This window comes from Vulpes vulpes, unplaced genomic scaffold, assembly GCF_048418805.1.
Source record: "Vulpes vulpes isolate BD-2025 unplaced genomic scaffold, VulVul3 u000000686, whole genome shotgun sequence".
Taxonomy (NCBI): Eukaryota; Metazoa; Chordata; class Mammalia; order Carnivora; family Canidae; genus Vulpes; species Vulpes vulpes.
This window is the reverse complement of record NW_027325822.1, coordinates 8,066-80,154: the sequence shown is the minus strand read 5'-3', so window position 1 is coordinate 80,154 and position 72,089 is coordinate 8,066. Positions and strand designations below refer to the sequence as shown.

Here is a 72,089-nt window from a genome sequence, read left to right as displayed (position 1 = left end):
TGTATCATATTGATTGATTTATGAATATTGAGCCACCCTTGTATCCCTGGAATAAATCCCACATGATTATGGTGAATTATCCTTTTAATGTATTGTTGAGAGCTGTTTGTTAATATTTTGTTGAGGAATTTGCATCTATGTTCATCAAGGATATTGGCCTATAGATTGATTGATTGATTGATTGATTGATTCATGAGAGACAGAAAGAGAGAGAGAGAGAGGGAGAGAGAGAAAGAGAGAGAGAGAGAGAGAGAGAGAGAGAGAGAGAGAGAGGCAGAGACACAGGCAGAGGGAGAAGCAGGCTCCATGCAGGGAGCCTGACATGGGACTCGATCCCGGGTCTCCAGGATCACACCCCGGGCTTCAGGTGGCGCTTAAACACTGTGCCACCGGGGCTGCCCTAAATTTCTTTTTTTGTAGTGCCTTTGTCCAGTTTAGTATGAGGGTGGTGCTGGCCCTATACAATGTATTTGAAAGCTATCCTTCCTCTTCTAATTTTGGAATATTATGAGAAAAATAGGTGTCAAGTATTAAAGTTCTTTCCTAGTAATTGATCTGTTCAGATGTTCTATTTCTTCTGCCTTCAGTTTTGGAAGCTCTGTTCCTAGGAATTTGTGCATTTGTTTTAGGTTGTCCAATTTGTTGGCATCTAAGTTTTCATAGTAGTCTGTTCATATCCCTTGTACTTCTATGCTATATCAGTTGTTACTTCTCCTCTTTGATTTTTAAAAAAATTCTATTTAAATTCAAGTTAGTGTACTTATAGTGCAGTATTGGTTTCAGGAGTAGAATTCAGTGATTCATCACTTACATATACAACCAGTGCTTATTCCAACAAGTGCCCTTTTGATACCCATCACCCATTTAGCCCATCCCCCAGCCACCTCCCCGCCAGCAACCCTTACTTTGTTCTCTTAACTATAGAATCTCTTATGCTTTGCCTCCCTCTCTGTTTTTATCTTATTTTACTTTTCCTTACCTTCCCCTATGTTCATCTGTTTTGTTTCTTAAATTCCACACATGAGTCAAATAATATGATATTTGTCTTTCTGTGACTGCCTTATTTCGCTTAGCATAAAACACTCTAGTTCCATCCATGTTGCTGCAAATGGCAAAATTTTAATTTTTGATGGCTGAGTAATATTCCATTGCACACACACACACACACACACATACACATATACACACTACTCTTTATCCATTCCTCAGTTGATGGACATTTGGACTCTTTCCATAATTTGGCAATTGTTGATAATGCTGCTACAAACGTTGGGGTGCATGGACCAATTTGAATCAGCACTCTTTTATCCCTCGGAGAAATACCTAGTAGTGCAATTGTTGGGTTGTATGGTAGTTCTATTTTAGCTTTTTTTAGAAACCTGCATACTGTTTTCCAGAGTGGCTGTAGCAGTTTGCATTCCCACCAACAGCGCTGGAGGGTTCCCCCTTTCTCCGCATCCTCGCCAACATCTGTTGTTTCCTGAGTCGTTAGCGTTTGGCATTCTGACAGGTGTGAGGTAGTATCTCATTGTGGTTTTGATTTGTATTTCCCTGATGATCAGTGATGTTGAACATTTCTTCACGTGTCTGCTAGCCATTTATATGTCTTCTTTGGAGAAATGTCTTCTGCCCGTTTCTTAACGGGATTACTTATTTTGGGGGTGTTGAGGTTGATAAGTTCTTTATAGATTCTGGATACTACTAACCCTTTCTTCGATATGTCATCTGCAAATATCTTCTTCCATCCTGTAGGTTGCCTTTTAGTTTTGTTGATTGTTTCCTTCACTGTGTAGAAGCTTTTGATCCTGATGAGGTCCCAATAGTTCATTTTTGCTTTTGCTGCCCTTGCCTCCGGCGACGTATCTAGTAAGAAGTTGCTGCGGCCGAGGTTGAGGAGGTTGCTGCCTCTTTTCTCCTCTAGGATTTTGATGGTTTCCTGTCTGACATTTAAGTCTTTAATCCATTTTGAGTTCTTTTTTTTTTTTTTTTGTATGGTATAGGAAAAGTGGTCCAGTTTCATTCTTGTGCATGTCGCTGTCCCGTTTTTCCCAACACGATTTGGTGAAGAGGCTGTCTTTTATTCCCTTGGATATTCTTTCCTGCTTTGTGGAAGATTAGCTGACCATATATTTGTGGGTCCATTTCTGGGTTCTCTGTTCTGTTCCATTCATGGGTCAGTTTGGTTTTGCTCCAGTACCGTAATGTTTTGATGATGACAGCTTTATTATACAGCTTGTAATTTTGGAGTTGTGATGCCTCTGGCCTTGGTTTTCTTTTTCATCATTCCTTTGGCTCTTCAGGGTCTTTTTGTTCCATACAGGTTTTAGAATTGTTTGTTCTGTCTCTATGAAAAATGATGGTGGTATTTTGATAGGGATTGCATCGAGTGTGTAGATTGCCTCGGGTAACATAGACATTTTAACAATATCTGTTACAGTCCATGGACATGGATTGTTTTTCCATTTTTTTTGGAATCTTTTTCAATTTCTTTCATAAGTGTTCTATAGTTTTCAGAATATAGATCGTTTACTTCTTTGTTTAGATTTATTCCTAGGTATCCTATGGTTTTTGGTGCAATTGTAAATGGGATCGATTCCTTGATTTCTCTTTCTGCTGCTTCATTATTGGAGTATAGAAATGCAACTGACTTCTGTGTGGTGATTTTATATCCTGAGACTTTGCATAATTCCTGTATCAGTTCTAGCAATTTGTTGGTGGAGTCATTTGGGTTTTCTACCTCAGAGTATCATGTCATCTGCGAAGAGTGAAAGTTTGGCTTTTGGATGCCTTTCATTTCTTTTTGTTGTCTGATTGCTGAGGCTAGGACTTCCAGTACTATGTTGAACAACAGTGGAGAGACTGGACATCCCTGTTGTGTTCTTGATCTTAGGGGGAAAGCTCTCAGTTTTTCTCTATTGAGGATGATATTAGCTCTGGGTCTTTTTCACATATGGCCTTTACGATGTTGAGGTATGTTGTTTTTATCCCTACTTTGTTGAGGGTTTTTATCAAGAAGGGATGCTGTACTTTGTCCAATGCTTTTTTTCTGCATCTATTGAGAGGATTGTATGGTTCTTATCCTTTATTTTATTAATGTGGTGTCTCACGTTGATTGATTTGCAGATATTGAACCACCCCTGCAGCCCAGGATTTGTAGCCACTGTTTTCTAAATTGGCGCCAGTGCTATTACCTTATACCAAAGTACCCCTCAACCTCATTACCCATGGCTTCCCACCAAGTTGCCTCTCTGGTGAATACAAGAGTTGTGATGAATTAGAAGATAGCAGAGGCAAAGGTTTAAAGAAAGGCTGAGCACATCACCTGGAATGATGGCCTACACCACGTACCTTTTACTTCCCACCTCTCAAACTGTGGATACATCTGCTGACCTCTCTGAAGGTCAGTTTCCTGATCTGTAAAACAGGAATAACAACACCTTGTCAACAGTGGGAAGATTAGATAGGATCCTGTATATGAAAAATTTGTGGCATAATGCCTGGCAACCTAGTAGATGTGTAAGTAGAACAAAGTATGATATCCCCAAATCTCTCATTCCACAACCACAAAATTCTAGAAACATCTAGAAATGGAAGAAATGATTGTGAGATCTTTTTTTTTTTTATCACCACAGACCTGGACAAAAGCACTCCTTTGCTCCATAATAGTCTGTGACTCCCGTTGGTGTCAGGATGGCCCAAACTTCTTAGCATGAATATAAAACCCTTTAGGACATACTCCCTTCCTACGATTTCAGCCTTATCTGTTTTCAACCCCTACTCTTTCCAAACTTGACACCCTATGAGCCATGAATCATATGGAATATCCCAGTTGTCTGAAAGCACCATGCCCACTCTCCTTTCTGGGCACTTAAAAAATGTTCTTTCCTATACCTGAAATGATATTCACTGTACTAATTTCTGTTTATCATTCCATACAGTTCAGATGCCATCTACTCAAGAAGACTTCTGTAGCCTCCTGATGGCCTGGCTGGGTTAAATGCTCCATCTCTGTGCTTTCCTAGTGCTCAAAGTGTTTTATTGCTATCCTAATGCTCTCAGTGTTCTGTTGGAATACTCTCCCTCAACTGTCTCTTCCATCTCTCTGAGGTCCTTGAGGGGACTGGATTTTGAGATCCAAAGTGCCTACCACACAGTAGTGCTGAATAAATGCTTATTCAGCATTTATTGCCAACACAAGTAAGACTGTTTAAGGAAGTGCAAGTTTTAGACAGACTTCTATTGTGATAAGAACACTTAACGTGCAATCTGGCCTCTTAACAGATTTTAACTGTATGTTATTGTTGACATTAGGTGCAATGTTGTATGGAAGATCTCTACAGTTTACTCATTTTACTTAATTTATGCTTGTGGATTAATAACTGCCTAATAATTAATAACTGCCTATTTTCTCCTCCCCCTGAGTCCCTGTTAACTACCATTCCAGTTTGATTTTATGAATTTAACTATCGTAGATAACTCCTGTAAGTGGAATCATGCAGTACTTGTACTTTTTTGGTCTGGCTTATTTCACTTTGCATAAATATCCTCCAGGTTCATGCATACTGTCACACATTGCAGAAGTTGCTTCTTTTTTAAGGCTGAAAAGCATTACACCACATGGCCTACCTTCATGGCCTGCCTTTATTCCTTTGCATGTGGACTTCCAGTTTCTCCAGCACCATTTGTTGAGGAGATTGTCCTTTTTCCATTGAATGACCTTGGCACCTTTGTTAAAAATCAACTGACCACATACACAAAGGTTTATTTCTGACTCTTCTATTCCACTGGTATATATGTCTGTCTTTATGCCAGAACCACACTGTTTTTTTTATTACTGTACCTTTGTAGTAAGTTTTGAAATTAGGAAGTGTGAATCCTCCACCTTTGTTCATTCTTTTCCAAACTGTTTGGTGTCCCTTTGAGAGTCCATATGAATTATAAGATGGATTTTTCTATATCTGCAAAACATGTCATTGGTATTCTGACAGGTATTACATTAAATCTATAGAATGCTTTGAGTACTATTGACATCTTAATAATGTTAAGTCTTCCAATAAATGAACATAGTATGTCTTTCCATTAATTTGTGTCCTTTAACTTTTTTTTTCAGCAATTTTTTATAGTTTTCAGCATATAAAACTTCCACCTCATTGGTTAAGTTTGCTCATAAGTATTTTATTCTTTCGATGCTATTGTTGTTGTCGAGTTTAGAGTTTTTATATACTCCGGTACTAATCCTTTTCAAGATGTGTGGTTTGAAAATATTCTCTCTAAGGATGTAGTTTGTCATTTCGTCATTTTAACACGTTCTTTCAGTTCCAAAGTTGCCTAGGTTAACACTGTTTCCCTTACAGCCTTCAGTGAGTTTTTTTTTCATGCATTCAAAATATGGTTAGAAGTTTCTGTCACACTCTGCGTTCCATCCTGATATTCCCGAATTCCTTAATGATGTTCTAAAATTTTAGAAACATTAAATTTCATTCTGTGCGCTGTAAGCCTCTATAGATTGTGACAACTACATAGTGTCATGTGAGCACCAATCAAACATCACACAGTCTTAGTCTGCTCAGGTTACTATAACAAAAGACCATACACTCAGTGGCTCAAACAACAGATATTTATTTCTCACAGTTCTGGAGACTGAGAAGGCAAAGATCAGGATACCAGAACACCAGAGTGTTCTCCATGAGTATACTCTTTCTGGCTTGAAGATGGCCTCCTTCTAGTTATGTCCTCCCTCACTTGACAGAATGAGAGTGCGCTTTGGGCATTTCCTTTTCTTACAGATACTATTACTCCCATCATGAGGGCCATACCTAGTTAATGGCCACCTCCAAATATTATCACGTTGGGGGTTAGAATTCACATATGAATTCTGAGGGCTGGGGGTACAAATATTCAGTGCATAGCACACATCTATACGAGGTTCAAAGCCCCTTTATCTATACGAGTTCCCCTCCCACAACTCCTGCCAAGCACAGACCACTTCACTATCTCTGGTTTTGCCTTTTCCACAATTTCTTGTAATTGGATCACAGAGAGGAAAAAATATACACACATACATATATGTAGCCATTTGAGACTGGCTTCTTAAACTTAGCAATAGGAATTTAGGATTTATCAATATCTCTCCATGGCCTGAAAGATCATTCCTTTCTTTTGCCAAATAGTATTCCATCATATGGAGGCACCAAGATCATTTATTCATTCACCTATTGATGCACATCTTGGGTGCTTCCTGTTTTGCAATTATGAATAAAGGCGCCATAGACATTGGCGTGTAGGATTTTGTGCGAACTGATGATGTTGGACTTTGCTGATGCCCTGTGATCCTGGAAAACAAAGAAGGTGAAGAACTCTCCCCAGTTTGTGTTCCAGGAAACTGCTTCCTGCAAGGAGTCTTCCTTCCCCATATGACTCAGAAGAGAATCCACAGGTGCCCCCTTGTTTGCTGTGGCAAAACCAGACGCGGTCCCACCAAATTCCCATTCTTCAACTCGTAAATGATTAGCCAAACTACTTGTGTTTACTGAAAAACTGGAGCAAAATACTTGTTAATCAGACTCTGCTTAAAGTTCTGTCTTTTCCCTGGGTTTCTGAACTTTGACCCACTGGCAGCCAAAGCCAGCACACAGCCCCTTCTGGGAGTAGGCTGGCTTCAGGGTGAAGCATTCCTTGATTCCCTGTCTTTTCACACCACCCTTTCATTCCATTCCTCCACCCTGGGTTCCCTGTGTCCTCTCTAGAAAATAAAGAGCCTTTTGGTCTAACTCTTGAGATGCTTGCTGATCTTATGGTCAGAGTATTCTCTCTGTTTATAATAGTGCCTCTCCCCACCCCTTTTCCTTACAATAATCCTTTGAACAGAGTTTCTCCTTACTACCTCTGCATTAGTTCTGGAGGTTGCTTTTTATTTGACAGGAGATAAGTTTTTAAATCAAACGGGCAAATACTTAATAGCACGATTATTGGCTCCTATTACTGTAAGACTCTGTTTGACTTGGTAAGACCCTATCAAACTGTCTTCTAAAGTTGCTGTATGATTCAGAGCTTCCAACCTTAAATGAATGACTGCTGTACAGTCAAATGAATGTTGCTCTACATGCTCACCAGCAGTTGGTTTTGTCAGTTTTCTGGATATTAGCTATCTGAATAATGCATAGCATTATCTCATCACTACTTTAATTTGCATTTCCCAAGTGCCAAATGATCTTGATCATCTTTTCATATGCTCACTTGCCATTTGTATATTTTAATTGGTGAGGTGTATGTTCCAATCTTTTGTCCATTTGTAATTGAGTTATTTGTTTAATTAGTCTTTGTGTTATATCAGTTCTTTGTATATTTGGACGCAAGTCCTTTAACAAGACGTGGGTTGTTTTGTTTTGTTTTTATTTTGAAGATTTTATTTATTTAGTCATGAGAGGCAGAGAGAGAGAGAGAGAAAGAAAGAAAGAAAGAAAGAAAGAAAGAAAGAAAGAAAGAAATAGAGAGAGAGAGAGAGGCAGGCAGAGACACAGGCAGAAGGAGAAGCAGGCTCCATGCAGGGAGCCTGACGTGGGACTCAATCCTGGGTCTCAAGGATCATGCCCTGGGTTGAAGGCAAACCGCTGAGCCACCCGGGCTGCCTTTGTTTTGTTTTTTAGAGATTTATTTATTTATTCATGAGAGACACAGACTGAGAGAGAGAAGCAGAGACGTAGGCAGAGGGAGAAGCAGGCTTCTTTCAGGGAGCCCGATGTGGGACTCGGTCCTGGGTCCCGGGATCACGACCTGAGCCGAAGGCAGGCACCCAATGGCTGAGCCTCCCAGGCATCCCTCAGACATGAGTTTTGCAAATATTTTCCTTCCAGTCTCTGGATTGCCTTTCATTTCTTAACAGCCTCTCTTGCAGAGTGCAAGGTTTCTTATTTTTTGTAATTTTAATTTTAATTTTTTTTTTTTTTGGCTTTTATGGCACTCTGTGGTTTCACCCAGAGTCATCCTTTACATTTTATTTTTAAAATTTTTTTTGTTGGAGTTCAATTTTTCTTGTTCTTTTCTTTTTTTATTTTTAATAAAGTCCAACTCAGCTTGCTTTCTTGTTCTTTCTTCTTTCTTTCTTTCTTTCTTTCTTTCTTTCTTTCTTTCTTTCTTTCTTCTTTCTTTCTTTCTTTCTTTTTTCTCCTACTTCATGGGCTCTACTTACGGTGTTCTGTGTAAAAGCTCAGCAGCAAACACAAAGTCATGTTGATTTTCTCCTATGTTTCCTTTAGAAGGAAGGAAGATACTTTATAGTTGAATTTTAAATATTGGCTCTTGTTCCTTTTTGAGTTAATTTGTATAAAAGTGTCAGATCTGGGGCTAGGTTAAACTTTTATGGCCTTGGACTCCAAATTGTTCCAGCACCATTTATTGAAAAGACTATTCCTTCTCTATCAAATTGTGCCTGTACCTTTGTCAAGTTCAACTAAGTCATATTTGTGCAAGTCTGTTACAGGTTTGCTGCTGTGATGCATTAAACTCTGTGTCAATTCTTTGGTGAAACCACACTGTCTTGATTACTACAGCTTTATAGTAAGCCTTGAAATCAGATAATATGAGTCCTGGACCTTTATTCTTCTTTTCCAGAATTGTGTTATCTATTCTGTTTTTTAAAGATTTTATTTATTTATTCATGAGAGAGAGACAGAGAGACAGAGAGACAGAGAGACAGAGAGAGAGGCAGAGACACAGGCAGAGAAGCAGGCTCCATGCAGGGAACTTGACGGTGGGACTCGATCCCGGGTCTTCAGGATCACACCCCAGGCTGAAGGCGGTGCTAAACCACTGAGCCACCAGGGCTGCCCTGTGTTATCTATTCTAGAGCCTCTGATTTTCTATACAAGTTTTAGATTGGGATGTCAATATCTTCAGAGAGCTTGCTGCAATTTTGATGGGGATTCTGTTGTTTCTATAGGTAAGTCTGGGAAGAATTGAAATTTTAACAAGTATGGGTTTTCCAGTCCATGTGTATGAAATATCTCTCCTTTTAGTTAGATTTTCTTTGATTTCTACATCATTGTTTGTGGTTCTCCACAGACAGATCCTGCGTATATTTGTTATATTTATACCTAAGTACTTCATATGTAGGGTTGCTATTTTAAAAGGTTATTTGGGGGCAGGGGTGTTATTTGGATACTAACCCTTTATCCAATTAAAATTTTTTAATGGATGGCAGAAGACATGAACAGACATTTCTTCATAGAAGACATACAGATGACCAACTGACACATGAAAAGATGCACAGCATCACTCATCATCAGGAAAATGCAAATCAAAACCAGAATGAGCTATCACCTCACACATGTCCGAATGGCTAAAATACAAAACATAAGAAACAACAAGTGTTTGCGAGGATGTAGAGAAAAAGAAATCCTCTAGCACTGTTGGTGGGAATGCAAACTGGTATAGCTGCTGTGGAAGGGCAGTATGGAGGGGACCTCAAAAAATTAAAAATAGAACCTACCATATGATCTAGTAATTGCACTCCTGGGTATTTACCCAAAGAATATGACAACACTAGGTCAAAGGGATGTATGTGCCCCTGTGTTTATTGCAGCATTATTTGCCATAACCAAATTATGGAAGGAGTCCAAATGTTCATTGATAGATGAATAGATAAAGAAGATATGTATGTATACACACATACACTATGTATATGTGTGTGTGTGTGTGTGTTTTATACAGAACCCCAGAAGAAGAATCCATGTACACACACACACACACACACACACACACACACACACACACACTGGAATATTATTCAGCCATAAAAAAGAATGAAATCTTGCCATTTGCAACAACATGGATGGATGTAAAGAGTATTATGCTAAGCGAAATAAGCCAGTCAGAGAGAGACAAATATCATAGATTTCACTCATATGTGGAATCTAAGAAACAAAACAAATGAACAAAGGAAAAAAAGAGAGACAAACCAAGAAACAGACTATTAACTATAGAGAACAAGTGGAGGTTGGGTGTAATAGGTGAAGGGGATTAAAGAGTACACTTATTTTGATGAGCACTGAGTAATACATGGAATTGTTGCATCACTCTCTTGTACACCTGAAACTAATATATCCCTGTATGTTAACTACACTGGAACTAAAAAAAAAAAAAAAACAAAAACCAAAAAACACAACACCTAGTAACTATAAGTGAGAACAGACTCAGAAATGGATATGTTAAAGACCTGATGAGTTATTTTTTAAGTAATTTTAAAAACTATCAAATTCTGATTGTTCAGTGTTCATATGTAGGTAAGGAATTGCCATGTGTATATTGTACCTTATATCGTGGGGGCCGTACTAAACTCCCTTATTAATGCAACGGTTTTTTTGTAGATTCCTTGGTATTTTCTATGTAAATAATTGTGTCCGCTGCAAATAAAAATTGTGGTATTTCAGCATTTCCAATCTGTACACCTTTTAATTCCTCTTTCCGTTCCTATGTAACAAGCTGAGATTCTATTACATATTGAATAGGAGTGATGACAGCAGACTTATCTCGAGGGGAAGTGTCTGACTGTCATCCTTAAGCCTGATGTTGCCTGTAGGGTTTTCCCAGATCTTTTTCATCAGGTTAGGGATGTTCCCCTCCGTTCCTAGTTTACCGAGAGTTTTTCACATGAAGTCTGTTGAATTATCAAATGCTCTCTGCATCGATTGATATGATCATATGATTTCTGTTCTTTAGCCTGTTGATGTGGTGAACTACATTTGTTGATTTTCAAATGTTGAACTGGTTTTGTGTGCCTGAAAGATATGTCATTTGTTTGTGGTGTACAGTTCTTTGTATGCATTGTTGGATTCGATTTGCTGATGTGTTGTTGAGGGATTTTACGACAATGTTCATGAGAAATCATGGTCTGCATCATCTTTGTCTGTCTTGCTATTAGGGGAAATGCAGACCTCAGAGAATGAGTTAGGAAGTGTTTTTCTGCCTCTACATTCTGGAAGAGATGGTGGCAAATTGGAATCATTTTTTTTTTCTTTAAGTGTTTGTTTGGAATTCACCAAGGAAAAAGTCTGGGCCCAGGGCATAAATACATAACTGTTCGGGTTATCTATTTTTCCGTGTGAGATTTGATAGTGTCTTCCAAGGAATCTGGCCGTTCCCTCTACTGGTTCAAATTTGCAGGCATAGGATTGCCAGTGGCATTCCTTTTTATTATCATTTTAGTGCCTATGAGATCAGTAGTGATGTCCATTCTTTCCACTCAGATATTGGTAAGTTGTGTCTTCCCCCCTTTTTTTTCTTCTTGGCCAGAAAGAGGTTTGCCTCTCTTATTGGCCTCTGCTAAGAACCCAGCTTTTGGTGTCATTGAATTTTTGCTATGGTTTTCCTGCTTTTGATTTCATTGTTTTCTGCTCTGATTTTTATGATATATTTCCTTCTGTTTACTTTGGGCTTAAATTGGTCTCTTTTCCTACTTTCGTGAGGTTTATGATTTTAGATCATAAAATCATAAAAAAGTTTAGAACATAAAAAAGTTCTTCCTCTCCAGTACCTGAACGTATGCTCTAAATTTCATTTCCCTCTGAGGCAATGCTATTGCTGTATCACAATACTTTTGAATTTTCATTTTAATTTAGTTCAAAACGTCTTTCGGTTTCTCTGGAGCTTCCTTCTTTCATCCATGTGCCGATTAGAAATGTTTTGTTTCATCTCCAAACCTAGGTAGCTTATCCATCTACTTCTCTCTTGTTGATTTCTAGCTTAATTCCATTGCGGTGTGAGAACCTACTTTGTAGGACTCCTACTCCTTTATATTTGTAAAGTTGTGCTTTCTGTCCCCACATATGATCTATCTTTGTGAATGTTCCCCGTGAGCTTGAGAGGCTACGGATTCCACTCTTGTTGAGTGGAGTGTTCTATACAAGTCAAGTAGATCGAGTTGATGGATAATGCTGTTCAGGTTGTCGGTATCTTTTTGGTATCTGCTTGTCTGCCTGCTTGGTTTACCAATTAGTGGCAGAGGGGTGTTGAAATCTCTCACTGCAGTCAGGGATTTATGCATTTCTTTTTGAACTTTTACCAGGTTTTGCCTCAAACATTTTGATGCTGTTTAACACTGTGATTAGGGGCTTACAAAGTTAGGATCATTATGTCCTCTTGGAGAATTGACTCCTTAATCATTATATGATGCCCCTCCTTATTCCTGTTCCTGGCAGTTTTCATTGTTCCAATGTCGGCTTTATCTGAAATTAATGTAGCTCCTGCGTCTTGCTTTGGCTTAGTGTTAGCATGGTAAACCTTTTCCTATTCCTTTACTTATTAAGCTACCTGAGTCTTGATGTTGAGTGTGAGGTTCTTGCAGGCAGCTTATACTTGGGTCTTTCTTTTGTACACTCAGAAAATCTCTGTCTTTAGTGGGCGTCCTTAAGCCATTCTCACTTAGAGTGATGATTGATATAATCGGATTGATATTTGCGCCTGTTTTCCCCTCTTTTACCATATTGCTTATACTGCTTCTCAAACTATTTTCAGCGGTTGCCCTAGAGTTTACAATATACACTTTTACTAAGCCACGTCCACCTTCAGATAATAGTATATGGCTTCATGTGTAGTGCAGGTACCTTATCACAGAGTATTCCTAATTCCTCCCTCCCATTGCTTGGGATACTTCTGTCTTTCACCTATCCGTGTGCTATGATTACTCAATACATTGTGCTATCCTGTTTTAGACAACAGTCCTCTTTTAGATGACACAAGAATGAGAACCATAAAAGATGTTAATTCACCTCCATTTTACTTCACGAGTCTCTTCCTTTCTTTAGGTAGACCCATGTTTCTGACCCATATTATTTTCCTTCTGCCTGAAGAACATCTCTTAACGTTTCTTGTGAGGCAGGTTTCCTGCAGATGAATTTGCTCAACTTTTGTTTGTCTGAGAGTCTTTACCTTCTTGTGTTCCTATTTTACTGGAAATAGATTTCTAGGTAGGTGGTTTTTCCTTTTCAATCAACACCTTAAATATTTCATTTCACTCTACCCCTCTGCATGCAGGGTTGTGACGAGAAGTCAGCTGTAATTCTTATTCATGTTTTTCTACGGGTAAGATGTTTTTCTCTTCTAGTTTGTTTTTTCAACATTTTCTCTTTTAGTTTTTTAATACAGTTTGAATATAAAAAGTCTAAGGGTGTGTGTGTATATATGCTGCCTGGTATTCACTAAAATTCCCAAGTCTGTGCTTTGGTGTCTGTCATTTATTTTGGCAGCTCTTGGCCCTTAGTGCTTCCAACTTTCCTTCTTCTCTGTTATCTCTGCTTCTTTCCTTTTTTGGAATTTGGATTAATATGTGAAACTTTTTCCAATTTCACACGGCAGGATGTTCAGTTATGGCTTTTTTTTTTTTTTCAGTTTCTGTTTTTACTTCTTAGCATTTCCGTTAGGTCAATAAAACTTTCTGATCTTCAGGCTCCTCAGTTCTTTCCTTCATTGTGCTGAGTCTACTGACAAACCCTCATTCCTGTTGCCGTGTTTTAGTTTTCTAGTATTTCCTTTTAATTTTTGCTCAGAATTGCCATCTCTGCATATGTTACCCATCAGCTTTTGCATGTTGCTGATTTTTCCGTTAGAGCACTTAACAAATTAATCATAGGGGCACCTGGGTGGCTCAGCGGTTGAATGTTTCTCTTTGGCTCAGGGCATGGTCCCATGGCCCCGGGATCGAGTCCCACATCGGGCTCCCCTCGAGAAGCCTGCTTCTCCCTCTGCCTATGTTTCTGCCTCTCTCTCTCTGTATCTCTCATTAATAAATAAATAAAATCTTTAAAAAAAAATAAAATAACTATGATTAATTTGGTGGGTAGCTATGATTAACTATGAAAATCTTTGAAACTATGAAAAGCAGTGCTTTCAGATATAATCCACAGTTATTTCTCTGGAACCCCATGGATGGTAGTGGTAAGGTGGTGGGGGGGGAGGGAGGTAATTCTATAGTTTCATGATTAAATCTCTTATCTTTTAGTGGGGGCCGTGTCTCTGGGCTGCAGCCTTCACAGGTATATCTTCAGTGGCGTTACCTTCTCCCATGCCTTCTATCCTTTCCCTGGCTGCAGTATTCTCAGATTAGTTCCTGGAAGGCTTCACCCCTGTTGCCTACTCTGTTTCCCTTAGGTGAGACAGGAAGTGTGTGTGTTGGGGGGGGGGTGCTGTGTGGGAGGAATACCCTTCTTCCACCTAGGGTAAAGCTCTAGCAAAGTGTTTCCCCTGGAGAGTAGGCCTCTGTCATGGAGAAGGCTCTGGGGGTATTTTGACAATGATTATTCCTCCTCTCTCCCAGTCAGAAAAACTAGGACATCTTTTCTCAGAACTTCACCCTGAAAATCCATTTCCTGGAGTGAAAGACCATAAACATGTAGCTTCTGCCTAAGACTTCAGTGGGTGAATGGGGGTGGGGTGGGCACAGGGTGGAGATGTAGTAGGGGAAGCAGATTCTCGCTCTCCTGTTAGTCCACACTCAGCTTCGAGCAATTCAACTTATGTACCATTTAAGTACTCTTAGCAGTTTATGACTGCAGAGGAATCTGATCCAGGAAAGCAGATCTCAGTTTGAACAGTCTGAGTTCAACACTCTCTCGAGATCTTATGTGGTGCTTTGCCCTGCCACCATAGTTCTCTGATAAGTTAAAAAAAAAAAAAAAAAAAGGTTGATGCACTTTTTTGCAGTGTTCTCTTTTTTAAGGAGGGATTGGTGATTTCTACCCTGTTTTATATATTGGAGCTGAAACCAGAAGTCTCACTTGTGACCATTTTTGAAACCTAGCACCATCATTATAAGCCTGTGATTTGCAAATATCATGGTAAGTCCCAAGAGAAGCAGATGAAAGTTAAAAGTATTTGTCTGAGGGAGCCAGTAGGAAGAGTGTGGTGTTTATGGTAGGAAGAGTGATGGGGCACAGTGTGTGTGGGGGGTGTGGAGGGGGTGGATTTAGAATCAAATGATTCTTACTTTTATTCAATGCTAGTATTATTTAACTTTTATTTTATTTTATTTTATTTTTATTTTTTTAATTAATTTTTATTGGTGTTCAATTTATCAACATACAGAAAAACACCCAGTGCTCATCCCGTCAAGTGTCCACCTCAGTGCCCGTCACCCATTCCCCTCCAACACCCGCCCTCCTCCCCTTCCACCACCCCTAGTTCGTTTCCCAGAGGTAGGAGTCTTTATGTTCTGTCTCCTTTCCTGATATTTCCCAACATTTCTTTTCCCTTCCTTTATATTCCCTTTCACTATTATTTATATTCCCCAAATGAATGAGAACATACACTGTTTGTCCTTCTCCGATTGACTTATTTCACTCAGCATAATACCCTCCAGTTCCATCCACGTTGAAGCAAATGGTGGGTATTTGTCGTTTCTAATTGCTGAGTAATATTCCATTGTATACATAAACCACATCTTCTTTATCCATTCATCTTTCGATGGACACCGAGGTTCCTTCCACAGTTTTTAAAATCTCTCTACACACACAGACACACACACAAACACATGTGTGTTTGTGTTTTGAGAAAATTAAGAAATAGGTGATGCCTCTTATGTAGAAATAGTCTATAGAGATTTTACATAGGAGAATACAAAGAAATTCTAAGCATGATTTCCAGGAGATTGAATAAACACCCCCTAATATATACAATTCCTTACAAAAAGTATCTCTCGCTTCTGGATGTCAGCTGTCACTGTTTGTTAACTAATATGGATGTGTTACTTACGATCACAGCAGGTTTGCACAACAATTGGCTAGGGTAATAATGTGAAAATTGCCCTGTCCTAAGTCTTGGGGAAGCAATGAAAGAAAAGGGACTATGGGCCCATTTCACAAGTGAAGAAACGAAGGCTAAAAGAGATTCAGTAACTTGCTGAAAAGTCGTGTGCCAAGTCCATCTGATGTCAGCATCGATGTCCTGTCTGGAATACTTCTCTGCCTATCCTGGAATACACACTTTTGAAGAGTCACAGCTTTATTGGAAAATGGTGTTATTTTTTTCAACTAGGTTTGGGGACCAAATTTACTGAGACAAGTACAAGGAGAGATGAATACCATCAGCCAGTTCTTTTCAGAAATCACAAATTATTAAATTATTTAGAAACTAGAAACAGAGACACCTGGGTGGTTCTGTGGTTGAGCATCTGCCTTTGGCTCAGGGCGTGATCCTGGAGTCCTGGGATTGAGTCCCACATTGGGCTTCCTACATGGAGCCTGCTTCTCCCTCTGCCTACGTCTCTGCCTCTCTTTTCTCTCTCTCTCTCTCTCTCTCTCTCTCTCTCTCATAAATAAATAAAATCTTTTAAAAAATTAAACTAGAAACAAAGATAGAGATCTTCCAAATCTGTTTAATGAAGATAGCCTAAACCCTGATTCCCAAACCTGGAAAAGATGATATGTGCACACGCGCCCACAGGCCCATATACCTGCGTGGTGCACAAGCACATGAGCACACTCCCACATGTGCCCGTACACACAGAAATATGGATCTGTCTCACTTAGGAGCATAGATTTCATGGTTTTATCCATCAATTTCGAGTATGTAGAGTTTAATGGTATATAGAAAATCTACACATCCTGGTAGTTTTTCTTGTCATGAGAGGATCGTGTAATATTGAGAAATATTTTAGTATTTTAATAATCTATCATATCAATAGGGCAAAGGAGGAGAAAACATATCCTTTGAAATGCTGGGGAAGAAACTCAAGAAATTCAGTCCATCTCTGATAAACTGCGGTCTTTCCTAGTTCTTGTCTTCAGCTGAGAAAATTGCATTAAAACCCTTTATTACTGCCCATCTGCAATCCCTTATCTGAAACCCCTGGGACCAGATGTTGCAGAATTCATATATCATACGTTACATAAGAGCCATAAGTGGGGTCTGGAATAGCACTGATGAATCTAATAAGACAATATTTCCACAGAGAAACACAAATATTCATGCTGAGAAGGATAAATAAAGTCTAAAAACAGCCTCCTGTCAGTACAGGTCATGTTTTATGTGCATATGAGACAGGAAAAATAACTCTGGTTTTCATAGCCTTTGAGATTTCAGACTTACGATAAGGGATTTTTTTATTTTTTATTTATTTTTTTTATTTTTTTTTTATTTTTTTATTTTGAAGCATGTTTCTGTCAGTTCTTTTTGCATTTTATACGTGTTTTCCCCCTCTATTTTGGTAGATTTTTCCTTTAGTGAAGTATAACCGACAAAGAGAAGGAGCACAAACGATAAATGACAGCAATTTGGTGACATTTCACAAAGTGGACACATGCAAGTAACCACCACCCAGATCAAGATATACGACATTACTAGTGCCCCAGAAACCTATACTGTGTCCTTATCTAGTCATTGCACCTGACAGTTAACCACTCTTCTGACCTATGTCACTGTAATGGTTTTTTGTTTGTTTGTTTGTTTTGTTTATTTTGGCCTGTTTTTAAACTTTCTACAAATAGAATTATCAGTCATGCGGCTTTTTATGCCTGGCTTCTTTTGCTCAATGTTCTGATTTTGAGATCTTCCCATGTTGTTGCACATAGAGATATTTGCTTGTTTCATGTCTGTATGGTATTCTCTACAATGAGTATACCACACTGTATTTATTCATTCAGCTGTTGATAGATGTTCAGATTATTTCCAGTTCATGACTATCATCAATAACGATGCTGTGAACATTTTCATTCATGTGTTCTGGAGAACATGTTTGCACTGCTGTTTGATATATACATGGATTGGGTGGTAGCCAGAGTTCCATGCTGATGCCCAGTGACCCTTGTTTTTGCGCAGTCCCTCCCCAGTGGGTGTGGATGGAACCTGTGGACGTGATGAGATAGCACTCCCACGATTATGTGAAATTATTTAGCAAGAAGGATTTTGCAGGTGTAATTAAGGCCACAGATCAGTTGACCTTAAGATGGGGTGATTGTTCAAGGTGGGCCAGACCTAATCAGGGGAACACTTACAAGGGCCGAGGCCCCACCTGAAAGAGAGATTGGAGGTATGAGGGGGCATTCACAGGAGGCCACATGGTGAGGAACTGAAGGCAACCTCTGGGAGAGGAGTGCCGTCCCCAGCTGACACCCAGCGAGAGAAAGGGGCCTCAGTCCTCCAGCAGCCTGGAAACGAATTCAGCTGACAACATGGTTGTGTTTGGAAGGGACTCTCCCTGAAAGCCTCCAGAAAGGGGCACATCAAGTCCACTGCCATCTCACCCTGTGAGACCCAGAGCAGGGAAACCATTCACACTGGGCACAGGCCTCTGACTTGCGCAATTATGAGCTAATAAACGGGGGTTATTTTAAGCTGTTAAGAGTGTGGCCATCTACTCCACGCCAACAGGAAGGTAATACAGATGTCGGTACCTGAATGTGGGGTGCCACCACTGCCAACAGCTAAAGATGTAGGTGTGGCTTTGGAACTGGGTGGTGGGCGAGGGCTGGAGGAATTTTGAGGTGTATGCTAGAGAGAGCCTTGATTGCCTCGGACCGACCATTAGTAGAAATCTGAACTTTAAGGATATGACTCGTGAGGGCTCAGAAGGAAGCGAGGGACAGATTATTGGAAACTGGAAGAAGGGGGATTCCTTCTTCCAGTTTCCTGCTATGTAGTGGCAGAAAGCTTAACAGGATTGTTGCCTGTGGTTATGTGGAAAGGAGAAGATACAGATGACAAACTTGGATATATGGCAAAGGGAGAGGTTGGAGGTAGCAGAATTTGGGTAGCATAATAGGAAAAACCTAGATTGCCTTGAGCAGAGTATTAGTGCGGATCTGGAATTTAAAAACCAAGGATTGGGATGCCTAGGTGGCTCAGTGGTTGAGCGTCTGCCTTTGGCTTGGGACGTGATCCCGGGTCTGGGGATCGGGTCCCACACCGGGCTCCCTGTGAGGAGCCTGCTTCTCCCTCTGCCTGTCTCTCTCTCTCTCTCTCATAAATAAATAAAATCGTAAAAAATAATAAAAACCAAAGATTATTCTAGGCTTTGAAACTTTATCAAAGAATTCTGTCTGCTGTTCTCTCAGCTGGATTTCCAAACTACTTTCTGCCTTCCGATCCCTGCCCCCCTTTCCAAACCCGAATGTTCTAGCTGCTATCCTATGCCCATCCCACCACTGTGTGTTGGGGAAGATTGCTTGTCACTTTAGTGTCACCAGTCCTCAGTTGTAAATGGATTGTGCCCCAGGAGTTGTATTGTATGGATTATACCCAGGAACCTCATCCATGCCTGATTTAGATGACTAGGATCATGAGATTCTGGACTTTTGAGCTGTGCAGTTTTGATGAGCTCTTGGACTTGAGCTGTTGCCATAATACCACGAGACATCTGAAGACTGTGGGATGGAGTGAATGAATTTTGTCTGTGGGACAGATTGGATCACTGGGGGCCAGAGGGCATGCTGTGGTAGGGGGAGTTCAAAGAGGATTCCAAGTGACCCTCAACCTTGATATACTCCCCTCCCATTCAGTATAAGAGGAGCCCGTGAACATGATCAGACATCACTCCTGTGACTATGTTACGTTACGTGGGAAAAGAGATTTTGGCAGATGTATTAAGGTCCCAAATCGGTAGACCTTCGAATAAGGATGTCATCCTGGGTGGGCCAGGCCTAATCAGGTGAGCCCTTATTGTTATTTTTATTTTTTTGTTTTTTGTTTTTTACCATCTTGTTTTCTTTATTAAATTTTTTTATTGGAGTTCAGTTTGCAAACATATAGCATAAAACCCAGTGCTCATCCCACGGATGCCCCCCTCAGTGCCCATCACCCAGTCACCCCAACCCCCTGCCCACCTCCCCTTCCACCACCCCTTGTTCATTTCTCAGAGTTAGGTGTCTCTCATGTTTTGTCACCCTCACTGATATTTTCACTCATTTTCTCTCATTTCCCTTTATTCTCTTTCACTAATTTTTATATTCCCCAAATGAATGAGACCATATAATGTTTGTCCATTTCCGACTGACTAATTTCACTGAGCATAATACCCCCCAGGTCCCTCCACGTCGAAGCAAATAGTGGGTATTTCTCGTTTCTAATGGCTGAGTAATATTCCATTGTATACATAAACCACATATTCTTTATCCATTCATCTTTCCATGGACACCGGGGCTCCTTCCACAGTTTGGCTATTGTGGACATTGCTGTTATAAACATTGGGGTGCAGGTGTCCTGGCATTTCACTGCATCTGTATCTTTGGGGTAAATCCCCAGAAGTGCAATTGCTGGGTCGTAGGGCACATCTATTTTTAACTCTTTGAGGAACCTCCACACAGTTTTCCAGAGTGGCTGTACCCGTTCACATTACCACCAACAGTGCAAGAAGGTTCCCCTTTCTCCACATCCTCTCCAACATTTGTTGTGTCCTGCTTTGTTAATTTTCCCCATTCTCACTGGTGTGAGGTGGTATCTCATTGTGGTTTTGATTTGTATTTCCCTGATGGCCAGGGATGCAGAGCATTTTCTCATGTGCGTGTTGGCCGTGTCTATGTCTTCCTCTGTGAAATTTCTGTTCCTGTCTTTTGCCCATTTCAGGACTGGATTGTTTGTTTCTATGGTGATGAGTTTAATAAGTTCTTTATAGATCTTGGATACTAGCCCTTTATCTGATAGGTCATTTGCAAATATCTTCTCCCATTCTGTAGGTTGCGTTTTAGTTTTGTTGACTGTTTCTTTTGTTGTGCAGAAGCTTCTTATCTTGATGAAGTCCCAATAATTCATTTTTGCTTTTGTTTCTCTTGCCTTCATGGATGTATCTCACAAGAAGTTGCTGTGGCCAAGTTCAAAAAGGGTGTTGCCTATGTTCTCCTCTAGGATTTTGATGGAACCTTGACTCACATTTAGATCTTTCATCCATTCGAATTTATATTTGTGTATGGTGTAAGAGAATGGTCTAGTTTCATTCTTCTGCGTGTGGATGTCCAATTTTCCCAGCACTAATTACTGAAGAGACTGTGTTTTTTCCAGTGGATAGTTTTTCCTCCTTTGTCGAATATTAGTTGACCATAAAGTTGAGGGTCCACTTCTGGATTCTCTATTCTGTTCCATTGACCTCTGTGTTTGTTTTTGTGCCAGTACCACACTGTCTTGATGACCACAGCTTTGTAGTACAACCTGAAACCTGGCATTGTGATGCCCCCGGCTATGGTTCTCTTTTTAAAAATTCCCCTGGCTATTCGGGGTCTTTTCTGATTCCACACAAATCTTAAGATGATTTGTTCCAACTCTCTGAAGAAAGTCCATGGTATTTTGATAGGGATTGCATTAAACGTGTAAATTGCCCTGGGTAACATTGACATTTTCACACTATTAATTCTTCCAATCCATGAACATGGAATATTTTTCCATCTCTTTGTGTCTTCCTCAATTTCTTGCAGAAGTGTTCTATAGTTTTTAGGGTATACATCCTTTACTTCTTTGGTTAGGTTTATTCCTAGGTATCTTATTCCTTTGGGTGCAATTGTAAATGGGATTGACTCCTTAATTTCTCTTTCTTCAGTCTCATTGTTAGTGTACGTAAATGCCACTGATTTCTGGGCATTGATTTTGTATCCTGCCACACTGCCAAACTGCTGTATGAGTTCTAGCAAACTTGGGGTGGAGTCTTTTGGGTTTTCTATGTAGAGTATCATGTCATCTGCAAAGAGCAAGAGTTTGACTTCTTCTCTGCCAATTTGAATGCCTTTTATTTCTTTTTTTGATGCCCGACTGCTGAGGCTAGGGCTTCTAGTCCTATGTTGAAAAGCAGTGGTGAGAGTGGACATCCCTGTCTTGTTCCTGATCTTAGGGGAAAGGCTCCCAGTGCTTCCCCATTGAGAATGATATTTGCTGTGGGCTTTTCGTAGATGGCTTTTAAGATGTTGAGGAATGTTCCCTCTATCCCCATACTCTGAAGAGTTTTGATCAGGAATGGATGCTGTATTTTGTCAAATGCTTTCTCTGCATCTATTGAGAGGATCATATGGTTCTTGGTTTTTCTCTTGCTGATATGATGAATCACATTGATTGTTTACGAGTGTTGAACCAGCCTTGCATCCCGGGGATAAATCCCACTTGGTCATGGTGAATAATCTTCTTAATATATTGTTGGATCCTATTGGTTAGTATCTTGTTGAGAATTTCTGCATCTGTGTTCCTCAGGGATGTTGGTCTATAATTCTCCTTTTAGGTTGGGTCTTTGTCTGGTTTTGGAATTAAGGTGATGCTGGCCTCATAGAACGAGTTTGGAAGTACTCCATCTCTTTCTATCTTTCCAAACACCTTTAGTAGAATAGGTATGGTTTCTTCTTTAAACGTTTGATAGAATTCCCCTGGGATGCCATCTGGCCCTGGACTTTTGTGTCTTGGGAGGTTTTTGATGACTGCTTCAATGTCCTCCGGGGTTATCAGCCTGTTCAGATTTACTATTTCTTTCTGTTCCAGTTTTGGTAGTTTGTGATTTTCCAGAAATGCGTCCATTTCTTCTATATTGCCTACTTTATTGGCGCATAGCGGCTCATAATAAGTTTTTTAAAATCGTTTGTATTTCCTCGGTATTGGTGGCGATCTCTCCTTTCTCATTCATGATTTTATTAATTTGAGTCTTTTTCTCTCTTCTTTTTAATAAGGTTGGCTAATGGTTTATCTATCTTATTAATTCTTTCAAAGAACCTACTCCTGGTTTTGTTGATCTGTTCCACTGTTCTTCTGGTCTCTATTTCATTGAGTTCTGCTCGAATCTTTATTAATTCTCTTCTTCTGCTGGGTGTAGGATCTATTTGCTGTTTTTTCTCCAGCTCCTTTAGGTGCAAGGTTAGCTTTTGTGTTTGAGTTCTTTCCAGTGTTTGGATGGATGCTTGTATTGCGATGTAGTTCCCCCTCGGGACTGCCTTTGCTGTGTCCCAAAGATTTTGAACGGTTGTGTCTTCATTCTCATTAGTTTCCATGAATCTTTTTAATCCTTCTCTAATTCCCTGGTTGACCTTTCATCTTTTAGCAGGATGCTCTTTAACCTCCACTTATTTGAAATCCTTCTAAACTTCGTCTTGTGATTTAGTTCTAGTTTCAAAGTATTATGGTATGAAAATATGCAGGGGACGATCCCAATCTTTTGGTATCAGTTAAGATCTGATTTGTGACCCAGTATGTGGTCTATTCTGGAGAAAGTTCCGTGTGCACTCGAGAAGAATGTGTATTCATTTGCGTTTGGATGTAAAGTTCTGTAAATATTTGTGAAATCCATCTGGTCCAGTGTATCATTTAAAGCTCTTCTATTCTTTGGAGATGTTGTGCTTAGAAGATCTGTCGATTGTAAAAAGCGGTGTGTTCAAGTCTCCCAGTATCAGTGTATTATTATCTAAGTGTGTCTTTACTTTGTTTATTAATTGATTGATAAACTTGGCAGCTCCCACATTCGGGGCATAAATATTTATGATTGTTAGGTCCTCTTGTTGCATAGATCCTTTAAGCATGACATAGTGGTCCTCTTCATCTCTTACTACAGTCTTTGGGATAAACTTTAATTTATCTGATATAGGGATGGCTACCCCTGCTTTCTTTTGAGGACCATTTGAATGGTAAATCGTTCTCCAACCTTTCATTTTCAGGCTATAGGTGTCCTCATGTCTAAAATGAGTCTCTTGTAAACAGCAAATAGATGGGTCTTGCTTTTTTATCCAGTCTGAAACCCTGCGCCTTTCGATGGGGTCATTAAGCCCATTCACGTTCAGAGTTACTATTGAAAGATATGAATTTAGTGTCATCATGATACCTATTCAGTCCCTGTTTTTGTGGATTATTTCCTTGGACTTCCTCTTTCTTTTACAGGGTCCCCCTTAATATTTCTTGCAGAGCTGGTTTGGTGGTCACATATTCTTTCAGTTTCTGCCTATCTTGGAAGCTCTTTATCTCTCCTTCTATTCTGAATGAGAGCCTTGCTGGATAGAGTATTCTTGGCTCCATGTTCTTCTCATTTAGGACCCTGAATATATATTGCCAGCCCTTTCTGGCCTGTAGGTCTCTGTGGAGAGGTCTGCTGTTATCCTAATACTTCTCCCCACAAAGGTTATGGATTTCTTATCTCTTGCTGCTTTTAGGATCTTCCCTTTATCTTTGGAATTTGCCAAGTTTTGGTATTAAAGGTGTTGAGCAGTGTATTGATTTTTGGGGGGGAATCTCTCTGTCTCCTGGATCTGAATGCCTGTTTCCCTTCCCCAGTTAGGGAAGTTCTCAGCTATGATTTGTTCAAATACACTTTCTGGTCCTCTGTCCCTTTCGGCGCCCTCGGGAACCCCCGTAGATTAAACGTAGATTTTTTCCTTCTGAGGCTGTCATTTATTTCCCTTAACCTATCCTCATGATCTTTTAATTGTTTTTCTATTTTTTCCTCAGCTTCCTTCCTTGCCATCAACTTGGCTTCTATGTCACTCATTCGTTCTTCTACCTCATTAACCTTCGTCGTTAGGACCTCCAGTTTGGATTGCATCTCACTTAATTGAGTTTTAATTTTGGCCTGATTAGATCTAAATTCTGCAGTCATGAAGTCTCTCTCTTGAATCCTTTATGCTTTTTTCTAGAGCCACCAGTAGCTTAATAATTGTGCTTCTGAATTGGCTTTCTGACATTGAATTGTAATCCAAATTTTTAACTCTGTAGGAGAGAGGACTGTTTCTGATTCTTTCTTTTGTGGTGAGCTTTTCCTTCTAGTCATTTTGCTCAGTGCAGAGTGGCCAAAAACAAGTTGTACTGGGAAAAGGAGAAAAAGAGAGAAAAAGGGGAAGAGAAAAAGCGGGGGAAGGAAACAAACAGAAAACAAAAAAGAGGGAGTATCCTCTGATTCTATATACTGTAAATCCCTTGACTTCCCCTGGAAGTGTCCAGTGCTGCTTGGTCAATAACTTGCTTTTCCCCTGTCCTTCTAGCTGGTCTTCTGTGGGAGCGTCCTGCTGTGCTGATTCTCAGGTGGGTGCACCTGGGGGAGCTGCCCAGCCCCCTGCCAGGTGCACGGCTCAGTGGGAGCTGCTTATCCTGGGAGGCCCCTGCTCAGTCCCAGGTACAAGGTGACACTAGGAAGAACAACAACAGTGGCAGCGGCCAGCTCTCCAGCTCTGGAGTCAGCTCCAGCAGTAACTACCACAGCTCCCATTCTGCAGGGGCCTGGATGCTCCGGGGGCGTGGGTGCCGATCTGCACAGCTCAGGGCCGCCCAACGGCAGGAGCGTCTTTGCTGTCTTGTGTCCTCCCAAGCCTCTGCCTGTCCCGGGGGGAGCACTAGATCTTGGACTGTGTCCCCCAGCGCTCTGGGCTCCGGGGCCTGCACCGCTGGAATCGCGCTCCCGGGGCCCTGCAGCCCCCTCCACGCTGACCCGCTGCCTGAACCGCTGGAGCTGCTGGGGGGTGGGGACCCGCCCAGTGCGTGCTCCAGGTCTTTAGGGAGCTCAGCCCGCTCTGTGTGGTGGCTCTCTCCTGGGGCGCAGTTCCTCTGTTAGTGCCTCTGGGAACCTGAGGCCATCCCTGCCCCTCCTGGGATCCTGCCTGGAGCTCCCTGCTAGCGCCTTTCCCTCCGGGAAGGTTGGTAAAGCTCCTGCTCCTCCGGGCCTGGGCTTTCCTGTCCTGGGGGCACTCGCCGGAGGCCTTAGCCCGGCTCCTCCTGGGGGCCCCTCCCCCTTGGATGCTTTTGTATTTCTTTATTTTTTTTTCCATCTTCCTACCTTGATAGAAGCGCAAACTCTTCTCACTGTAGCATTCCAGCTGTTCTCTCTTTAAATCTCAGACCGAATTCGTAGGTTTTTCAGGATGGTTTAAAAGTTATCTAGGTAAGTTGGTGGGGACAGGTGACTTGGGGACCCTACTCTTCCGCCATCTTGCCCCACCTCCTCCAGGTGAGCCCTTAAAATGGGCACCTCCTGAGAGACTCAAGCATGAGAGGGTGTCTGGAGGGGTCCCTGTGACAAGGAACTTCGGGCAGCCTCTAGGAGCTGAGAGTGGGACCGAATTCTGCCAATAACCCAAATGAGCTTGGCGCAGTGGACAAGTCTCCTCAGTCTCCACAAAGAAACACCACCTGCCCAACACCTATTTCACCCTGTGATACACTGAACAGGGAACAAAGGTGTGCCACACATGTACTTGTGACCTACAGAACTGTGAGCTAATAAATAGACATTGTTTTTAAGTCACTGAGTTGATGGTACTTTGTTACACAGGAATAGACCACTAATACTGATGGCGTTGCTGGGTTATAGAGAATGTACATGTTCAGCCCTCATAGATAGTGCCAGTTTTCCAAAGAGGTGGTACCAAACCAATCTACATTTGCACCAGCATTAGACAGTTCCTCCATATCCTCATCAAACCTTGACATCGTTAGTTGTCTTGTCTACTCTGATAGATGTTTCCTGATACCTCTTTGGAACTTTATTTTCTAAAGATTTGTTTATTTGGAGAGAGAGGGAGAGAGAGCACATGTGCGCAAGTGCGCGCAGAGGGAGAGGGAGGGGAGAGAGGGTCTTAAGCCCCAAACGCTGGCTCCATCTCACAACCCTGAGATCATGACCTGAGCCAAAACCCAGGAGTCTGAGGCTTAACCAACTGCGCCACCCAGGTGCCCCACCTCACTGGGATTTTAATGTGCATGTCCCTGGTGACTGAGGTTGAGCAGCTTTTTATTTGCTCGTCGGTTAGTTAGTTGGATGTCCTGTTTTGTGAAGGTCCTGTTCAAATATTGTGCCAATTTCTTATTGCATTGTCTTTTTTTTTTTTCCTTCTTGGTTTTAGGAGGTATTATATCCTGTACACGAGACATCCATGGGATATACATGTCACAAATACCTTTCTCTCATTCCAAGGTTTGTCTTTTTACTCGCTAAATGTGTCTTTTTTTGAACCGAAGTCCTTATTTTGATGAAGTCCAAATTACCAATGTTTCCCTTTGTCGCTAGTGCTTTTTGTATGTTGTTTTCCAATATCTTTGCCCATCCCAAGGTCATAAAGATTTTTTCATATGTTATTTTCAATAAGCTTTAACTTCTGGAATTAATTGTTGTGTATGGCATAAGTTAGGGGCCAAAGTTAAGTTTTTTCCCAAGGGGATGGATATCCATTTAGTCCAGCTCCGCTTATTTAAAAGACCATTCTTCCCCTAGAGCACTCTTGTGCCACAATTGTAAATGTGGTGACCATGCTTGTGTGAGTCTGTTCGTGGACCTTTCTCTTTGTTTCTTTGGCCTGTTTGTCTATTCTGGTGCTCATACCACACTATCTTAATTATTATAGCGTCATAATTGATCTTGCTATCGGGCTGTAAAAGTCCTGAAAAGTCCTGGTTTTTGTTTTAGATGCCTTTGGCTGTTCTTGGATCTTAAGTTGTCCATATATAATTTAGAAGCAACTTGCCAATTTCCATTTAAAAAGAAAAAAAAACTGCTGGGAATTTGATTGGGGTTGTGTTGAACCCATAGACCATTTTCACAAGAATTCTCTCTTCCATTCACTTCCATACTGTTGTCTTTCAATACACAAACATGACTAATCCCTGAGTTATGTAGGTCGTCTTTAATTTCTCTTGGAAATGCTATATCTGGGCAGAGGTCTTGGGACTCCTTTGTTAGATTTATTCCTAGGTGTTTATTCTTTTCTGATGCTGTAATAGATGGCATTTAAACATATTTTTCTCCTTTTAATTTTAATGCCAGTATATAGAAATCCAATATCCAGCAACCATGCTAAGTTATTTATTAGTTATATCATCAGATATATACACTTTTTAATGTAAACAATTTTTACATTTTTTAATGTAAAACAATTACGGTTTTTGATGTAAACAATCTGTTGTGTCTCTTTTATTTCTTTAAGAGCCGAGAAAACTTACCCCAAAGACTCCAAGTGGACATGCAGCTCCTTGATATGGGGAGCATCAACTGGGGAATGCTCATTCCTAAACCAATCACTGGAAGGGTAATGAGATTACTATGATCTGGTTAATCAACCACACTGTCCTGTATAATCAGATACATTGCACTGTGGGCTGCAGTTTTTCTCTATTTTAACCAAATATGTAAATACTTGGAAATGAAACCTTTGATCAGAAAGGTAAAAATCAGGAGATTGATGATGATGGACTGATACTGGTGGGATGTCCTTCCCCATAAATGAGCTGAAATTAGTTTTAAGGTACACCATTTCTTAAGCAAAGACTAGTATGGTTAATATCTGAAAACCGTTTTGTCCACTGTGAAGGAAGAACTAACTCTTAAAATGAAGTCGTTTACTTCATATATACCCTTCTGGTGATTATGAAATACAAAACTATCATAGAAAAGTTAACACATACACATGCCAAACTTTTAACAATGGTTATTGATCACTGGCAGGATTGACTGTGATTTAAATTTTGTTTTAAACTTTTCCAAATTATCTAAATACCCCACCACAGGGTTTGTCAACCTAGACACTACTGACATTTGGACCAGACAATTGTTTGTTGTAAGAGGCCGGCTTGTGCATTCAGGGGTTTTAAGCAGCATCCCTAGTTTTGATCCACTGGATGGCAGTAGCATCTCCCCTTTCCCCAAGTTGTCACAAATAAAAATGTCTCCAAACATTGTCAAGTGACCCTCTAGAGGGCACCGTGCCCCTGTAGTGAGTAATGAGCACCATTACTCTCTAGTAAATGAGATTTTAATATACACAGAATTCTAGGTATATATAAAGATGATAGATAGATAGATAGATAGATAGAGATGTAAATATACACCAGTTTATTATTTTTATTTGCATAACATAGCCATTTTCCAATAGCATTAAAAGTTCTTCAAAAACATCCCATGAACTCTACACCAGTTTATTCTATGGATTTCCGGTATCCTTCCAGAAATTTAGGTGGTTTCAATTTTTTTAAAAAACAAATGACACCAAAATAATCACTTCTGATCAAATAACATGGTGGATTTATATATGTATATTTCTTCAGAATCAATGCCTAGAAGAGGAATTGTAGCATCAAATGGATTTCATGTTTATATATGTCTTGTCAAATTTCCATCTGGCAAGGTGCTCTGAATGTAAAACGCCATCCGGTAGCGTAGGAGAGAGCCTGGTTTCTTACAACAGCTTAAATCATAATTTAACACTAAAAATTAGTTGCTTCCCAGAATGCAAGTATCTGTATTTTTCTGAATGCAAGAGTAATCTATGCTCATTGAAAACATTTAGAATATAAAGTATGAGGCAAACAAAACTTATGCTTCCAGATTTTTTTTCCCCATGAGAATCACTGATTCCCACTGTGTCTCCTATCTGCAAGTCTTCCCAATCCCAGGAAGTGGCACCACCATCCACCCAGATACTATCGCCAAAATCTAAGAGTCCTTACTGATTGCTGTCCTTCCCTCGTGATCTCATGGTCATTCAAGTTTTCCCAGCTGAGGCCTCAGCCAACAACATTATAGAACAGAGATGAGCCACCTGCCCTCTGCCCTGTCTGAATTCTAGCACTACAGGATGCCAGAGCATGATCAAATGGTCGTTGTCCCATGATATTAAGCTATGGAGTGGTAGATGACCGAAATACATTCTGTTCATTTAAGCACATCCTCTATTTCATTTTCCATATTCCATTCCATTTTATTTTTATTTGTTGTCTATTCCACTCTTCATGACTTTGTATTCTGTATTTCATTCTGAGTTTCATTCCATTTGTTTCTATTCTATCCTGGTACTTTTAAATCTATAGTGCAAATTTCATAGCCCGTTGATTTCATGACCTTGCATATTCTATCCCATAGGTTTCCTCCTATTTTCTTTAATAATCTACTTCACTGTATATGCCACTCCATTCCTTTTTTTCATACACTACTTATTTTTTTAATTCCACATGCCATCAGATATTTATTGCCATTTCCCCTTCCATTCCATTTTCCCATTATATTCCATTCAATTTCGATCCTGTTCAATTTTCCATTCCATATCCTGTTTAAGTCCATATTCCATCCCCCATTTCATTCCAGTTTCCACTGCAGTTAGTCTCCACTTCAACCCATTCTGCATTCCATTTTGAATCCATTTTCCATTCCATATTGTTTAACACTCCAAATTCCATTCCATTCTATTTTGCATCGTGTTTCACTCCAGTTGCTCCTCTGGTCCAGTTAAGCATCCAGCTCCATTTGGCCAAAATTGTTACAACAGTGACTTTCAGAGAACGTCTTGCTAATATTTTAATCAAATTACAAATGTGCATGGCCTGTGCCAAGCTTTTCTTCATCTGGGAGTCTATCCATAGCAAGGACATGATTGAGGATATAAACAATTTTTAGTAGGAAGGGCGTGCCTCGTAGTGATGTGTTATAGAGAGTGAAAAGTTGATGGATATTGGCATGTTTGAAGATGTAAGCTTCTTGTATAAATGGAATATTTGGTGCTTAAAAAGGACCTTGTGGAAATTTACTTATTGACATGAAGGGAGTGTTTTCAGGACCCCAAAACAGGTTACCAAACAATATCTATGGATAAGTGATTCCATTTTATAAAATAAACTATGTGTACTTGCCTTATGGGAGTGTCAGAATTTAGGTGCTAGCTTTCTTACATTTGCTTTTCTGTAAATGCAGCCCTTCTGTAATAATGGCTAAAAATCCGGTCTAAATATTGGACTTCAAGCCTGTGCATCACGGCATATTTGAATTAACAGAAACTAGAGAGTAGGTCAAATGAATGTATACTCATCATTGGATTACTTTGCAGCCCATACACATGTTGATGCATATTTAAGGGCAGTATCATCCTTGATCCTAGGCAACTCTGGTCTGTGTTCAGGTTGCAAGGCAAGGAGAAGCATCCTACTGAGTAATTCTAAATCCCTCTGGTGTGTGGCAGCAGTGCTGAACATCGCGAGCCCAGGCAGTGTGGGTTCCGTCCCTTTTGTTGCCTTCAGGCTGCTCTCCCACCCCACAGACCACTAGAGAGCCCTGTGTGGGGTTATTCAGATGCCGGGAGGAGTTCGGGACTGTCGCTTCTGGGGTCGGTCACCCATGGGCCCAGTGTCTTGACTGGATTCCAGGAGGGACGCCCGACTCAGAGGCATCTCCTATTGGCCAGTGGGTATTTCTTTCAAGCCACTGCTTGAAAGTTTAACCACCAGAGTGGTGCTGACAAGCTAAACTGATTTGGGGTGAACCAAACTGTTTATACAGATAGCATCACCGCCCCACCCCCTCCCTCGAAACACGCACACACATATACTCACTCACTCACTCACTCACTCTCATAGGGGTCCAGGTATGGATGGGGAATTCACATCATGGAGCCGGCAGCAACGACCCCCACAATGAGGGAGCACGCCGTCTTGTTTGGCACCAGATGGAACTAGGTTGGCTCGCTTCCTTGAGGACAAGAGTCGCTGGTGTTGTGTAAGGGAGATCTATGCCACAGGTCAGGGTCTTTTTATCCTTAGGTATTTTAAAATTCAGTTTTAATATTTTCCTGGTATAGAGTTAATTTTTACAGTTTTCTTTAGGAAATGTTCTGGATGCTGTATTGATGTAAGTCAGCATCAGCGGGCAGCCTCAGCGGCTCCGAGTCCCCCAGCCTCGACCCCGGCCGCCGCCTGCCCATCTTCAGCCGCCTGTCCATCTCCGACGACTGAGGCAAGAGGGCGCCAGCGAGGAGGAGGAGGAGGAGGAGGAGTAGGAGGAGGAGGAGGAGGAAGGGAAGGCCAGGCCAGGCCGCCCCGGGGGTGCTGGAGGGCGCCCCTGCCGCCCGCAGCCCCGGGAGCGCGGGGTGACCGGCCGCCAGCAGACTGCGGGGCCGCACCGAGCACTTGGACTCAAACTTGTGTGCCGGGAGGGGCCCCCACCCCTCCCCCTTTCGGTTTCCTCTCTTTTTTTTTTTTTTTTAATTATTATTTTTATTATTATTACGAAGTTTTCATTCTTGTTGAGCAAAACAAAGCCAACGAACTTTTGTATTGATGAACAAAAATATTCACAACAGGGCTCCCTGCACGGAGCCTGCTTCTCCCTCTGCCTCTCTCTGCCTCTCTCTCTCTCTCTGTCTCTCATGAATAAATAAAATCTTAAAAAAATAAAGTGATACACACACCTCTATGTTTATAGCAATATTATTTACAATAGCCAAATTATGGAAGCCGCCCAAGTGTCCATCGATTAATGAACGAATAAAGAAGTGGTTATATAACCACCATAAGTATATACATTTACATTTATATAAAATCAAATATACTCGGCCATACAAATGAATGAAATCTTACCATTTACAAGGATGTGGATGGAGCTACATAGTATTATGCTAAGCAAAATAAGTCAGTCAGAGAAAGACAAATACCATGTAATTTCACTAATATTTGGAATTTAAGAAACAAAACAAATGAGCCAAGGGAAAAAAGAGAGAGACAAGCCAAAAAACAGACTACTTTTTTAAAAAAACATTTTATTCATTTATTTGATAGAGAGAGAGAGAGAGTGAGCACAAGCAAGCAGAAGCAGGCAGAGCAACAAATAGAGGGAGGGAAGGAAGCAGGCTCCTGCTGGGCAGAGAGCCCGATATGGGGCTGGATCCCAGGACTCTGGGATCATGACCTGAGCCAAGTCACTCAGGGGTCCCAAGAAACCGACTCTTAACTATAGAGAACAAACTGATGGTTACCCAAGGGGAGGTGAGGGGGGACATGGGTAAAACAGGTGATGGGGATTAAGGAGTGTACATGTTGCAATGAACACAGGGTGATGTATGGAATTGTTGAATCACTATATTGTACACCTGAAACTAATATAACTCTGTGCTAATTACACTGGAATTAAAATAAAAAAGAAAATGCAAATTGAAACCATAAAAATAAATAAAACATAAAATAAAACAAATTAAAAAAGAACTGCTTTTGTCGAATCTTGTATATTTTAGTATGTTCTGTTTCTATTTTCATTTGTCTTAAGATGCTTTCTAATTTCCTTTTTTGATTCTAATTTGACACATTCATTGTTGAACAGTGTGTTGTTTAATTTTCATGTATTTGTGTATTTTCTTAGTTTTCCTCCTGTTACTGATTTCTAATTTCATACTATCATGATCAGAAAAGACACTAGGTATTATTTCAATATTCTTAAATTTCTTGTCTTGCTTTGTGATCCAACATATGATCCATCCTGGAGACTGTTCTATATCATTATTCATTCTAATTCTGAAATTGTACAGGTTTAGACCATTTGAGCCCCCATTCAAGCTGTTTCTTGTGTTCTTTTGATAAGACCCTATCATTTTTTGAGCTCTTCCTTACTTTTTTTTTAAGAAAAGAAAGAGAGCAGCGGGGAAGAAGCAGAGGGAGACAGAGAATCAGAGAATCAGAGAATCCCAAGCAGGCTCCCTGCTCAGTACTGACCCCAATGCAGGTCTTGATTTCACGACCCTGAAATCATGACCTGAGCTGAAATCAAGAGTTGGACACTTAACTGACTGAGTCTCCCAGGCATCCCAGCACTTCCCCACTTTCTATTCCATTAAGATATTCCATACTAATGTTCGACTTTCCTTATTCCATTGGAATCAATGATTTGTCCAAAGAGGCCTGATTCCTTTCATTAGGAAATGGCATTTAGAAATAACTATCTGGGTGCCAGATGTTCTCACTGAAACTGGGATAGGACCATTTTAATTACATTCTGTGCTTCCAGCCTTACTGTGTCCTAAAGCTACAAGTGTTTTAATAAAAATGTACTAGCTCTAGTATAATACTTGGATAACTATTTGAATCTTGGTTTTCCATTTTGCTGGAGTAAAACAGACCCTGAATAACGGAACTAAAATATTTTTAGATGTCTGTTTTATGACTTACTACTGATTTCCACTTGCATTCCAGGAGCAATTGCCCTTTGGAACTGAGAGTTTATTTTGTCTAAAAAACAAGTTTTTAGCTGAGCCAGAAATGTAACCAAGTAAAGAACAAATATATATTTAGATTATAATATGTCTAAAATTAGTCAGTATAAGTCTGGTTCTTGGACAATGGTATGGGCTCACATTCCCCGAACCTCCTCCATAAATACAACTAAATATCCTGGAAATAACTCAAGACTCTGAAAGAGAAAAAGAAGGTAGACTGAATAGGGACCTCAGGACTTGAAGAATAACACCACAGTGAGTTCCCTGGGGTTTCTTTCTATCACCTACATACCCTAGACTATGTGCCTGAGCAGTCTTCAATCCTGACACTGCCAACAGACGCTAACCAAAAGAACTTCAAAAAACAAACAAAAACAAAAAAAAAAAAGGAAAAGGAAAATAAAAGCCTTCTCTCCCTAGACAAAGATCTGGGAAAGGGAAAACTTAGCAGGGAGATCCATACCCAGTGGCAGCAGCTGTCATCTGCTACAGTAGCTTTACCAGAAGGGCTAAGGAGGGGGAAGAAAACTACAAATCCCCCATGCTCTGCACTAGCCAGAAGCAACAGCAAGATCTGATTTTCCCTAAGCAGTAACAACAGAACCCAGGGAAGGCCAACATACTTTCTGTCCCACAATGGGAGGCGGCAGATGAGCTCTTCCATATGTAATGATAATGCCAGCTGGCTTAGTGTCTCCCAGTCCTCTATGCAACTGCATGAGACAGTCCAAGGTCAATGTTTCCTTATCTTATACTTACTGGCAGTCACCTAGTTCCAGTGGGTCCTGGCCCTTCACCTAGTGGCTGAAGGCATCCACGCTGGGTACATCTGGCTGGCTGTATACCCAGTCACAGATGGTGAACTAGACCTGGGTCTCCTGACTTTCCACCTAGACCCATGGCTCCTGGCCCTCCACACAATGGCAGAGGGCAGCCCATCCTTGACTATGCCAGAAGAAATCAAGTGGGAAGCCCACTGGCACTAAGTAGCTGGAGAACAGGTTAAGGGAAATGTTTTCTGCCTCATGAGTCCAGATTCCCTGCAACTCACTTAACTACAATGAGAGATGAAAGAGGCATCTTCTTTCTCTGCATGCAGTACCAGTAGGAGCTCAAGCAAAGCCAGAAGAATGAAAGAGATCAAAATAGCATTGCAGGGCCACCTAGAGTTTACTTCAGATTATTTCTCCCTCTCCTTCTGCCCCCTCCATCTCTCTCTCTTTCTCTCCCTCTCTCTCCCTCCCTTCCTCCTTCCCTACCTCCCTTTCTAAAATGAATAAAATCTTTAAAAAATAGCATTGCAAAGTCTCATGAAGCTAAACTGTCCTTGAAACAAAAGTAGGCCCAAACCTATACACTACACATAGTGATTGCCTGAGAAAATGAAAGCTATAAATAGGATAAAGAATCTCTTAACCTAATGTTCAAAATATTCAAAGTAAGAAAAAGCAATCAAATGACACCAAATACTAAGATGAATTAGATGTTGGAATAAACTCATAAAGATTTTAAAGCAGCTACAATAAAACTGCTTCAAAACTTAATTATAAATTTGCTTAAAATAAAAGTAAAACAAACAAAAACCTCAGCAAAGAAATACAAGTTAAAGAATCAAATAAAAAGTATATAACTGAAAAAAATAATGTAATAAAAAATTCACTGGATGGGCTCAGTAGTAGAATAGAGATGACAGAAAATAGAATCAGTGAGCTTATGGAGAGATCAATAAAATGTACTCAATCTAATGAACAGAAAGAACATTACTGAAAAAAAGGGAAATGAACAGAATATTAGATAATTGTGGGAGAGTAACAAAAGATCTAATATTCATAACTTTGGAGTCCCAGAAGGAGAGGAAAAAGACTGTGGAACTGACAAAGTATATTAACCAGGTTCTCCAGAGAAACAGAACCAATAGTATATATAATCCTGGCTATGGGAGAACCAGAACCACATATTGGACACTGATTCAGAGTATATACAGCCTTCTGGAGAACCTTGTTCTAGCACTACAAAGATTTTGCCACCTACCTAGAACTGTAACTGAGTTTCAAAAGTCCATTACACCATTCGAAGATAGCTGCTTCAGCATGGCAGGAAGTATGGTAAGACTAATAAATTCCAAGAGCATGGGCCCACTTTATTTTCTGTGAAGTGAATAATTATGTTGCTGTGTGGTATGCCATGAGAGTGGATAAAGCAGAGGGTAGTTTTGGGAGAAGCATGGAATGTACCATAACTCAGTATCAAGAGTAAGTATATATTCTAGTAAGGACAAAATGCTGCTCCTCTCATGATGTAAGGAGTCCAATATAATCAACCTGCCACCAGGTAGCTGACTGATCCCCTGGGGAATGTTCCCATATTGGGGGCTCAGTATTGACCTCTGCTGCTGGAAAACTGGGCACTCAGAAGTGGCTCTAGCCAGGTAATGGTGAATAGAAGTCCATGTTGCTAAGCCAAGGCATAACCTCTATCCCTGACACAATGGCCACTTGGTTCATGAATCCAGCGAGCAATGACAGAGATGACAGGGTGGCTGGTGAAAAAAGCTAACTGGTATTCACAAAATATGTCATTCTCTCCATCTGATTATTTTTTTTGTGGTTCTTTGGTTTATTTTCCAGTGCACATTTACCCATAACATGTCATAAATGGGTACAGCCATTCTGGATGGACACAAGCTACTTGCTGCACTGAGTAACTGTTTACATCACTTTTAATGCCGTAGATCTCCTTGTGGTCACTGACTTAATAGAAAATCTCAAATACTACCTTAGCAACTTCATAATTATGAGGATGCCTACTGACTTTTTAAAAGACTTTCTTTGGGCACAGGAGGGGCAAGTAGTGAAAGTATATTCTCTTCCTTTAAAAATTCTAAGTTAGAAGCAATAGCAGTTTTTATAAAAACAGCCCTTAGTAAAAACTTCTGGAGTGTTAAATCAAGTTTTTGGAGCATAGTTATTTTCAATTACTAACACAATAAAAACAAAGTTTCTTGATGGGATTAGATGGAGGCAGCAAATACTGTGTAAATTTTACCATGGATGCAAACCACCAGTTTTTTTAGGAAAAATATTAACAATAACTTAATATGCCAAAATAACTAGGCCTGTAGTTTTACTTTTATAAAATGCCCTCAAATTTAAGTGTAATTCCCAAGTAGCAGTAAAGTCTAGATCTCGGAATTATCTATTATTTGCACTATAGGTACCAAGAAACCATTTTCATTGCCTAGAATAGTGACCTTTGTTATGCCTTAAAAGTGCATTTGTGAAATGTTGGTTTTAATGTATACCTCATAATTTAGAATTTAATTAGGTTACCACTTTTGATACCACCTAAATATAATATATTGACCCAACATAGAAAGTTGGGTCAATGTTAGAAATGAAGATTCACAGTTTACCTTCCCAGGCTTGTTATTAACATTTCACATTTATGCTCTTAGCTTTCATTTGTATGCCTCACAGATGAATTTAAATTTAATTTAAATTTAATTCCACTACAGCATGTTAATTAGGTAGTTTTCCCAAATCTGAGAACATCAATGCTAATCTAGTTGTGATGTTCTGAGGCTTCACAGCTTAAATTCATTATAACATCATGGAATCCATAGCTCAGGATTGTGGAGAAAGGCTTCAGAGAAGAGCTTTTTTTGTTGCTGTAACAATCCAATTAAGGGACCATTTCAGGAATTGTTGGAAGGTGGGTTATTCTGTTGTAACTATGCTTCAATTGCCGTGCAGTACGTCCAGAAACAATCTTTTCAACTTCTGAACATTTGGTTTGGAACACTTGTTTGATGAATATTCAGTTAAACACTTGGATACAAGTTCTTGCCAGAAGGTCAAATCTCTGCCATTTATCTTGGAATGTGTCTGAAGACATTCTATTCCTTCAGTTAACTCTACAAACTTCTGTGCTTGGATCTCCAGTGCAATGATAGACAATGCCAACACAGAAGGCTTTGCTTTAGAAAATATGATCCTGCAGTGGCATGCCTTAAGTCGAGCTTCTAGTCTTTCAAAATTAAGGCTATTCTTCCTTTCAATTGGTAAGTTCTCTTGAATAAGTGAGTAGTAGAGTTGCAGAAATTGAAAGGCAGTAGTAGCTTTGACTTTCCAACACACTTTCTCCAATACAATCTTTTCCATTCTCATCAAGTCTGAAACGGTGAACCTATACTGGCTTATTCGGATCAAGTCAGTTGCCAATGGGACATTCCTTTCCTCTTCTATTGATTTAACAGCCAAATAGAAGCAGCTCAGCCCAACACAGCCAAGGTGCTTGGGCTGTACCTTCATTTTGGATAGGAATCTGTCCAGTAAATTCACAGCTAGAGAAAATGTCTCCGTGTCAAAGCCAAAGAACTGAGTTAGACTAAGAAGATCTTTTACTTCAAAGTCCCTTAGTCTTGCAGTCATTCTGAGGCCATTATCGTGTGCAGATTCAATTAGTCTCAAGCCGCAGACCTTTGGCTGACATCTGGACTCCTGTTCCAATAGGGCATTCAGCTGGTGTAGCAGTTTCTGAGATTCAGTTGTTGTCAGTAATTCTATCATCTTGACCGCGACTGTGGCTCCTCAGCCGTAACTACCCTCCCCGGGCCTGCTCTCACCTCACCCCGCGGTAACAGATCCGATAGGCCCACGAGGCTAGGGGACTCGCGGGTAAGAGGGGAGAGGCCCGGGGAGGGGGAGCAGTCCTGGGCGGAGGTCTCCGCAGCGCCGCCCCGACGACACTGCCCACCACAAGGTCAGCTCGGAGCCCTCTCCATCTGATTATTAAAGTTTTTATTCCCTGAAGTTACCCTCAAGAAAACATTAACATGAGACACAGATTTTTTTGCATTTTTACCCATTCAGAAATGGTAATTCACATGGCTGTGCCCCAGATTTCCTTGTCAACAATTTTCCATGTTCCTTCTACATCCCTGACCGTCCAGCCAAAATTTTGGCCATAGCCCAGGAAGTGACCATTTCTCCTTCCAAGCAAAATGGACAAACAGGCACATTGCTTAAAGTTCTGCCCACTGGAGGTTCTTCATAAAATTAAAAAATAGAACTACTACATCATCCAGCAATTCCATTCCTGGGTATGTAACCAAAGAAATGAAAAGAAAATATCAAAGAGATATATGCACTCTCATGTTTTTTGCAGCATTATTCACTCACAGTAGCCAAGAGATGAAAACAACCTAAATGTCCATCAAAGGAACTCCTGCTATTTGCAACAACATGAATAGACCCTGAGGACATTATGCTAAGGGAAATAAATCTGGCACAGAAAAACAAATATTGTATGATATCACTTATATGTGGACTCTAAAAGGGACAAACTTGTAAAAACAGAGAGTAATATGGTGGCAACCAGGGGCTGGGTGTGGGAGAATATGAGAGATACTGTTTAAGGGTACAAACATACAACTGGTATTTAAAGAAGTCCTGGAGATCAAGAGCAAAGTATAGTCACTATAGACAAAACAGTATTATAATCATCAAACTTGCTAAGAGACTAGATCTTAATTATTCCCACCACAAAAAAAAACACAATAGAGGTGCTTACTATCCTTATAATGGCAATCATATTACAATATATAAACACATGCTGACCACTTAAAATGTATACACTGTTATACATCAAACATATTTTTAAAAATGTAACAACTTAAAACAAACAAAAAGACTTGCAGCAAGTAATAGGATTACCTGAAGTGGGTAAAGAGCATCTACCAAAAACCTATTTCCAACATAACACTTAATAATGAAAGACTGAATGCTTTTCCCCTAAGATTGGGAAGGGGGCAAAGATTTATGTCCTTACCATTTTTACTCAGCATAATACTGGAATTCTAGCCAGTGCAATAATGGCAAGATGAGGAAAAAAATTTAAAAATTAGATGGAAAAATAAAACTGCCTCTATTTATGGATGACATGATTGTCTATATATAAAATTCCAAGGAATCTACCAAAAAGTCCTAGCGTCTAGTGCAAAAGAAAAGTCCTATCATTTAGTGTGAGTTCAGCCATGTCACAGGTTAAAAGATCAATACATTAAAATATATCCCAATTCTATATACTAGCAATGAATATGTGGAAATCAACTTTAAAAATGCAATTCCATTTACAATTACTTTATTTATTTATTTTTAATTTTTTTAAGTAGGATCCTCACCCAGTGTGGAACCCAATGCAAGGCTTGAACTCATGACTCTAAGATCAAGACCTGATCTGAAATCAAGACCCTGACACTTAACTGACTAAGCCACCCAGGTGCTCCAATTTTCAATTACTTTAAAGAAAATTTATTTTTTAGTGCTATGGATTGAATTGTGGAGCCCCTCCCCCCTGAAATTCATGTTGAAGCCCTAATCCCTAATGTGATTTTATTTGGAGATAAGCTTTTTTTAAAGAAGTAACTAAGGTTAAATGATGTCATAAATGTAGAGTCCTAATCCAATAGGATTGGTGGCCTTAAAAGAAGAGGAAGATCTTCCTCTTTTTCTCCCTCCACATGCGTGCAATGAGAAAATGCCATGTGTGAATCCTTGAAGAGAGCTCTTACTAGAACTCAACCATGCTAGCACTCTGATCTCAGATCTCAGATCTGCCTGTGTCTCTCATGATAAACAAATAAAATCTTTAAAAAAATAAAATAAAATTTAAATTCAATTAGCCAACATGTAGCAAATCATTAAACTCTTTATCTTAAATAAAATATTATGGTCACACAGACACTTGTACACAAGTGTCCATAATAGATTCATTTGTCACAGCTAAGAATTGGAAACATCCCAGATGTCCTTCAATAGGTAAATGTTTTTTATTTGTTTATTTTTTTAAAGATTTTATTTATTTATTCATGAGAGACACACAGAGAGAGAGGCAGAGACACAGGCAGAGGGAGAACCAGGCTCCATGCAGGGAGCCTGATGTGGGACTTGATCCCGGGACGCCAGGATCCCCCCTGGGCCAAAAGCAGGCACTAAACCGCTGAGCCACCCAGGGATCCCCAATAGGTAAATGTTTAAACAAATTGTACTATATACACATCATGAAATACTACTTAGGAATAAAAAATTAATATTGATATGCCAAACAACTTGGATGATACAGAGTATTATGCTGAGTGAATAAAAGCCCTTCTTAAACAGCTGCATACTGTTTGATTTCATTTATATAAAATTTTAGAAATGAAAAAATATTAGAAATGTTGAACAGATTTGTGGTACTAGGGGTTAGTAGCTGCAATGATGGGACATGAATTTATGTATGTGATCTAGTTGCATAGAACTTATTCTGTGCCAGTCTCAGCCTATATTGTGGCTGGACTGGTCCTTGTGGTTCTTATCATGATTGCAAGATGCTCTGGGCAACAACCATCAGGAAACTTTGAAAATAAAGGTTTATTACTTATACGTTGTGAAAATTACATAGGACACCTGGAGGGTCATAACAAGATCATGGGGAGGCAGGGGGTTGTAAGTAAGAGCCTAGGGTTCTGTTTTTACTGGGATGTAGGGGGGGGGCTTGGGTTTTGAGGACTCACTCATTATTGATGAATTTAAAACAAAATAGCAGGAATTTAAAGCGTGAGAAGAGAAAAAACAAAAGGCCCAAATGATCTCTAAAACAAAGAAGTCTGGAGTGGAGTGGGGGCAGCCTGGCTCTTTAGACTTGTGGCTGGTACTGTGTGTATTCAAGATACCCATCTTGAAGTGGATGCCCCTTTGAAGTAGATGCCTTGGTGATCAAAGCTTAAGTCAAGGCACTTGCCTAGTGTCAGAGTTTACACTGCAGAACTAAATATACACACAAATGAATACACATAAAACTTGGGAAATTTGAATAATATTGGTGAATTTTATCAATAAAAATATCCTAGCTGTCATATTACAGTTTTGCAAAGTACTACCATTGATGGAAGCTGGGTAAAGGGTACAAGGAATCTCTCCATATTATATATTACAATTGTATGCATATCTACATGATCTCAATGAGAAGTTCAACAACAATAAGTCTGTTGTAATATGCCTAAGCATTGTTCTAAATACCATGTTCAACTAAAAGGAACCAGAGCTCTTTGTAGAAATGTGTGATTCCAGGGCTGGGAGGTAAAAATCTAAGAGCTTGGGGGCATTTGTTTGTTTTAGAAAACAAGGAAGCGGTCAAAGAAAAACGGAGAAATGCAAAAGCACACAGGATCCAGTTTGAAAAGGCACATATAGGCCAAAGGTGGAATATTTTGAACTTAAAAATATTAGTTTATGGTAAGTTATTGAATTCACAATTACTATTATTCCTACTCTTTACTCTGCAAACTGATAATTAAAGGTAAAGAATTAAATATATAACCTGCCTTTAAGGGAGAAACAGTAGTCCATCCACACTTCACGAAAGAAAGTTCATGTTTATGGATGAAAGTCAGCTAAAAAAAAGTAGAAGGAAAGTTAGCATTAGAAAACCACCATTTTGTAATCAAACAATTGAAATCATGGTTCAATCAAAGGTTATCAATGGATTTTTAAACTATTAGGCAAAAATTGGAAAGGAACAAGATATTCACAGTGTCAAAATAACACCTCTCAGATTACTTGCTTGTTGCAAAAGGAAAACTACCTCCACAATGGAGAAATCTGGCAATTATTATTTTAATGAAGATATAGCATTTACTACTATTACTACTGGAATAACTTGACATCATGAACCTCTGATGTGATGCAATATGAAGTATACAACATCTGCCAAAACAACATACTTGCCAAAATGTGTAACTTGAATCTAATCAAGCTTTTAGACCTGACTTTTAGCTGTATAGGGAAAATATTGGGTTAGAAGAGCAATCTAAAGGACACTACAAGGAAAGAATCAGGCAAAATCAGCATCGACTAGCCTGGTTGGTTATTATTATTTTCTTAACGTCAAGTTTTTATTTAAATTCCAGTTAGTTAACAGTGTCAGGAGTAGAATTTAGTGATTCATCACTTACATAAACACCCAGTGCTCATCACAAATGCCCTCCTTAATACCTATCAACTTTCAATGCCTCCCCCTACACCTCCTCTCATGTAACTTTCAGTTTGTTTTCTATAGTTAAGAGTCAGTTTTCTGGTCTGCCTTTCTTTGTTTCCCCCCTATGTTCATCTATTTTGTTTCTTAAATTACACATATTAGGCAAATCATATGGTATTTATCTTTCTCTGACTTATTTAACTTAGCATAATACTCTCTAGCTTCTTCCACATTGTTGCATATGGTAAGATTTTGTTCTTTTTATGGCTGAGTAATATTCCGTTGTGTATATATATACATCTTCTTAATCCGTTCATCAGTTGATTTGGGCTCTTTCCATAATTTGGCTATTGTTGATAATGCTGCTATAAAGGGAGTGCATGCATCTCTTCAAATCAGTATTTTTGGATCTTTTACAAAAGTAAAAGTACTAGTACTAATACTAGTACTATACCTAGTAGTGTAATTGCTGAGGCATAGGGTAGTTCTATTTTTAACTTTTGGAGGGAAACTCCATACTGTTTTTCAGAGTGGCTGCACCAGTTTGCATTCTCATCAACGGTGCTAGAGACTTCCCCTTTCTCCTCATCCTCTCTAACATCTGTTGTTTCCTATGTTGTTCATTTTAGCCATTCTGACTGATATGAGGTGATATCTCAATGTATTTTTGATTTGTATTTTCTTGATGATGAGTGATGTTAAGTATTTTTCATGTGCCTGTTAGTCATCTGAATGTCTTCTCTGGAAAAATGTCTCTTCATATCTTCTACTCGTTTTCTTTTTAAAAAAGATTTATTTATTTTAGAGAGAGAGAACATGAGTGGGCTGAGGAAGGGGCAAAAGGGGAAGGAAACAACAGGACTTCACACAGAGCTCGATTCAGGACCCTGAGATCATGACCCTAGCCGAAATCAGGAGTCTGACACTTAACCAACTGAGCCACACAGGCGCCCCATCTTCTGTCCATTTCTTAGCTGGAGTGTTTGTATTTTTGGGTATTGAGTTTGATAAGTTCTTTATATATTTGGATACTAACCTTTTACCAGATATGTCATTCGCAAATATCTTCTCCCATTCTGAAGTTTGCCTTTACTTTTTGTTAATTGTTTCCTTCACTGTGCAGAAGCTTTTTATCTTGATGAAGTCCTAATAATTCACTTTTGCTTTTGTTTCCCTTGCCTCTGGAGATATGTCTCGTAAGAAGCTGCTATGGCAGCAATCACAGAGACTAAAAGGAAATAACCAAATTCAATGTGTGAATTTTAATTATAGCCTGGGTTGAAGGGGAAAATCTTTTTATAAAACACATTTAGGAAACAATTTAGGAAATTTAAATATATACTGGGAGTAGATGAAATTGGAAAATTATATTGATTTGTAGATGTGACAATGATACTGTAGCTATACAAGAAATTATGCCTTGTTAACCTTAAAAATAAAGCTGCCAGTTATTTTACACAGCAAAAACGGGTTTATGTAGGAATAGCAGAGAAATGCAATCCAGGACAAGCAAGCTATGGCAAAACTACAAGCAAGTCCAACAAACAAAGGAGAGGAACATTATTTTATAAGGAAGAAGAAGGAAGTTGGGAGAGGTTGTTTTGAACAAAAGTCCATTGGAGAAGGAGAAAAGAGTTCAGGGTGATGATCATTTCTTATTGGCTGAGTTGCAAGGGTAGTGGATTTCCTGTAGGAGGTGCAAGGCCCCAGCATTGTCCCTGAAGACAGGCCTATAATGGATCATTCTTTCCTGTTGGAATTCTTCCTGTAATTTCCCTACCAGCCTCCCCTTCTAGCATACCTGGTCCACTTTAGTGATATTTTCCTTAATTTATAATCACAGCCTTTATTCCTAGGACACAAGTGCTGAAACATTGAGAGATTAAGTGGCATTGATGTGTGTATCTTACTTAAAAATATTTTTCAAAAGTACATCACATATGCATGCATATATATAACAAAATGTTAAGAATCATTGAATATATGGGTGGATCTCTGCTTGCAGTCAGTATGTGTAGATGTCACTACTTAATTCAGGAAGCACTTTTTGGAAGATTCCTCACTGTTTTCCCAGGTAGTGATTACACTGCAGGAAGGAGGATCCATGCTCATTTTGTGGTCTCTTCTCCTGCCATGCCCAATGATCCTATCAGTTTCCAAAGAACAAAGTTCAACTTCATATTTATGCTTCTCAGTGCTGTTAAAATTTCTCCGTATAGATGGAAAAATTAATGTATTGTTTCTTCTTTTACCTCTAATTCTTAGAAGACAAATTTGCACAAATAATCTTCGTGTCCTGTAGTGAAGTTAGAATCCAGTTTCTCTTTGGGTCCACTGGTGTGTTGTAACATAGTATTGTGGGTCATCTTTTTTTTTTTTTTTTAGCCCCAACTATACTACAATTACTCACAGTACACATATTTTGTGTTTGCTTCAGTTTGTCTTTTCCACACCAGATGAACGGTGCTTATTTTAAACTGTTCTGTCTGCTGCTGCATGCATGTTAGATAAAAGGTCTGTAGCATTTTCAGTGTTCCAATATTTTAAGGGTAGGCTTCTGATTTGAATGAACGATAGAAAATGATATTTAGGGGATCCCTGGGTGGCGCAGCGGTTTGGCGCCTGCCTTTGGCCCAGGGCGCGATCCTGGAGACCCGGGATCGAATCCCACATCGGGCTCCCGGTGCATGGAGCCTGCTTCTCCCTCTGCCTGTGTCTCTGCCTCTCTCTCTCTCTCTGTGACTATCATAAATAAATAAATAAATAAAAATTCTTTAAAAAAAAAAAAAAAGAAAATGATATTTAGGAGAAGGGGCAGCTGATAGGCTTAGCCAGAATTTCAGGGCAGTAAAGGCTGTTTTGATAGGGTCAAAGGAAGGGTCTCTACATCACATTCAACACGTGGCCAATCAGGCTGACGCAACGGGGCCGCTGTGGAACTTACTAGGAAACCAGAGGCGGTGGGCAAGCGTTTGGAAGGCGGCAGGCACCATGGGCAGAGTGAGCAACCGCACCAACACCCAGCCGCGGGGGCAAAAGAGGCCCGGGGATCCCGCTGCTGCTTACGCAGCCATCCCGGTCATGGGCGCGCGGCGGCTCCCTTTCCAAGGTCCGCGTGGGGAGCCATGCGGCGGGAAGGAGGCCGGTGGCGGCCAGGCGGGATCTGTCAAGATCGAGGCGGAAGCACTGGTGGCGGCGGACCCGGGAGGCAGGCTCCAAGGGCCCGCTGCCATCCCGATCCCTGAAGCCACTGGCGCCCGCTCTGTCCCTCAATGAGCTGGACCTGGGCGCGCAGCGGTAGCGCGGGGAGACGTTCAGGAAGCGGCGGGGCCTCAGCGGCGAGGGCGCCACCAAGTTCCTGCTGGACACCTTCGAGTACCCCGGCCTGGTGTATCACACCGGCGGCTGCCACTGAGGCGCGGTCCGCTTCGCGGTCTGGGCGCCCGCAGACCTGCGCATGGTGGATTGCAGCTGCAGGCTGTGCAGGAAGAAGCAGCATCGACACTTCCTCGTCCCGGCCTCGCGCTTCACTCTGCTGCTGGGCGCCAAGAGCATCGTCACGTATCGGTCCCACACGCACCCGGCGCTGCACAGCTTCTGCAGCAGGTGCGACGTGCAGAGTTTCCACGCATCTGTCTCTGACCCCGGCATTTACGGCGTCGCCCCGCACTGCCTGGATGCCGGCACCGTACGCAGTGTGGTTATCGAGGAGGTCGACGGTGGCGACTGGGGGGAGGAGGCCACGAAGGAGCCCAAGGCCATCCAGAACGCGTCCCCTGAGTAAGCCCCCGCCTCTCCTCCCGAAGAGGATCAGTGGCTTAGTCCGCGGCACGCCTGAAACATGCCCCATGCCCCTCGGAGGGAGCCACCTCAGTGCTTGTGGAGGAATTCCTGTAGGAAAGAGATCGGTTTCTGGACTCGTGAACCCGTGACGTCGCTCCAGGCTCCCACCCCTTCCCTTTCAGTGTTTTTCAACGGACTTGCTTATAATAATAAAAAAAAAAAAAAACTGAGCGCACATATGGCTGTGAACAGCCATAATATTCCCAATCCAATAAGCAAGTAGCGTCTCTACTTTTTCAAGTCGCCTAGTGTAACACTCACTTGTATGATGTATTCGTCATATAGTTCTCACAGATCATCTTCAGATTATTCCTATGTACTGTACCGTTACGGTGCTATTGTGAATGAGATTGTTTTAAATGGTCGCATCTGGTATGCTGGACCACTCGCTATATCCAGACACTTTTGTGAACACTTACGGATGTTTTCTATTGAATATCTGTGTGTGCGTGTATTTTAGGTAAGCACTCACGTTTTCACTACTTAGAGATATAGGTGTTATTTTTAGCCACATTGCTTATTTAAAGTATTTTTATATAATATGTTTAAGGCTTATTATTGTGACGTACCTCATTGCGCTTATGTTTTCAAATGTTGCCATTTTGCTTTGTTTTGTTTTAGAAACTGCCTGTGGGTGGGGGGATGTGGAGACAAGAATGAGAAAGAATGTGCACTGTCTGTACACCCTTTTTGATGTTTTGAAATTCCTATCTTGAACATGTGTTAAGTATTCAGATAAAGTGTTCGAAATAAATACTTAGTAAATAGAAAAGCATGTATTTCTACGTTGTACATTTCGAATCAGCATTAATTTATATGTGATTTCTTTATATATGAAATTTTATTTAACAATAGGTGTCTTTACCTATCAAATTATATGTATCATTTAATAGCTTCATAGAATTTTAAAATGTGGATCTTCCATAACTTATTTAACCAACCTCTTCTAAAGGATAATTACCTTTTCCCCCAGCTTTTCACTATAATTATAATATTTTGAAGGAGTAAAGTACAAATAAATATTCTCAGTGTTCTCTCACTTGGACAAAAGGGCCTGGAGTTCTTCCCATCTCTTTTTCTTGCTGTTTGTTTCTCTCCTGTACATATATTTCATTAGATGTACATATAATATACATCAAATTGTTTAACTTGACATATCAACAAATTAAAAATGAACTGAATAGGTATGTGATTCCATGTGTACTGCAAATAACATGACAGCCATCACACAGAGAAGTTATCGTCCTTCAGTCCTTACCTCTCATTTTCCATCATTCCCCCTCCCCACCATCCCAGACTAGAGGAAGGGAATTTATGCCTTGGTTTCCTTAACATGACCCTCTACTCGTCAAGCTTCCTCCTTTGCTATTTGGAATAGCTTGGCCCAGCCCTTTACCGTCTACAGGTTGAGTTGAGGTATAAAAGGGAGAGTGGGAGAGATAACATGAACATGCACTTAATGCCCCTAGGAGATTCAGTTGTCTTGGTGGTCAGAAAATAACCAAATTGCAACTTGAGTTATACCCATATGACATTCCATTGCATGGATGGGATCCAGAGAGAAGGAAAAAAATGGCTCAAGCCTTCGTGCTTCTACCATGTCAGTGTCTCTGTACAAATAAATGTGTGGGTGTGTAATTTCCTTTTTCTAAGAGTGGCTTTTCTTTCAAAGTGAATATTGACTTTTCTGCTTCTCTATGCCACATGCAAATCATTCATGAGTTTATTTTGTTAAAGACTCACATTCAAGAGTTTCAGAGAGCATTGCTTTTTCTTTGCTTTTGTTTGTTTGTTTTTACGGGTTTTATTTTTTTTGAGAGAGAGCATGAGAGCACAAGCAGGGAGAACTGCAGAGGAAGAGGGAGAAGCAAGTTCCCCACTGAGCAGGGAGCCCCACTTGGAGACCCTGATCCCAGGACCCTAGGATTATGACCTGAGCCCAAGTCAGAGCTTAACCAACCCAAGTGCCCATCAGAGAGCGTTGTTAACCTCAGAGAGCATACCATTAATAGGTCCTAGGCTGCTTTCCATGAAAAGGGATGGGAGACAGTGCTAAAATCTGAGGATGGACAAGCTGTTGGGAAAGGGGATGATCTCCCAGATACCCAAGGACAGAGATTTGAAGAGAAAGAGAAGCAGCAAGCAGCCCAGAACCAATGAGGAATGCTGGGGAAAGGACAGAGGTGTTTAAGGGAGTCTTTGGGGGGTTTTTGACACAGGTTGTATGTCCATGTTTTTTTTTTCTCCTACCTCCAAAGAAGGCCTTAATGTTGCTTTATGCATTAGCTTTTTTTCTGTTGCACACACACGAAAAATACACTTTAAAACTATATAGTAGATGTTTTTCCATGCACCATTAGAATCATCATGGATACTGATCATAGTCTGTGTGCCATGCTTTAGGCATCTCTTATTTCAAAGAAAGTTCAAGGGCTTGGCATGTGGGTTGGGACTGAAATGTCAACTCTTCTACCTACCGCTGTGTGGTTTATAAAATCTGTAAAATCCTACACTCTCTTTCATTGTGAGGACTAAATGAAGTCATACATATAATGTCCTGGCACAATGACTGACTCACCTCAAGAATTTGCTGTGGTTATTGCTTTTATTACACCAGGACATTGATAAACAGAACCAATGGTCATAACTGTATTCAGGTCTAAGATTAAGACATGTCCATGTGCATTCTCTCATGTGCCGGATTTTTTTTTAATATGCCATTTCTGGAGCCTCTTAAAGTGAGAGAGCAGTTCAGTAATGGGGCATAAAAAAAGGAGTTGTGAGCCACAAGTATGCAGGATGCTAAATGCTCTATCCCCTTTTGACGGATTCGTCAAATATCCAGTTTCCTCTCTGTCCTTAATAGCATATGTCCTTGCAGACATGTTCCTGTTCTCATCCATCCAAACTGTTAACAGGATAATCATCCTAGATGGAACCTCATCCTACCTCACCTCATACCCTATTCTCTCTCCAGCTTTACCCCCATTTTATCCCTACTGGGTGTCCAGCACTGCTCTCCATGCTAGGATAGAACAAAGAACAAAATGTAGTGCCTAGGCCACTATCATTTCTGTCTGGTGGATAAGACAGACAACCATGATCTTACAACAGAATGTGGCTAGGACAAGAACAGGGTGCCAGGGAAACACAGAAAAAAAAAAGTCCCTACTCTTGGACCAGTTAATAAATTTCTCTGGGCTCCAGTTTCAGGGTCCTCATCTCTAAAACATTAACAATAATAATACTCCTTTCCTAATCTTGTTCTCTCTCCAGGGTGAGATATAAAGAAACCTAAAGAGACTATCTATATTCCAGGAGAAACCATGAACTCTATGCCCTGTTAGTCACATATCAGGTCGGAGGCAAAGCATTCCAAGATCCCCAGGAATCTAGTCTTTTCTGGAAAATGGAGGCAGGATTGGTGCCATTTCCATCCTTTCCTTTATATCTTCACATCTACTGAAAGGGCTTCTTTTATTTGTAATGTATTCTTAAAATTATAGATTATAAATAACTAAATGTAGTCCTCTCAGGTCATGCTATAAAAGGTGGTACCAGCAGTGGCATATGACCCTCCAGTTGACGTAAATAATGTCACATTATTGGATAATTTTACTGTTTAACCCTTGAGAAATTCAAAGGAGGTGGGTGATGCTTTCTTTCCCAGAGTCTCTGGGAAAGAATTCCAGTAGTTAGGATGCTTTTCTCTATAATAAGTGTCCTAGGAATTACAACCAGGAAGAACAGTATCAAGCAGAAAAAGAAGACCTGTCTGTTACTGTGGGGCTCTTTTCATGAAGTAAGAAATCTTTCCTAAAATCATTGCCCCCAGATACTATTTCCAGTTTCCTTTTCCTTACTGAATAAAATCTTGCACTAGTTAGTATATTAAGAAAAGAACCTCTATCAGTACATTTCAAGTCTTTAGCCATGTCTGTTCTTCCAATGACATATGAATAGGAAATTGATGTGGATGCATTATTTCTGCTTTTTTAAATTGGATTTCAATTTGCCAACATATAGCATAACACCCAGTGCTCATTCCGTCAAGTGTCCCCCTCAGTGCCCATCACCCAGTCACCCCGACCCCCTGCCCACCTCCCTTTCCACTACTCTTTGTTCATTTCCCAGAGTTAGGAGTCTCTCATGTTCTGTCATCCTCTATGAAATTTCCCACTCATTTTCTCTCCTTTCCCCTTTATTCCCTTTTGCTATTTTTTATATTCCCCAAATGAATGAGATCATATAATGTTTGTCCTTCTCTGACTGACTTATTTCACTCAGCATAATACCCTCCAGTTCCATCCACATCGAAGCAAATGGTGGGTATTTGTCATTTCTAACAGCTGAGTAGTATTCATTGTATACACACACCACATCATCTTTATCCATTCATCTTTCAATGGACACTGAGGTTCCTTGCACAGTTGGGCTATTGTGGGCATGGCTGCTATAAACATTGGGGTGCAGGTGTCCCGGCGTTTCACTGCATCTGTATCTTTGAGGTAAATCCCCAGCAGTGCAATTGCTGGGTTGTAGGGCAGATCTATTTTTAACTCTTTGAGGAACCTCCAGTTTTCCAGAGTGGCTGTACCAGTTCACATTCCCACCAACAGTGCAAGAAGGTTCCCCTTTCTCCACATCCTCTCCAACATTTGTGGTTTCCTGTCTTGTTAATTTTCCCCCGTTCTCACTGGTGTGAGGTGGTATCTCATTGTGGTTTTGATTTGTATTTCCCTGATGGCAAGTGATGCAGAGCATTTTCTATTTCTGATTTTTATCCTTATTCTATGAACTGAGACTTCCAGCTATCATTCTGCTTTCATTCCCTACATTAGTATGCCAAATCCTGAAGTAGGTTCTTGGATACATACCTGGTCTCAGTCTTTGCGGAGCTCACAGTTATGTTCAGGAGACAGACAACAAAATAAGGAACTTCCACTAATCGTAGTAGGTTCTCACAGTGATGGGGGAATTCAAGATATCCTGATAATACATATTCAAAGAGGCAAACCATAGCCTTTCAAAGGAAGAGAATTTGCATATGAGACATAACACATAAATAGGAGTTCGTCAGGTGGAAAGGGAATTAGACTTTCCCAGAGAAAAGGAATAATATATATATAAGGTCTTGAAAATCAGAGAGAATGTGATGCACATGAGGAACAGATTTCTATTCTGGCCTCATTATCAGTTCACAAATTGTATTTGCTTGTTGTTTTCTGTAAGCATTTTGATGGTAAGGACCCTATCCAATTCTTTATGAATCCCAAGTGCTTAGTACAGTATCTGACACATCAATATTCAATAAATATCTATGCATGTATAAACTAAGAGCACCCACTATGTGCCAGGCACTGAAAAAGAGCTATCATTGTATTTTGATAAAATTCAGGCTTATTTAGAAAGTATATAAATTAAAACATAGCTATTTCTTGCTAATAGTAAAAAAATTCAGAAAAAATATATGCATCATTTGAATAAAAAGGAGTGGGGAAACAACTAACCAATGTTTTGCTTTTCTTTTTGTTCTTACATGGATAAAGGCTATTTCTTATTTCAAAAACAACAAAAATACAATGTAAGGAAAAACAGAAAAGTATAAAGTTGCAAAGAAAAAAACTGCCACAAAACAGCCAAGTATAAACATCTCCATATACTTAAAAAATAGTTTTTGGGCACCTGGGTGGCTCAGTTAGTTAAGAAGCCAACTCTTAACTTCAGTTTAGATCATGATCTCAGGGTTCTGGGATGGAGCCCTGCATCAGGGCTACGTGCTCAGCAGAGAGTCTGCTTGAGGATTCTCTTTCTCCCTCTGCTCACTCTCTGTCTCTCTCTCTCTCTAAAATAAATTTTAAAATAAAAATTCTTCTTTAAAAAAAGCTTTATTAAGATATAATTGATAGGCAAAACCTGCACATATTTAATGTATACAATTTGATGAGTTTGGATATATGCATACATCCATAAAACCTTGACCACAATCAAGGTAATAGATGTAGTGATTACCTCCAAAAGTTTCTTTGTTACACACTTTCTTTTAAAAAAAATTTAATTTGAGTATAGTTGACACATAATATCATATTAGTTTCAGGTATACGTGTAACATAGTGATTTGACAAATTTATATATTATGCTATGCTCACCACAACACTATTACAATATCAGTGACTATATTCCTTATGTTGTGCCTTTTATTTCTGTGATTTATTCATTCCATAACTGGAAACCTGTATCTCCCATTCCACTTCACTCATTTTGCATATTCCCCCTCCCTCTCCTCTAGCAATCATCAGTTTGTTTCCTGGATTTATAGGTCTGATTCTGTTTTTTGTTTATTCATTTATTCTTTTTTTTAGATTCATTATGTAAGTGAAATCATATGGTATTTGTTTTTCTAGTCTGACTTATTTCACTTAGCATAATACCTTCTAGGTCCATCCATGTTGTTACAAATGACACAACCTCATTCTTTTTATGGCAGCATAATATTCCATTATATATGTATAGTACATCTCCCTTACCCATTTATCTCTTGATAGACACTTAGGTTGCTTACATATCTAGGCTATTGTAAATAGTGTTGAAATAAACATGGTGGTGCATATCTCTCTTTGAATTAGTGTTTATTTTGTTTTCTAATAGTCACTAGTGGAATTATTGGATTATATGGTATTTCTATTTTTAATTTTTTGAAGAACCTCTATATTGTTTTCCACAGTGGTTTTACCACTTTACATTTCCACCAACAGTGTCTGAGAGTACCTTTTTTCTCCACATTCTCACAAACACTTGTTATTTCTTGCCTTTTTGCTTTTAGCCATTCTGACAGATAAAAGTTAATCTCATTGTGGTTTTCATTTGCATTTCTCTGATGAACTAACTAGTGTTTTTGAGAATTCTTGAACATTCACTGTACATGCTATTATGTTCATGCATTAACCTATTTAAACATGAATAAATAAAACCCATTGTCTATCATATTTATATGCTTTAATATCTGTGTGTACACGTATATTCTTGGACTTGCATAAAATATGCATTGAAGTTTGTAAACAAATACAAAGTAGACATCAACATATATTTTCACACAATGTACTCAAAGAAATGGCCTAACCATCCCCCTTCATCACCTCCACCTCTCTCCTCTATTTGTCCTCTACTCTTGTACCTTGCTTCAAGGTTTTTTTTTTTTTTTTTTTTTAATTTTTTTTTTTTTTAAGATTTTATTTATTTATGGTAGTCATAGAGAGAGAGAGAGAGAGTGAGAGGCAGAGACACAGGCAGAGGGAGAAGCAGGCTCCATGCAGGGAGCCTGACGTGGGATTCGATCCCGGGTCTCCAGGATCGCGCCCCGGGCCAAAGGCAGGCGCCAAACCGCTGCGCCACCCAGGGATCCCGCTTCAAGGTTTTATGACCCATTTTATCTAGCCATCTCTTTAGATGTCACCTGCACTGCTCTGGAACCACTAGTCAGCACTGAGAGGCCACGTCATTTGGTGTGTGTGTGGGGGGGGTGGGGAGTTGAGGTATTAACCTTCTATATACTAACAAATATTTAACATATTTTTCTAAGTACAATTCTGGCATGAATTTTGGCTTTTAACTTGTTTAAGTTAATAAGCAAGACAAAACTCAGATATAGGTGAAAACCTATACCAGAATTTAAGTAATTCATCAATGACTTCAGGATCCTCTTTGCTGAGTTGGACAATAGCTATCAAATACTAAAAGACTAGTTCTTCAATTTTGTGTCCTATTCTATTCACACTGTAATGGCCACAGACACAAAATACATTTCAGTATAGTTTGCACTATTAATATGTTTTACTTCACTTTCTTAATTCTAGACAATCAAGATAATGAAAAATGGAACCTTGATTTCCTGATCTTCACAGTGCGGTGTAAATACCCACACCATGGCCTATTTGAAGTTACCAGTGTGAAGTCATTGAATACATACATAAGAAGAGACATACAGACAACATAATTTCACTCACATGTGGAAATTAAGAAACAAACAAATGAAGAAACAAAGAAAAAAAGAGACAAACAAAAAAATAGATTCTTAAAAAGAGACAACAAACTGGTGGTTGTTAAAGGGGAAGCATGTGGGGGGAAGGGTGAAATAGATAAAGGGGACTAAGAGTACTTATCTTGCTGAGCACTGAGAAATGTATAGAACTGCTGAATCGCTATATTGTATACCTGAAACTAATATAACACTGTAATATAATATAACTAATATAACACTTCGATTAAAAAAAGAAAAGAGATGTGCAGTTGTATACCATTATATAACATTTTCACAAGACAGATACAAAACACAAAGATAATTTCAAGAATATAGACAATAGTAAAATGCAATAAAATAATTAAGAAGCAATAAGCTTTTAGTATTTTTTCTTTTAAAAATAATTAAATTTATTGTAATTTCATATAGTTTAATTTATAGTCATCACCTCTATCTAGCATGTTGGCATGAATCCCTAGTCTTGAGCCCCTTCTCTCTACAGATTCATGTAACTTTGAGGCAGACCCTAACCAGTACATCACAAAAAACTCCACTTTCTACACTCCTCCTCCAGCTGACCCCTAGGAATAAAACTAGGACTCTATTTCCCTAAAAGTACCTTTCTTTTAAACCTCAAGGCTCTTAACCTAAAGTCCTTAGTCTCCAGAAATCACTGGCTCTAGGCAGTCACCATCATCTTTGGATGTGTTAGACCAATGCAGAAAATTCATTATGCTCAATGCTCTATTCTTTTTTTTTAAGATTTTATTTTTTTATTCATGAGAGACACACAGAGAAAAGTAGAGACATGGCGGGGGGTGGGTGGCAGGCTCCCTCCTGGAAGCCTAATGTGGGACTCTATGCCAGGACCCCAGGATCATGGCCTGAGCCAAAGGCATATGCTCAACCACTGAGCCACCCAGGTTCCCCAATGCTCTTTTCTTTATGATCTTAACACTGGTCTTTCCTGGGGCAATCCTTCACTTGTAGTAAAAGAGTATTAAAGAGCTCTTAGTAATAATCTTTTCCTTAAATTTTATTTTAACTGCAGTGTAGTTAACAATGAAGTTTTTTCTTTTCTTGAAATTTTATTTATTTATTCATGAGAGACACAGAAAGAGAGAGGCAGAGACACAGGCAGAGGGAGAAGCAGGCTTCATGCAGGAAGCCCCATGTGGGACTTGATCTTGGAGTCCCAGGATCCAGAGCCAAAGGCAGACGTTCAACCGCTGAGCCACCCAGGTGTCCCTGAAGTTTTCTATTAGTTTCAGGTGTACAATACAGTGATTCAACATTTCCATACAACAACATTGTGTTCATCATGACAAGTGCACTCCTTAATTCCCATCACCTATTTCACCCATTCTCCCACCCACTTCCCCACTGGTAACCATCTGTTCTCCACAAGTAAGAGTGTTTCTTGGTTTGTCTCTCACATTTTTTTCTTTTGCTCATTTGCTTTGTTTCTTAAATTCCACATATGAATGAAATCATAGAGCATTTGTCTTTCCCCGACTGACTTATTTCACTTAGCATTACACTCTCTAGATCAATCCATCTCCATGCATGCGGCAAGATTTCATTCTTTTAGGGCTGAATAACATTTAATTGTATATACATGCCACTTCTTTACTCTTTATCGATGAGCACATGGACTGCTTTTATACTTTGACTATTGTAAATAATGCTGCAATAAACATAGTGGTACATATATCCTTTCAAATTAGTGTTTTTGTATCCTTTGGGTAAATACCCTGTAGTGTGATTACTAGACGATATGGTAGTTCTATTTTTAATTTCTTGAGGAACCTCCACACTGTCTTCCACAGTGCCTGCGTGAGTTTCCATTCCTACCAAAAGTGCTTGTGCTCGCTTTTGCAGCACATATACCTACCAACAGTGCACAGGGGTTCCTTTTCCTTCACATCCTTGCCAACACTTGTTCTTTCTTGTGTTTTTTACTTTAGCCATTCTGACAAGCATGAGGTCATATCTCATTGTAGTTTTGATTCGCACTTCCCTGATGAGTGATGTTGAGCATCTTTTCACGTGTCTCTTAGCAATCTGTTTATCTTCTTTGAAGAATTGTCTGTTCATGTCTTCTGCCCATATTTTAAAATATTTTATTTTTTAATTAATCAATTTTTACATCCAACATAGGGCTTGAGCTCAAAATCCCAAGACTGAGAGTCACACCCTCTTCCAACTGAGGCAGCCAGGCACCCCTGTATGCTGCCCATTTTAAAACTGGATTATTTGTTTATTGGGTGTTCAGTTGTTCTTTGTATATTTTGGATACTAACCCTTTATCAGATATGTCATTTGCAACTATCTTCCTCCATTTCGGAAGTTGCCTTGTGGTTTTGCGGATTATTTGTTTATTGGGTGTTCAGTTGTTCTTTGTATATTTTGGATACTAACCCTTTATCAGATATGTCATTTGCAACTATCTTCCTCCATTTCGGAAGTTGCCTTGTGGTTTTGCTGATTGTTTCTTTTGCCACGCAGAAGCTTTTTATTTTAATGTAGTCCCAATAGTTCATGTTTGCTTTTGTTTTCCTTGCCTCAGGAGACATGTAGTAAGAAGCTGCTACGGCCAATGTCAAAGAAGTTACTGCCTATGTTCTCTAGGATTTTGATGGTTTCGGGTCTTACATTTAGGTCTTTCATCCATTTTGAATTCATTTTTGTGCATGGTGTAAGAAAGTGGTCCAGTTTCATTCTTTTGCATGTTGCTGTCCAGTTTTCCCAACGCATTGTTCAAGAGACTGTCTTTTCTCCATTAAATATGCTTTCCTGCTTTGTCAAAGATTAGTTGACTATATAGTTGTGGGTCCATTTCTGGGTTTTCTATTCTGTTGCATTGGTCTATGTGTTTCTTTTTGTGCCAGTACAATATTATCTTGATCACTACAGCTTTGTAGTATAACTTGAAGTCTGGAAATGTGATGCCTTTGATTTTCTTTTACAAGATTGCTTTGGCTGTTGGAAGTCTTTTGCGGTTCCAAACAAGTTTTAGGATTGTTTGTTCTAGCTCTGTGACAAGTGCTGGTGGCATTTTGATAAGGATTGCATTAAATGTATAGATTGCTTTGGGCAGTATAGTCATTTTTACAGTATTTGTTACTCCAATCCAGGAGCATGAAATGGTTTTCCGTTTCTGTGTCATTTTCATTTTCTTTCATAAGTGTTTTATAGGGGTGCCTGGGTGGCTCAGTCAGTTAAGCGTCTGCCTTTGGCTCAGGTCATGACCCTTGAGTCCCGGAATCGATCCTGCATAGGGCTCCCTACTCAGCAAGGAGTCTGCTTCTCCATCTGACACTCCCCCATTCTCGTGCTCTCTCGCTCTCGCTCTTTCTCTCAAATAAAAAAATTTTTTTAAAAACGAGTTTTTTTTAATAGTTTTCAGAGTACAGATATTTTGCATCTTTGGTTGGGTTTATTCCTAGGTATCTTATGGTTTTTGGTGCAATTGTAAATGGGATTAATTCCTCGATTTCTCTTTCTGCTACTTCATTATTGGTGTATAGAAATGCAACTGATTTCTGTACATCAATTTTTGTATCCTGTGACTTTACCGAATTTGTGTATAAGTTTTAGCAATTTTTTGGTGTAGTCTTTCAGGTTTTTACATAGAGTGTCATACCATCTGCAAACAGTGAAAGTTTGACTTCTTCCTTACTGATCTGGATGCCTTTTGTTTCTTTTTATTATCTGATTGCTGAGGCTAGGAAGGTGGTGAGAGTGGACATTCTTGCCTTGCTCCTGACTGTAGAGGGAAAGCTCTGTTTTTGTCCATTGAAGATGATATTAGCTGTGGGTTTTTTATATATGGCCCTTATGATGTTGAGGTATGTTTTCTCTATCCCTACTTTGTTAAGGGTTTTTATCAGGAATGGGTGCTGTACTTTGTCAAATACTTTTTCTGATTCTATTGAAATGATCATATGGTTCTTATTCTTTCTTTTATTAATGTTGTGTATCATGTTGACTCATTTGCAAATATTGAACCACCTTGCAACCAGGAATAAATCCCACTTGACTGTGATGGATAATATATATATATATATATATATATATATATATATATATATATATATATTTATTGATGTTCAATTTGCCAACATATAAAATAACACCCAGTGCTCATCCCATCAAGTGCCCCCCTCAGTGTGTTGTGCCCAAGAATCCGAGAAACCACCAAGGAGCCAACACCGATGCAAAGACACGAGGGTTTGTTTACAAGCTCGAGCTTGGGTCCAAGTATACCCGACACAGCGGAGCAGGGACTTGGACCCCGAGGTGGGTTCCAGCTTAGTTTTAAGGGCTGGTCTAGGGGACCTCCAGAGGGGGTGGAGGAATTTCCCAAGTTCTGTTTACATCCTGATATGGGGCTTTCAAGGGCGTTGAGCTCTGTTCTCATTTTAATATGGGGCTTCCTGCCACTGGCTTCGACTCAGTTCTCATTCTAATAGGGGCTTCCCGCCCTTGGCTTGGGCTCTATTCTTATTTTAATATGAGGCTTTCTAGGACATTACACTGTAAGGTGTTTTCTTCCTATAACGGAAGTAATGTAAATTTCAGCTCTTATTCACAGGGGCCTGGGATGGCTGTACTTGTGCTAACGCTGAACTTAAAGTGGAATGGCCTTAATTTTCTTGGCCTCCACAAGTGCCTGTCACTCAGTCACCCCCAGCCCCTGCCCACCTCCCCTTCCACCCCCCCCAGTTCGTTTCCCAGAGTTAGGAGTCTCTCATGGTCTGTCTCCCTTTCTGATATTTCCCAATCATTTTTTCTCCTTTCCCCTTTATTCCCTTTCACTATTTTTTATATTCCCCAAATGAATGAGACCATATAATGTTTGTCCTTCTCCGAATGACTTATTTCACTCAGCATAATACCCTCCAGTTCCATCCACGTTGAAGCAAATGGTGGGTATTTGTCGTTTCTAACGGCTGAGTAATATTCCATTGTATACATAAACCACATCTTCTTTAGATGGATGATACTTTTAATGTGCTGTTGGACTCTATATGCTAGTATTTTTTGAGAATTTTTGCATCTGAATTTTGCAATATCAGGGATATTGGCCTGTAGTTTTCTTTTTTATTGGAGTTTCTGTCTGGTTTTGGAATTAGAGTAATGCTGCCTTATGGAATCAGATTGGAATTTTCCTTCCATTTCTATGTTTTTGGAACAGTTTGAGAAAAGTAGGTCTTAACTCTTTAAATTTTTGATAGAATCCACCTGTGAAGTCAATTGGTCCTGGACTTCTGTTTGGTGGGAGATTTTTGATTAGTGACTCAATTTCTTTGCTGAATATTAATCTGTTCAAGTTTTTTATTTATTCTTGTTTCAGTTTTGGTAGTTTATGTGTTTCTAAGAGTTTATATATTTCTTTCAGATAGCCCAATTTGTTGAAATATGGTTTTTCATAATATACTCTTATTTGTACTTTTGTAGTGTTGGTTGTAATTTCCCCTGTGTATTCTCAGACCATAATGCCTTGGAATTAGAATTAAATCACAACAAAAAGTTTGGAAGGACTTCAAACACATGGAGGTTAAGGACCATCCTGCTAAAAGATGAAAGGGTCAACCAGGAAATTAAGGAAGAATTTAAAAGATTCATGGAAACTAATGAGAATGAAGATACAACTGTTCAAAATCTTTGGGATACAGCAAAAGCAGTCCTGAGGGGGAAATACATGGCAATACAAGCATCAAAACAAAAACTGGGAAGAACTCAAATACAAAAGCTCACCCTACACCTAAAGGAGCTAGAGAAAAAACAGGAAATAGATCCTACACCCAGCAGAAGAAGAGAATTAATAAAGATTCAAGCAGAACTCAACGAATTCGAGACCAGAAGACTGTGGAACAGATCAACAAAACCAGGAGTTGGTTCTTTGAAAGAATTGATAACATAGATAAACCATTAGCCAGCCTTATTAAAAAGAAGAGAGAGAAGACTGAAATTAATAAAATCATGAATGAGAAAGGAGAGATCACTACCAACACCAAGGAAATACAAACGATTCTAAAAACATATTATGAACAGCTATACGCCAATAAATTAGGCAATCTAGAAGAAATGGACGCATTCCTGGAAAGCCACAAACTACCAAAACTGGAGTGGGAAGAAATAGAAAACCTGAACAGGCCAATAACCAGGGAGGAAATTGAAGCAGTCATCAAAAACCTCCCAAGACACAAGAGTCCAGGGCCAGATGGCTTCCCAGGGGAATTCTATCAAACGTTTAAAGAAGAAATCATACCTATTCTACTAAAGCTGTTTGGAAAGATAGAAAGAGATGGAGTACTTCCAAATTCATTCTATGAGGCCAGCATCACCTTAATTCCAAAACCAGACAAAGACCCCACCAAAAAGGAGAATTACAGACCAATATCCCTGATGAACATGGATGCAAAAATTCTCAACAAGATACTAGCCAATAGGATCCAACAATACATTAAGAAAATTATTCACCATGACCAAGTAGGATTTATTCCTGGGACACAAGGCTGGTTCAACACTCATAAAACAATCAATGTGATTCATCATATCAACAAGAGAAAAACCAAGAACCATATGATCCTCTCATTAGATGCAGAGGAAGCATTTGACACAATACAGCATCCATTCTTGACCAAAACTCTTCAGAGTGTGGGGATAGAGGGAACATTCCACAACATCTTAAAATCCATCTACTAAAAACCCACAGCAAATATCATTCTCAATGGGGAAGCAGTGGGAGCCTTTCCCCTAAGATCAGGAACAAGACAGGGATGTGCACTCTCACCACTGCTATTCAACACAGTACTGGAAGTCCTAGCCTCAGCAATCAGACAACAAAAAGACATTAAAGGCATTCAAATGGGCAAAGAAGAAGTCAAACTTCTTGCAGTGCATCTTGCAGTGCATTGCCTTCCCTCTTTGGAGGCAAAGATGCTGACAGGTGTGATTTCCCTTCTACACCCCCCAGCATAGGCACAGAGATACCTGCTGAAGGAGCCTAACCTGGACACTGGCTCTTTAGTGCACTTTGCTCCAAACCTCACATTCCTGCACTGTGGTAGGACCAGTCTTCTGGATTAAGCCTGCATCAATTCCAGCAGGGCAAGTCCCTCCCCCAGAAGATGAGTGTAGGTCCCTGCCACACAAATTCCCTTAAGTTTTGAGTTTTAAAACTTCCTGCCACACAAATTCCCTTAAGTTTTGAGTTTTAAAACTCAGCTGACCTGCCTGGGATAGAACCCAAAGTGTGCTGTGCTGTTTCATGCAGGCAAGCAATCCAGACACAGACACTGGGAAAACAGCCATCTGAAAAACACATACAGTGCATGAGGGGAAATTATTTGCTCTTCCGGGAGGGTTTCCCTGGCAGCACCAAGCACAAACTCTACTCTCCTGGTGTCATTTTCCTCCTCAACCCCTCAGCATAAACTAACTTAAAGAAACAGCACAGCACCAACATAGGCTGTTTCTTACACCAAGTCCCACTACACTGCACTGTGCTGGTACTGATTTCTCAGGCATATGTATGTCTTCCTCTGTGAAATTTCTGTTCATGTCTCTTGCCCATTTCATGATTGGATTCTTTCTTTCTTTACTATTGAGTTGAGTAAGTTCTGAATGCCTTTTATTTCTTTTTGTTGTCTGATTGCTGAGGCTAGGCCTTCTAGTACTATGTTGAAAAGCAGTGGTGAGAGTGAATATCCCTGTCTTGTTCCTGATCTTAGGGGAAAGGCTTCCAGTGTTTCCCCATTGAGAATGATATTTGCTGTAGTATGTTCCTAGCTGGCTTTTAAGATGCTGAAGAATCTTCCCTCTATCCCCACACTCTGAAGAGTTTTGGTCAGGAATGGATGCTGTATTTTGTCAAATGCTTTCTCTGCATCTATTGAGAAGATCATATGGTTCTTGTTTTCTCTTTTGTCGATATGATCTATCACATTGATTGCTTTATGAGTGTTGAACCAGCCTTGCATCTCAGGGATAAATCCCACTTGGTCATGGTGAATAATCTTCTTAATGTATTGTTGGATCCTATTGGCTAGTATCTTGTTGAGAATTTTTGCATCTGTGTTCATCAGGCATATTGGTCTATAATTCTCCTTTTTGGTGGGGTCTTGGTCTGTTTCTGGAATTAAGGTGATGCTGGCCTCATGGAACGAGTTTGGAAGTACTCCATCCCTTTTTTAAATTTTTTATTATTGGAGTTCAATTTGCCAACATATAGCATAACAACCAGTGCTCATTTTGTCAACTGCCCCCCTCAGGGCCCATCACCCTGTCACCCCCACCCCCACCCACCTCCCTTTCTACCACCCCTTCTTCATTTCCCAGAGTTAGGAGTCTCTCATGGTCTGTCTCCCTTTCTGATATATCCCACTCATTTTTTCTCCTTTACCCTTTATTCCCTTTCACTATTTTTTATATTCCCCAAATGAATGAGACCATATGATGTTTGTCCCTCTCTGATTGACTTGCTTCACTCAGCATAATACTCACCAGTTCAACCCAAGTTGAAGCAAATGGTGGGCATTTGTCGTTTCTAATGGCTGAGTAATATTCCATTGTATACATATACCACATCTTCTTTATCCATTCATCTTTCGATGGACACCAAGGCTCCTTCCACAGTTTGGCTATTTTGGACATTCCATCCCTTTCTATCTTTCAGAATAGCTTTAGTAGAATAGGTTTTGTTTCTTTTTTTATTTTTTTTAAAAAGATTTATTTATTTATGATAGACATAGGGAGAGAGAGAGAGGCAGAGACACAGGAGGAGGGAGAAGCAGGCTCCATGCCGGGAGCCCGATGCGGGACTCAATCCCGGGACTCCAGGATTGCGCCCTGGGCTAAAGGCAGGCGCCAAACTGCTGAGCCACCCAGGGATCCCCGGTATTGTTTCTTCTTTAAACGTTTGATAGATTCCCCTGGGAATCCATCTGGCCCTGGACTTTTGTGTCTTGGGAGGTTTTTGATGACTCCTGGTCAATTTCCTCCCTGGTTATTGGCCTATTCAGGTTTTATATTTCTTCCTGTTCCAGTTTTGTTAAGTTGTGGTTTTCCAGAAATGCGTCCATTTCTTCTAGATTGCCTAATTTATAGCTCCTAATAATATGTTTTTAAAATCGCTTGTATTTCCTTGGTATTGGCTGTGATGTCTCCTTTTTCATTCGTGATTTTATTAATTTGAGTCTTCTCTCTTTTCTTTTTAATAAGGCTGGCTAATGGTTTATCTATCTTAATAATTCTTTCAAAGAACCAACTCCTGGTTTTGTTGATGTGTTCTACAGTTCTTCTGGTCTCTATTTCATTGAGTTGTGCTTGGATCTTTATTAACTCTTCTGCTTGGAGTATGTTTTATTTGCTGTTCTTTCTCCAGTTCCTTTAGGTGCAAGGTTAGCATGTGTATTTGAGTTTCTTCCAATTTTTTGAAGGATGCTTGTTTTCCGATGTATTTCCCTCTTAGGATTGCTTTTGCTGTATCCCTAAGATTTTGAACGGTTGTATCTTCATTTTCATTTGCTTCAATGAATCTTTTTAATTCTTCTCTAATTTCCTGGTTGACCCTTTCATCTTATAGCAGGATGCTCTTTAACCTCCACGTGTTTGAGTTTCTTCTAAATTTCTTCTTGCGATTGAGTTCAAGTTTCAAAGCATTATGGTCTGAAAATATGCAGAGGACCATCCCATTCTTTTGGTATCAGTTAAGACCTGATTTGTGACCCAGTATGTGGTCTATTCTGTAGAAAGTTCCATGTGCACTTGAGGAGAATGTGTATTCAATTATGTTTGGATATAAAGTTCTGTAAATATCTGTGAATTGGGTCCAGTGTCTCATTTAAAGCTCTTATTTCTTTGGAAATGTTGTGCTTAGAATATCTGTCATTTGCAGAAAGTGCCCTGTTGATGTCTCCCAGTATTCTTATATTATTATCTAAGTATGTCTTTACTTTGGTTATTAATTGATTGATATACTTGGCAGCTCCCACATTCGGGGCATAAATGTTCATGATTGTTAGGTCCTCTTGTTGAATAGATTCTTTCAGTATGATATACTGTCCGTCTTCATCTCTTACTACAGACTTTGGGATAAACTTTAATTTATCTGATATGAGAATTGCTACCCCCAGCATTCTTTTGAGAACCCTTTGCATGGTATTTTCAGGCTGGAGGTGTCCTTAGGTCTAAAATGAGTCTCCTGTAGACAGTAAATAGATGGGTCTTGCTTTTTTATCCAGTCTGAAACCCTGCGCCTTTTGATGGGATCATTAAATCCATTCATGTTCAGAATTACTTTTGAAAGATATGAATTTCATGTCATCATAATACCTATTCAGTCCCTGGTTTGTGGGTTATTTCTTTGGGCATCCTCTTTCTTTTATAGAGTCCCCCTTAATATTTCTTGCAGAGATGGTTTGGTGGTCACATATTCTTTCAGTTTCTGCTTATTTTGGAAGTTCTTTATCTCTTCTATTTCGTATGAGAATCTTGCTGTATAAAGTATTCTTGGCTGCATGTTCTTCTCATTTAGGACCCTGAATATATCCTGTCAGCCCTTTCTGGCCTGCAAGTTCTCTGTGAAGAGGTCTGCTGTTAATCTAGTATTGCTCCCCATATAAGTTAGGGATCTCCTGTTCCTGACTGCTTTAAGGATTTTCTCTTTCTCCTCAGAATTTTTAAGTTTCAGTATTAAATGTCGAGGTGTTGAATGGTTTTTATTGATTCTGGGGGGGGGGGGGCTCTCTATCTCCTGATCTGAATGCCTGTTTCCCTCCCCAAGTTCCGGAAGTTCTTAGCTATGACTTATTCAAATATGCTTTCTGGCCATCAGTCCCTCTCAGCGCCCTCTGGGGCTCCAATTATATGTAGATTTTCCTTCTGAGGCTGTCATTTATTTCCCTTAACCTTTCCTCCTGGTCTTTTAATTGTTTTTCTCTTTTTTCCTCAGCTTCCTTCCTTGCCATCCACTTGTCTTCTACATCACTTACTCTTTTTTCTACCTCATTAACCCTTGTCATTAGGACCTCCAGTGTGTATTGCATCTCATTTAATTGATTTTTAATTTTGGCCTGATTAGATCTAAATTCTGCAGTCATGAGGATTGAATCCTTTATGCTTTTTTCCAGAACCACCAGTCGCTTTATAATTTTGCTTCTGAATTGGCTTTCTGATATTGCATTGTAATCCATATTCTGTAACTCTGTGGCAGTGAGTACTGTTTCTGATTCCTTCTTTTGTCGTGAGTTCATCTTTCTAGGCATTTTGTTCAGTGCACAGTGGGTGTATGAGCGGGCTGCATCAAGAATATCAACCACAAGCTAAGTAAATTTCACCTTAGGTGATTGTGTCAAGTTCAGAGACCAGAAATTGAAAACAAAGTTCAAAATAAAATAAAACAAAAGGACCACTAAAGTGAAAACAAATTTTAAAACCAAGTAGTTGAAAAAAAAAGAAGTCCAGAATACCAAAGAAGAGAAAGAAAAGAAAAAAAAGAAGAAGAAAAAAAAAGGGCAGGGACTGGAGATGGTTGTGGTGACGAAGTTGTAGTGGAGGGAGAATGTAGTCTACCTGAGGGGTTCTAGAGGGTGATCCTCTTGGCTCTGAGTATATTAAGTTCTGTATGTTAGAAGAAACTCAGTTCCAGATTTATATAAACCAGAAATACTTGTAGAAAGCCCCAACATTGACCACCAAAACCTAAATGTGATAAAGAGAGGGGCAGAATGGGAATGAGGAATCTCACAGAATGAACCAGCACGGTATACCACTTGGTTCTCAGTGCATGTTGGTCATGTTTTAGAAGGTATTAACTTCCACCATTGTCGAATAAAATGAGGCAGAGAAAACAAGAAACACAAAACAAAACCAAACAAACATCTTGTTTATCTCCCAAAGTTAAGTTGAGTATGTTGAAGGGAATCTAGAAATGGAAAATATATCTAGGACCTATAATTGTAGAAGTATGTAAGTCAACGAGGAAGAATCTTAATGACGAGGTGGTAAAATATTGTGGTTAAGGTAGGAAAAGAGACAAAAAATGGAAATTTACAGTCTGATAAAAAATGAGTTGCACTCGAAAAAGGAAGAAAAAAAAGGAAGGGTATCCTCTGGTTGTAAATCCCTCGACTCCCCCTGGAGCTTTCCAAAACTGCTTGGTCAAGAGCTTGCTCTTCCCCTGTTCTTCCAGCTGGTCTTCTGGGGGAGGGGCCTGCTGTGCTGATTCTCAGGTGTGTGCACCTGGGTGAGCTGCCCCGCCCGCTGCCAGGTGCATGGCTCCGTGGGAGCTGTTTATCCTGTGAGCCCCCTGTTCCCTGGCAGCCCCGATCCGTCCCAGGCACAGGGTGACACAAGGAGGAACAACAACACTGGCAGAGGCCAGTTCCCCAGCTCTGGATTCAGCTCCCGCAGTAACCACCACAGTCTCCCATTCCGCACTGGCCTAGATGCTTCAGGGGGGTGGAGGGTGCTGATCTTCACAGCTTGGGCAGGAGAGTCCTCGCTGTCCTGTGCCGTCCGCCTCCCCCTGTCCCGTGAGGAGTGGAAGGATTGTGGGCTATGTCCCTTGGCGCCCTGGGATCTGGGGCCTGCGCTGCTGGAATTGCGTTCCCGTGGCTGCAGCTCCTGAAGGCATCAGGGCGCAGTCCCCTCCATCTGGAGCCACTGCCTGAGTTTCTCCTGAGGCCCCACCGGGTATGCACTCCAGCCCTTTACCAAGATTGGGCCGGGTTGTGTGGGGTGCTCTCCCCCGGGGTGCACTTCCTCTATTAGTGACTCCAGGAAACTGGAGGTTCCACTGCCCCTCTTGCAATCCTGCCTGAGTTCCCTGCTAAGCTCCTTTCAGTCCAGGAAGAATCCGGTGCGGATTTTTAAAGTTCTTGCTTCTCTGGGGCTGGGCTTTCCTGTCCCGGAAGGCTTTCACTGCCCCTGGCCTTAGCCTGGCTCCTCGCAGGGGCCCCTCCCCCACTTGATCCCCCCTGCCCCCCACTTTCCTACCTTGTTAGAAGCGAAAACCCTTCTCTCTGTCACATTCCAGCTGTTCTCTCTTTAAATCTCAGGTCTAATTCATATGTTTTCAGGATGATTTGAAAGTTATCTAGGTAAGTTGGTGGGGACAGGTGACTTGGCGACCCTATTCCTCTACCGTCTTGCCCCACCCTCCCTCCCTCTAGTTGTACAATTTGATCTATTAGTCCTCAGACTGATTTCTTGGATATTCAGAATTATTTGATATTTATCTAGCTGTACTCAAGGTATGAGGAAAGCCTAGGGTCCTCCTACTACTGTGCCATCTTAGCTTCTCTATGTTACATTGATTGACTTGTGAATGTGGAAACACACTTGCATCATGGGAATAAATTCCACTCCATCATGTTGAATGATTTTTTATTTATTTTTATTTTTTTTAAAGATTTTATTTATTTATTTGAGAGAGAGAGAGAGAGGCAGAGACACAGGCACAGAGGGAGAAGCAGGCTCCATGCAGGGAGCCTGATTTGGGACTCCATCCGGGACTCCAGGATCACGCCCTGAGCCCAAGGCAGATGCTCAACCACTGGGCCACCCAGTGGTCCCTTGAATGATTTTTAAAATGTACTTTTAATACATTTACATTTTAATAATTTTTTTGAGGATTTTGCCTCTATGTTCATCAGAGGCATTGGTCTGTTGTTCTCTTTTTTGTAGTGTCTTTATATGGTTTTGGTATCAGGGTGACGCTGTCCTCATAGAATGAATTTGGATGTTTTCCTTCCTCTTCTATTTTTGGAATAGTTTGAGAAGAATAGGTATTAATTCGTCTCTAAATGTTTGATAGAATTCATCTGTGAAGCTGTGTGGTCCTGGAATTTTGTTTTTTGGGAGTTTTTTGATTACTGATTCAATTTCATCACTGACAATTGGTCTGTTAAAGTTTTTCATTTCTTCATGATTCAGTTTTGGGAGGTTATATGTTTTTAAGAATTTATTCATTTCTTCTAGGTTGTCTGATTTGTTGGCGTATAATTTTTCATCACATTCTTACAAGCGTTTGTATTTCTGTGATGTTGAGTTTTATTTCTCTTTTCACTCCTGATTTCCTTATTTGAATCCTCTCTCTCTCTATATATTTTTGATGAGTCTGCCTAAATAAATGGTTGTCAATTTTGTTGATCTTCTCAAGGAACCAGTTCCTATTTTCTTTGATCTGTTTTGTTTGTTTCTTTTTTACTTTCTATGTCAATTATTTCTACTCTAACCTTTATTATTTCCTCCCTTTTGCTGGTTTTAGGTTTCATTTGTTCTTTCTTACTCCTTTAGATGTAAAGTTAGTTGCTTATTTGAGATTTTTCTTGCTTCTCGAGGTAGGCCTGTATTGCTATAAACTTCCCTCTTAGAAGCCCTTTTGTTGCATTCTAAAAGTTTTGGATTGTTGTGTTTTCATTTTCATTTATCTCCATATATTTTTGGATTTCGTCTTTGATTTCTCAGTTTACCCATTCATCGTTCAGTAGCATGTTATTTAACTTCCATGTACTTATGGTCTTTCCATATTTTTTCTTGTGTTTAGTTTCCAGTTTCATAGCATTGTTGTCAGAAAAGATGCATGTATATACATCTTTCAGAACTCAGTCATTTTTTTTTACTACTTTTAAGATTGTTGACAATTCTGGATACCACTGTGCTGTTTTTGTCTGATGGTTTCAGTAAAAATGGATGACTTTTAAGATTGTGGCAGAATGCTCATAATATCCAGTGAAGTTAATGGCTTTTTTTCTTTATGATATGTACTTATATTTTCTGCTTTGGGGCAACAGAGTAATTTGTTTGACTGCTTTCTGAGAGGAAAAACTCATTGCCATTTATATAATGCCCTGATGTTATTTAAAACTATGGAGAAGGGTCCTTTTTTGAAGAAATTGTTCCTAGTAAAAAGAATGCAAACTGGAAGCTTGGAGCTGGCTTCTGAGAAAACAGATGGTGGAGGGGAAGAAAGATGTGGAAGCTTCTATTGAGGAATAAAGAAGCCTGATAAGGGATGGAGTATTGAGAAAGAGAGGGGAAAAAAATCTGGGTAATTGCCAATAGGGAAGGAAATCTGGGGGAAAGATCAGAGATATTTAGAAGAAAATTGATGAAAAATTTCCAAAGAATATGTAATGTCAATGCTCTTCCCCACAACCCCACAAAAGCCTTGATATGGCTGTGATATGCTATCTGTTTATTGCCAAATAAAATATATATTACTCTTTAAGTTTTAATATCTAAATAGCATTAAGATTTTTGTGGGTGTCACCAGTTTTCTGTGTTCCACACTTTTGGAAGCTCTTATTTTCAGGAAAGAAAAAGGGCTTTGAAGTTAGACAGGAACAGATTAGGAAGTTGCACATGACGGTGGTGAAATGGGTGAGCAAACAGTTAACAATCTTGTGTATAATTAGCCATTTTGCATTTCACAGCCTGAGATAATCCCTCAATTCTGGATTATAGTATTCTTTACCTATAGTTGCTGAGTAGTACATGTCATTCATAAATGAAGAACATTTATACTGTGCCTATGTTAGCCACACATCAGTGTGGTAGGAAATATGCCAAGACACCTGGGCTCCTTAGGCTATACATGAAGAATGTAAGTCTGAGGGTAAGATCATTGATACTCCTATCTTATCTTTTTTGTCCATACACCTAAGTCGTGGACCTATTGTACATTTAGGAGCTCTGTGCTACAAGGGCTTATAAGTAAATGATTCACATTTACTTCAATGGACTATAGCAGACGATATCAGCAGTGGAGTAGCGACCTCCAGTGGATATTGGAAGAAATTGTACAATCCTGGATTGAGAAGCAAGCATTTTGGCTGGCTCCTTCCTATTCAGCAGGTCTGGAAGGATTCCCTGAAGTCAGCATATAGTTGATATCTGTCTCCAGAGGGTCCAAGAAATGAGCCTTCTGACATCAAAAGATACTTCACTTGGCATGATTTCCTCTGCAATAAGAGTTCCAGGCATCAAGTCTAGGCACAATTGCATCCAACAGAAAAAGACTGCCCTCTCCTATACTTCTCTTTTGAGGAGTAAGAAAACCCTTCCCAGAAATCTCCTGCCCCCAATTCTATTTCCAGTCATATTTTCCTGAGCCTTAAAATGATCTTTGTCCGTTTGGGATATTAGTGATGAGCTTCCATCATCTTCCACTCACTAAATATTCAACTCCTTTATTTGTGCCCTTTTCTACAACTCTAACCTGTGTTGGATGGTGAGGAGATGATGAGGACCAAGTCGTTCTTGAGGTCCAAATAAGATAGATTTTTCCCAAATCTGTTTGTAGGAACTGTGTTAGATTCTGGGATGCAAAAATGAGTGAGGCAGAATTCATGATTTCTGCTGAAAGAGACAGAAAACAAAAAAGAAACTATAGCAAAAGTGTATAAGTGCTCTCTGAGATACAAGACATTCAGGATACTTTGACACCACATAGGATGGAAATCCCTCCCAGGTTAGAGTAGCCTCCAAAGGAAGAGATTTATAAGCTGAGACCCAAAAAGACAGTAAGAGACAGACAAATATGGAGGAACAAGTTTTCCACATAGTGGGAACAACATATCTGAGGCCTGGAAAGTTGGAAAGAGCTTGGTTCACAAAAGGAACAGATTTATATCCTAGCTCTGATACTAGTACACTGAGCTCCTTTGCTTATATACACACTGTGTCATGAGAATCTTGTCATATTTTAATTTTTTGAATCTTGAGTGCCCTAATATGGAAATGGGAACTGGATGTCTAGGGACCTGGTGTGGGATGGAGATTTTAATACATACCTTTTGTTATTTGTTGATATTTTCATTCTGTGAAAGTAATATATAACCAGAAATAAAATAATCAACCTACTGAGCGACCCAGGCATTCCTGCATCATTTTTTAAAAAGGTTTTATTTATTTATTCATGAGAGACACAGCGAGAGAGAGAGAGAGGTAGAGACATAGGCAGAGGGAGAAGCAGGCTCCATGCAGGGAGCCCGATGTGGGACTCGATCCCAGGATTCCAGGATCACACCCTGCGCAGAAGGCAGGTGCCAAACTGCCGACCCACCCAGGGATTCCCCCCCCCCACTGAATCATTCATAATGTTTCCATGATATTCAGTTCAATGGGTATAGCATAATTCATTTAATCACTGCCTACATTGATAAACATAGGGTTTTTTTTTTTTGGACGTCCATGATAACAGTGCTAATTCCAAAGAGCAAGATATAGAACAGTGTGTACAGTGTGCCACCACTTAAGTAAAAGTGGATAGGGAAGCCATTGATCAATATACTTAACTCACTTCGAGAGTTGCT

The 72,089-nt window shown here is 39.9% G+C and overlaps 2 protein-coding genes across 2 annotated transcripts; one reads left to right on the top strand and one right to left on the bottom strand.

The window, feature by feature from the left end:
- Nucleotides 1-36,479: 36,479 nt before the first annotated feature.
- On the bottom strand, nt 36,480-38,649 carry LOC112910878 (cyclin-G1). Its single transcript, XM_025987192.2, has one exon. The coding sequence runs from the start codon at nt 38,447-38,449 to the stop codon at nt 37,619-37,621; it is 831 nt and encodes a 276-aa protein (XP_025842977.2). The 5' UTR covers nt 38,450-38,649; the 3' UTR covers nt 36,480-37,618.
- A 7,154-nt stretch (nt 38,650-45,803) lies between these two features.
- On the top strand, nt 45,804-47,632 carry LOC112912317 (centromere protein V-like protein 3). The gene is given in 2 exon segments (XM_025989037.2): nt 45,804-46,000; nt 46,002-47,632. Coding segments are annotated over 2 exon segments (846 nt in total). The 5' UTR covers nt 45,804-45,890; the 3' UTR covers nt 46,738-47,632.
- The last annotated feature ends 24,457 nt before the right edge of the window (nt 47,633-72,089 follow it).

What these genes read in the sequence shown, in the direction of transcription:
- LOC112910878 (XM_025987192.2), bottom strand. Translation starts at nt 38,449, where the DNA reads ATGATAGAATTACTGACAACAACTGAATCTCAGAAACTGCTACACCAG.